Raw genomic sequence first — 72,089 nt, 5'->3', positions numbered from 1 at the left:
TTACTCAGTTAATTATCGGTAAATTCTCGGTGAATTACTCAATAAATTCAAAGTAAATTACTCTTAAAATTTTCAATAAATTCTAAGAAAATTCTACATAAATTATGAGTAAATTACTTAGTAAATTACTCAGTAAATTCTCATTAAAGTTGTAACAACCCTCACCTTACTCTTGTCATATTTGCATACATTCCTGCATGATCTGGCCTTGTTATGTTAATTGGAAGGTTATGCTTGCCTTGTTTTGTTTGTATTGCTTGCGTGATTTTGTTCCTTGTTCGGTGTGTGTGTGTGGCCGAGGTCACCTTGAGCTTAGTTCGCCTTTGAACCTTTGTACTTAGAACTGTTTTGAGACCTTGGTCGACCCCCATCTTCACCTCGGGCATTTATTGCCGAGATGTTTTGCACTCAGTGAACCTTGTCTGTAGGCAGGTATGGCCTAGGCCGAGATGTGGCACACCCCGACCAAGGTGTGGCACAGCTTAGTCAAGTGTCGTCCTCCCTAGCCGATGTTTTGTTATCCTGTTGCCGAATCCTTGATTTGAGCCGATGTCATTTCTTGCCGATGTATCTTGCCGAGCTTGCTGCATACGCTTTGTCAGAGACTTCTCTTATCAATCAATCACCTTTTGAGCTGAACCAACCCGATAGTGCCACGTGTCCGAGCTGATTGTTAAGACAGCCGGCAGACTTTGAAACACATCATTTTCTTGTCTCAAATCTTTGCCCTTAGAGAGAGAAGCTCTAGAGAGAAGGAAGAGAAGTTCTTGAGTGAGAGTAAGTCTTCCAAGCTTGATCTTTGTGGTTTGAACCGTTGGATTCGAGTTTTGAGGTTAGAATCTTGATCTACTTTGATTTTTGTTGTTGATCATCTAGCTGCATTGCATGATCGAATCTGTTTTGCATGTCATGCACCGTTTTGAAGTTGGTTTTGAAAAGAGAAAATGGTTTTTCATGTGTTCTTGAAGGAAGTCTCGTTTTGATCCGAAAGTTTGGAACGAAAACCATGTTTTTATGTTTGTTCCTGCATGACCTTCTTGTATGGGTACCCAGGTCCATGTTTTGAACTCTTGGCATGAAACCTTAGATCTTTGTAACGAGTTTTGATCTTGCATTCATCTTCCTCATGATCATGTTCATCATATTCTTCACGTGCTTCAAAGGGGAACCCAGGTTTTCCCGACTTTGCTTTTGGTTGAGGCCAACGGGACCACACCTCAGCAAGGAAGTGTGGGACCTCGGCAAAGACCTGGTTGGTACCCAGTGTGTTTTCGTGAGACGAGAGCAGTGTTTAAACTCCCAGCATGTTTTGCTTTGATGTTTACTTGGATCTGTTAAGAATGCCGATATCATTCGTATATAGGTATAGCTTGTTTTGAGAATGCGATTTGCCATGTGATTGTAGGACCTTGATCCTTGCTTTGAGTCTACACCTGAAGAACTAGGTGAGTGGTATTATTGATAAAGCTATGTTATACTTGTTTTGATAAATCTTGCTTGCTTTGTTTGGACAAAAGTGTTTTGTTAAGCATGAATGGATAGCTCTTGTTTTGATATGCCAAGTATAATCCTTGTTTTGATGCCATCTTTGAAAAGGATACGGTCCTCTCTTGGAAAGTCCCTCGTGCTGGAGGACTCTAAACTTTCGCAGCACTAAGCATAAAAGGATACGGTCCTTGTTAAATCGGGCTACGGGCCTAAGTAACACCAGTTTTGCTATGTTAAATCGGGCTACGGGCCCAAGTAACACAAGTCCCTTGTACTGGAGGACTCTAAACTTTCGCGGTACCAAGTGCACAAGTCCCTGGTACTGAAGGACTCTAAACTTTCGCAGTACTAAGTGAAAAAGGATACGGTCATTTCTTGAAAAGATTACTATGTTAAATCGGGCTACGGGCCTAAGTAACACCAGTCCCTTATACTGAAGGACTATAAACTTTCGCAGTACCTTTGACTAAACGATTACGGATCGTACAACCCTTGATACTTGATTGATGAATACGGTTCATCCCTTGCTTCGCCGATGTTGTAATACTTGATTGATGAATACGGTTCATCCCTTGCATCGCCGATGTTGTAATACTAGATTGATGAATACGGTTCATCCCTTGCTTCGCCGATGTTGAAATACTTGATTGATGAATACGGTTCATCCCTTGCTTCGCCGATGTTGTAATACTAGATTGATGAATACGGTTCATCCCTTGCTTCGCCGATGTTATAACACTTGATTGATGAATACGGTTCATCCCTTGCTTCGCCGATGTTGTAATACTTGATTGATGAATACGGTTCATCCCTTGCTTCGCCGATGTTGTAACACTTGATTGATGAATACGGTTCATCCCTTGCTTCACCAATGTTGTAATACTTGACTGATGAATACGGTTCATCCCTCGTTTTGCCGATGTCAGTAAGCATCCCTTGAGACTTGTAAGATTTAACAGATGAATACGGTTCACCCTTGTTCGATAAAGTTTTGACGAGTTTTGTTTTGAAAGACTTCGGCTATATTCATGCAAACCTTTATTTCTAGTACCATTCACTGAGTATCCAAGCTCACCCTCTCTATATATATGTAGGTGATGAGCAGGACGTCGGCGACGCCTAGACTGTTTTGAAAGCTTGTTTTGGATCCGTGCTTATGTCGGCTTTATTTTGCATTTATGTCGGCGAATCTTGAAAATCATGATTCTTGGCTTGTAATTGCTGTATTTTGTATATGTCGGCTCAAGAAGCCTTTTTGATCAAGATGTAACACATATCTTGCCTTGTTGTATTCAACTTGTAAAGTTAATTGGAAATGTTTGGTATTGCATTTGATCTACGCACAGCTCTTATGGACCACTTGTATTTGATTTATTGCTTCCGCATTTGTGAGCCCCGTTCATTATACTCTGATTATGTTGAGTTTTTGAAAGTTGGCCTTCGGTAATTACGGATTACTGGCCATCACGGCACCAAACTACTAGGGGCGGTTTGGGGTCGTGACAGAATGGTATCAGAGCACAAGTTCCTCGGTATACGTTATCACACACTTTGAGTCCTAAAGAGCGTAAGTTTTTCCTTAGAAAGATGTTAGGGTTGCATCATGGTATTTGTTGCTTGAGTGTGATGTGCATTGTCTTGATATGCTTATTTGTTGCTTGCCTACGGGGTTATTTGCTTAATTGTTTTAAAGTCATACTTTGCACGCTCATAGCATCATGAGGAGAGGGAGACCTCCAATTGGCCGAGATCAGCCCGAAGATAGAATGGATAGATTGGAAAGATTAGTTGAAGGTTTGGCCCGCGAGTTGAGGCAAACCAGACAGCAGTTCACTAGTGCTACGTCGACTCAGGCCGAGCAGACCAACGGCCGAAATGTAGCTCCGCCTCCGCCAGTGCCGCAAGTTCCCCCACAGCCTGCCTTATATGGGGATGGCACGATAGCTTTGATCAGGGAGTTCAAGAAAATGAGACCACCGAGATTCTCTGGGGGTATAGAGCCGAAGAAGGCTGAGGCATGGGTTTTAGAAATGGAGAAGTTGTTCGAGATCTTCCCTAGCACCGACGCTCAGAAAGTGACGTTGGCAGCATTCACATTAGATGATGACACCCGCAGGTGGTGGATGATGGTTAGAGGGAGCAATCCAGATCTGACCTGGACTCGATTCTTAGAGTTGTTCTACAAGAAGCATTTTTCCCTAAGTGTTCGAAACCGCAAGGCTACCGAATTTCATACTCTGACGCAAGGCAACAGAACAGTGGCGGAGTATGACCGCGCTTTCACTGAATTGGTGAGGTTTGTACCTCACATGACCAACGATGAATATATGAAGGCCAGGAAGTTCGAGTGTGGGCTTCGTGGACCGATTCAAGACCGGGTTAGTTTGCTCGATATGCCGACTTATGCCGAAGTATTGGACAAAGCCATTCAGGCCGAAGCTAATTTGACTCGATACCAGAGTTCGAGAGAGAACCATCAAAAAAGGCAAAACTATGACAATCGCCGAGGACAGCCGGGCACCAAGAAGAGAACGAACATGGGCAGTAGTAGTAACCTAAGGCAGGAAGGGAGTGCTAAGCCGACGTCTTCGGACTGTGGAAAGCAACATTTCGGGATCTGTCGACGGACGTCTAGAGCCTGCTATGAATGTGGCGAGATGGGCCATTATGTAAGAGATTGCCCCAAGACAAAAGCTGATAACAACCAGAAGGGTGAGAATACCTCGGGTTCCGTTCAGAAGGGAAATACTGGGAAAGGACAGATGAGACAGGGCAGAGTGTTTGCGTTAGTACCAGGAGACACTCAGAATGCTGAGGCAGTAGTGTCAGGTATACTCCTAATTTGCTCCCAAGATGCTTATGTGTTGATTGATTCGGGTTCTACTCATTCGTTTATATCTACTAAGTTTGCCGAGAAAATTAATAAAGAACTAGAGCCCCTTGATTATGTGTTGTCTGTATCTATTCCATCTGGGAGATCTATGATTGTTGCATCCATTTACAGAGCTTGTGTTGTTGTGATTAAGAATGTTAAATTGTTAGTAGATCTAATGCCTCTAGACATAACTCATTTTGATATTATACTGGGAATGGACTGGTTAGTCGCGAACGATGCATCTATTAATTGTGTTTCAAAAAGTGTCACTTTGAGACCCCCAAACCTAGCCGAGGTTATTTTCCAGGGTAAAGGGGTAGTGCCCCCACCTTATTTGATTTCGTCCATTAAGGCTTGTAAGTTAATTCAGAAGGGGTGCCGAGGCTACTTGTGTAGTATATTGAGTGATCAAAATGGAAATGTTAATTTAGCCGACATCCCAGTTGTTAACGATTTCCCCGACGTCTTTCCAGACGAATTGCCTGGCCACTTAACCGATAGAGAAATAGAGTTTACAGTTGACATTATGTCAGGAACACAGCCGATCTCCAAAACACCTTATAGGATGGCCCCAGCTGAACTTAGAGAATTGAAACTGCAATTGCAAGAGTTGTTAGATAAGGGATTTATTAGGCCGAGCACTTCACCATGGGGAGCACCTGTTTTATTTGTTAAGAAGAAGGATGGCACACTCCGTCTTTGTATTGACTATAGAGAACTTAATAAGGTTACCATCAAGAACAAGTACCCATTACCTAGGATCGATGATCTGCTTGACCAATTACAGGGAGCACGAGTCTTTTCTAAGATCGACCTTAGGTCTGGTTACCATCAGCTTAAAGTTAAAGCCGAAGATGTTGAGAAAACTGCTTTTCGGACAAGATATGGCCACTACGAGTTTTTAGTAATGCCTTTTGGAGTGACCAATGCCCCTGCCGCATTTATGGATTTAATGAATAGAATCTTCAAACCGTATTTAGATGAGTATGTAGTTGTCTTCATTGATGATATATTGATCTATTCCAAGAGTGAAGTTGAACATGAAAATCATTTGAGACTTGCCTTACAGATTTTGAGAGAACGGAAATTGTATGCTAAGTTTAACAAGTGTGAGTTTTGGCTTTCTACCATCTCATTTTTGGGTCATGTGATTAACGAAGAGGGTATCTCAGTTGATCCTAGCAAAATTGAAGCCGTAGTAAATTGGCCGAGGCCGACTAATGTATCCGAGATTCGTAGTTTTCTGGGTTTGGCAGGTTATTACAGAAAGTTTGTGAAAGATTTCTCAAAGATTGCAATTCCATTGACGTAACTAACCAAGAAGGGAACACTGTACGAATGGACTAAAGATCGGGAGTTAGCTTTCCAGGAACTGAAGACGAGGTTAGTTACAGCACTAGTACTTGTACTACCATCAGGTAATGAAGAATTTCATGTCTATAGTGATGCATCGCATAGGGGTTTGGGTTGTGTATTAATGCAAAAGGGTAAGGTTATAGCTTATGCATCTCGTCAGTTGAAACCTCATGAGAAAAACTATCCTACCCATGACTTAGAATTGGCGGCCGTGGTATTTGCTTTAAAGATTTGGCGTCACTATTTGTATGGAACTCCTTGTCAAGTTTTTACAGATCATAAGAGTCTAAAGTACCTATTCACACAGAAGGAATTGAATTTGAGGCAGAGAAGGTGGCTTGAGTTGTTGAAGGACTATGATATGCAAATTCAATATCACCCGGGTAAAGCTAACAGTGTAGCCGACGCTTTGAGCAGAAAGTCAGATGGAAGTTTGGCGTGTTTGACCGTGATAACAGTGGAGCCGACTATTGTCGATGAGGTAAAGACAAGACAAATGGAGGATAACTTCCTCAAGAAAATAGCCGAGGAGATTGACACGAAGCCGAGATCAGGGTATACTATCGAAAATCAAGTGCTCAAGTTTGAAGGGAGGTTGTGTGTGGCCGACATCCCAGAGTTGAAAAGGAAAATTTTGCAGGAAGCTCATGGTTCTAAATTTGCTGTTCATCCAGGGAACACCAAAATGTATCAAGATGTGAAGCAGACCTTCTGGTGGCCAAATATGAAAAGAGAGATAGCCGAATTCGTGTCCCAGTGTTTACACTGTCAGCAAGTGAAAGCAGAACATCAAAGACCGGCAGGACTTCTTCAACCTTTGCCGATTCTTGAGTGGAAATGAGAACATATCTCCATGGATTTTGTGACTGGTTTGCCGAAGACACCGAAAGGTATGGATTCGATTTGGGTTGTTATTGACAGATTAACTAAGTCAGCACACTTTCTACCTGTTAAGACTACATTCAACGCCAATCAACTTGCCTTGTTGTATGTGAACGAGATTGTCAGACTTCATGGAGTACCGATATCAATTGTGTCAGACCGAGATCCTAAATTTGTTTCTAGATTTTGGCAGAGTTTACAGAGGGCTTTTGGAGCCGAGCTGAGATTTAGTACAGCCTTTCATCCCCAGACAGATGGGCAGACTGAGAGGACAATTCAGACGCTTGAAGATATGCTTAGACTTTGTGTATTGGACTTCCAAGGGAGTTGGGGAACACATTTGCCCTTAGTGGAATTCGCTTACAATAACAGTTATCAAGCTAGTATTGGCATGGCGCCGCATGAAGCCTTGTATGGAAGAAAATGTAGGTCACCAATATGTTAGACCGAAGTTGGAGGCAGAACTCTGCTTGGTCCCGAATTGATCCAAGTGACAACAGAGAAGATTAAACTTATCCAACAGAGGATTAAAACTGCCCAGAGCCGACAGAAGAGCTACGCCGACCAGAGAAGGAATGAGATAGAGTTCGAAGTTGGGAATCATGTATTCCTGAAAGTTTCACCAATGAAAGGAGTTTCCAGATTTGGAAAGAAAGGTAAGTTAGCACCTCGCTATATTGGGCCATTTGAAATTCTTGAGAGAATTAATTCCGTTGCCTACAGACTTGCTTTGCCGCCAGATTTGAGCCAAGTCCACAATGTGTTTCATGTTTCGATGTTGAGAAAATACATCCGAGATCCACTGCATATAATTGATCATTTCGGGATTTCGATTGATGAGGATTTGGGCTACGAGGAGAAACCAATAAGGGTTATTGACAGACAAGTGAGGCAGTTGAGAAACAAATCGATACCGATGGCAAAGGTCGAATGGAAGGAACATTATGGCACAGAAGCCACGTGGGAAAAGGAAGAGGATGTGAGAATCCGTTATCCGGAGTTGTTCATAGAGCAAGGTAACTTAAGTTTGGGGACCAAACTTCCTTAAGGGGGGAAGGATGTAACAACCCTCACCTTACTCTTGTCATATTTGCATACATTCCTGCATGATCTTGCCTTGTTATGTTAATTGGAAGGTTATGCTTGCCTTGTTTTGTTTGTATTGCTTGCGTGATTTTGTTCCTTGTTCGGTGTGTGTGTGTGGCGGAGGTCACCTTGAGCTTAGTTCGCCTTTGAACCTTTGTACTTAGAACTGTTTTGAGACCTTGGTCGACCCCCATCTTCACCTCGGGCATTTATTGCCGAGATGTTTTGCACTCAGTGAACCTTGTCTGCAGGCAGGTATGGCCTAGGCCGAGATGTGGCACACCCCGGCCAAGGTGTGGCACAGCTTAGTCAAGTGTCATCCTCCCTAGCCGATGTTTTGTTATCCTGTTGCCGAATCCTTGATTTGAGCCGATGTCATTTCTTGCCGATGTATCTTGCCGAGCTTGCTGCATACGCTTTGTCAGAGACTTCTCTTATCAATCAATCACCTTTTGAGCTGAACCAACGCGATAGCGCCACGTGTCCGAGCTGATTGTTAAGACAGCCGGCAGACCTTGAAACACATCATTTTCTTGTCTCAAATCTTTGCTCTTAGAGAGAGAAGCTCTAGAGAGAAGGAAGAGAAGTTCTTGAGTGAGAGTAAGTCTTCCAAGCTTGATCTTTGTGGTTTGAACCGTTGGATTCGAGTTTTGAGGTTAGAATCTTGATCTACTTTGATTTTTGTTGTTGATCATCTAGCTGCATTGCATGATCGAATCTGTTTTGCATGTCATGCACCGTTTTGAAGTTGGTTTTGAAAAGAGAAAATGGTTTTTCATGTGTTCTTGACGGAAGTCTCGTTTTGATCCGAAAGTTTGGAACGAAAACCATGTTTTTATGTTTGTTCCTGCATGACCTTCTTGTATGGGTACCCAGGTCCATGTTTTGAACTCTTGGCATGAAACCTTAGATCTTTGTAACGAGTTTTGATCTTGCATTCATTTTCCTCATGATCATGTTCATCATATTCTTCATGTGCTTCAAAGGGGAACCCAGGTTTTCCCGACTTTGCTTTTGGTTGAGGCCAACGGGACCACACCTCGGCAAGGAAGTGTGGGACCTCGGCAAAGACCTGGTTGGTACCCAGTGTGTTTTCGTGAGACAGGAGCAGTGTTTAAACTCCCAGCATGTTTTGCTTTGATGTTTACTTGGATCTGTTAAGAATGCCGATATCATTCGTATATAGGTATAGCTTGTTTTGAGAATGCGATTTGCCATGTGATTGTAGGACCTTGATCCTTGCTTTGAGTCTACACCTGAAGAACTAGGTGAGTGGTATTATTGATAAAGCTATGTTATACTTGTTTTGATAAATCTTGCTTGCTTTGTTTGGACAAAAGTGTTTTGTTAAGCATGAATGGATAGCTCTTGTTTTGATATGTCAAGTATAATCTTTGTTTTGATGCCATCTTTGAAAAGGATACGGTCCTCTCTTGGAAAGTCCCTCGTGCTGGAGGACTCTAAACTTTCGCAGCACTAAGCATAAAAGGATACGGTCCTTGTTAAATCAGGCTACGGGCCTAAGTAACACCAGTTTTGCTATGTTAAATCGGGCTACGGGCCCAAGTAACACAAGTCCCTTGTACTGGAGGACTCTAAACTTTCGCGGTACCAAGTGCACAAGTCCCTTGTACTGAAGGACTCTAAACTTTCGCAGTACTAAGTGAAAAAGGATACGGTCATTTCTTGAAAAGATTACTATGTTAAATCGGGCTACGGGCCTAAGTAACACCAATCCCTTGTACTGAAGGACTATAAACTTTCGCAGTACCTTTGACTAAACGATTACGGATCGTACAATCCTTGATACTTGATTGATGAATACGGTTCATCTCTTGCTTCGCCGATGTTGTAATACTTGATTGATGAATACGGTTCATCCCTTGCTTCGCCGATGTTGTAATACTAGATTGATGAATACGGTTCATCCCTTGCTTCGCCGATGTTGAAATACTTGATTGATGAATACGGTTCATCCCTTGCTTCGCCGATGTTGTAATACTAGATTGATGAATACGGTTCATCCCTTGCTTCGCCGATGTTGTAACACTTGATTGATGAATACGGTTCATCCCTTGCTTCGCCGATGTTGTAATACTTGATTGATGAATACGGTTCATCCCTTGCTTCGCCGATGTTGTAATACTTGATTGATGAATACGGTTCATCCCTTGCTTCGCCGATGTTGTAACACTTGATTGATGAATACGGTTCATCCCTCGTTTTGCCGATGTCAGTAAGCATCCCCTGAGACTTGTAAGATTTAACAGATGAATACGGTTCATCCCTTGTTTGATAAAGTTTTGACGAGTTTTGTTTTGAAAGACTTCGGCTATATTCATGCAAACCTTTATTTCTAGTACCATTCACTGAGTATCCAAGCTCACCCTCTCTATATATATGTAGGTGATGAGCAGGACGTCGGCGACGCCTAGACTGTTTTGAAAGCTTGTTTTGGATTCGTGCTTATGTCAGCTTTATTTTGCATTTATGTCGGCGAATCTTGAAAATCATGCTTCTTGGCTTGTAATTGCTGTATTTTGTATATGTCGGCTCAAGAAGCCTTTTGATCAAGATGTAACACATATCTTGCCTTGTTGTATTCAACTTGTAAAGTTAATTGGAAATGTTTGGTATTGCATTTGATCTACGCACAGCTCTTATGGACCACTTGTATTTGATTTATTGCTTCCGCATTTGTGAGCCCCGTTCATTATACTCTGATTATGTTGAGTTTTTGAAAGTTGGCCTTCGGTAATTACGGATTACTGGCCATCACGACACCAAACTACTAGGGGCGGTTTGGGGTCGTGACAAAAGTTATAGTAAATTTGTGGTAAATAACTCGGCAAATTCTCAGTAAATTGCTTCGTAAATGACTGGTAAGTTCCTAGAAAATTACTCAACAAATTCTCAGAAAATACTCTGTAAATTCTCAATAAATTCTTAGTAATTTACTAAGTAAATTCTAAATAAATTACTAAGTAAATTCATAGTAAATTATTCGGTGAATTACTTACTAAATTTATCTGTAAATTACTCAGTTAATTATCGGTAAATTCTCAAAAAATTCTTTGTCAATTACTTAGGAAATTACTCAATAAATTATTAGAAAATTACTATGTAAATTCCAAGAAAACAGCGCAGTAAATTATCTGTAAATTCTTAGTAAATTATCTAATAAATTCTAAGCAAATTACTGAGTAAATTCTCAGTAAATTACAAGTAAATTAATGAGTGAATTATTCAATAATTTATCAGTAAATTACTTAGTAAATTCTCATTAAAATGTCAATAAATTATTCGATAAATTCTCTGTAAATTACTCAGTAAATTATTGGTAAATTCTTAGTTAATTACTCAGTAAATTACTTAGTAAATTCTCACTAAATTACTCAGGAAATTTCTCAGTAAATTAGACATAAAATTCTCTATAAATTATTCAACAAATTCTTAGTAATTTATTAGAAAATTCTGAGTAAATTCTCAAAAAATTGCAAGAAATTTTTTTGTGAATTAATTAGTAAATTATTAGTAAAATACTCAATAAATTCTCGAAAAATTCTTGGTAAATTCAAAGTAATTTCTTAGTAAATTATTCAGCAAATTACTCCATAAATTCGTAGAAAATTCTCAACAAATTATTCGTTAAACTCTCAATAAATTCTCTATAAATTACTTTGTAAATTATCTGTAAATTTTCAGTAAATTACTTAATAAATTCTAAATAAATTACTCAAAAAATTGTCAATAAATTATGTATAAATTCTTGATAAATTACTCAGCAAATTCATAGTAAATTACTCATAAAATTACCAAAAAAAATTTCGTAAATTACTTTGTTAATTTTCAGTAAATTATTCGAACATTAATTAGTAAATTTCATGTAAATTCTCAGTAAATTATTCCATAAATTCTAAGTAACTTACTTAGTAAATTATCAATAAATTCTTAGTAACTTACTCGGTAAATTCTCAATAAATTACTTAGTAATTTCCAACTAAATTACCCGACGAAGAACTTATTAATTTATCAGTAAATTTCTTAGTCATTTCGCCGTAAATTCTCAATAAATTAGTCAGTAAATTCTCATTAAATTACCGAGTAAAATTCTCAATAAATTACATGCAAAATTCTCAGAAAATTATTCAGTAAATTATTAGAAATTTTTGTGTAAATTCTTAGAAAATCATTAGAAATTTTTTTGTGAATTACTCAGTAAATTACGAGTCAATTACTCTTTAAATTCACAGAAAATTTTGTATAAATTCTTGTTAAATTACTCAGTAAATTCACAGAATTTTTTTTAAAAATTACTCAACAAATTACTCAGTAAATTCTCAGTAAATTGGTTGTAAATTCTCAATAAATTATTCGTTAAATTTTCAAAAAATTCTCTATAAATTATTCAGTTAGTTATCGGTAAATTTTCGGTGAATTACTTAATAAATTCAAAGTAAATTACTCTGCAAATTTTCAATAAATTCTAAGAAAATTCTCAATAAATTATGAGTAAATTACTTAGTTAATTCTCATTAAAGTTATAGTAAATTCCTAGTAAATAACTCGGCAAATTCTCAATAAATTGCTTCGTAAATGATTGGTAAGTTTCTAGAAAATTACACAACAAATTCTCAGTAAATACTCAGTAAATTCTCAATAAACTCTTAGTAATTTACTGAGTAAATTCTAAATAAATTACTAAGTAAATTCATAGAAAATTAAAGGCCCGATGTAACGGGGTGCTAACTTACCCTTCTTCCCAAATCTTGTGACTCCTTTCATCGGCGAAACCTTTAGGAACACGTGGTCCCCGACTTCAAATTCCAACTCTTTTCTTCTCTGGTCGGCATAACTCTTCTGTCGACTCTTTGCGGTTTTGATTCTTTGCTGGACGAGCTTAATCTTCTCGGTTGTTACTTGAATTAAGTCAGGACCAAGCAGAGCTTTGTCTCCTACTTCGGTCCAACATATCGGCGACCTGCACTTCCTTCCATACAGTGCCTCGTACGGCGCCAAGCTAATGCTAGCTTGGTAGCTGTTGTTGTAGGTAAATTCCACAGAGGCAAATGTACTCCCCAACTTCCTTGGAGGTCCAATACACATAGTCTAAGCATATCTTCAAGTGTCTGAATCGTCCTCTCTGTTTGTCCATCAGTCTGGGGATGAAAAGCTGTGCTAAACCTCAACTCGGCTCCGAAAGCTCTTTGTAGGCTCTGCCAAAATCTAGAAACCAACTTCAGATCTCGGTCTGCGAAAGCTCTTTGTAGGCTCTGCCAAAATCTAGAAACCAACTTCAGATCTCGGTCTGACACAATTGACATCGGCACCCCATGAAATCTAACAATCTCGTTCACATACAACAAAGCAAGTTTATCGGCGTTGAAGGTGGTCTTAACAGGCAAGAAGTGTGCTGACTTAGTTAGTTTATCCACAATAACCCAAATTGAATCCATACCCTTTTGTGTCTTCGGCAAACCAATCACAAAGTCTATGGAGATGTGTATGGAGATGTGCTCCCATTTCCACTCAGGAATCGGTAAAGGTTGAAGAAGTCCTGCTGGCCTTCGATGTTCTGCTTTCACTTGTTGACAGTACAGACACTGCGACACAAACTCGGCTATCTCTCCTTTCATGTTCGGCCACCAAAACGTCTGCTTCACATCTTGATACATCTTGGTGTTCCCAGGGTGAACAGCAAACTTGGAACCATAAGCCTCCTGCAAAATTTTCCTTTTCAACTCTGGGACGTCGGCCACACACAACCTTCCTTCAAACTTGAGTATTTGATTTTCTAAGGTGTACTCGGATCTCGGCTTTGTGACGATCTCATCGGCTACCTTCCTGAAGAATTCATCTTCCATTTGTCTCGTCTTTACTTCCTCAACAATAGTCGGCTCCACTGAGATCGCGGTTAGGCATGCCAAATTTCCAACCACCTTTCTGCTCAAAGCATCGGCTACGGTGTTAGCTTTTCCTGGATGATATTGGATTTGCATATCGTAATCTTTCAACAACTCGAGCCATCTTCACTGCCTCATATTCAATTCCTTCTGAGTGAACAAGAACTTTAAGCTCTTATGATCCGTAAAAACCTGACAAGAAGCTCCATACAAGTAGTGGCGCCAAATCTTCAAAGCAAATACCAGGGCTGCTAATTCTAGATCATGGGTGGGATAGTTCTTTTCATGTGGCTCTAACTGGCGAGAGGCATATGCTATAACCCTACCTTTTTGCATTAATACACAACCCAAACCCTTATGCGAAGCATCACTGTAGACATGGAACTCTTCATTACCTGATGGTAGTACAAGAATTGGTGCTGCGACTAACCTCGTCTTCAACTCCTGGAAGGCTGTTTCTCTATCCTTAGTCCATTCGTAAGCCACTCCCTTCTTAGTCAGTTGTGTCAACGGAATTGCAATCCTTGAGAAATCCTTTACGAATTTTCTATAATAACCAGCCAGTCCCAGAAAACTACGAATCTCAGACACATTAGTTGGCCTCGGCCAATTCACCACGACTTCAATGTTACTAGGATCGACCGAAATACCCTCTTCATCAATTACATGACCCAAAAATGAAACAGTGGAAAGCCAAAACTCACACTTGTTAAATTTAGCATATAATTTCCGATCCCTCAAAGTCTGTAAGGTAAGTCTCAAATGCTCCTCGTGTTCGGCTTTACTCTTAGAGTAGATCAATGTGTCATCGATGAAGACAACCACAAACTCATCTAGATATGGCTTAAAGACTCTATTCATCAAATCCATAAAGGCTGCAGGGGCATTGATCACTCCAAAAGGCATCACTAAAAACTCGTAGTGGCCATACCTCGTCCGAAAAGCGGTCTTCTCAACATCCCCGGCCTTGACTTTAAGCTGATGGTAGCCCGATCTAAGGTCAATTTTGGAAAAGACTCGGGCTCCTTGCAACTGATCGAACAAATCGTCTATCCTCGGCAACGGGTACTTATTCTTAATGGTTACCTTATTCAGTTCCCGGTAATCAATACAAAGACAAAGTGTGCCATCTTTCTTCTTAACAAACAAGACGGGTGCTCCCCAGGGTGAAGTGCTCGGCCTAATAAAACCCTTATCTAGCAACTCTTGTAGTTGAAGTTTCAATTCCTTAAGCTCGGCGGGGGGCATCCTATAGGGTGTTTTAGAGATGGGCTGGGTTCTCGGCATGATATCAACCGTAAACTCTACCTCTCTATCAACTAAGTGACCAGGCAAATCATTTGGAAAGACGTCGGGGAATTCACTAACCACTGGGACGTCGGCTAACTCAACGCTTCCATTCAAATTACTTAATATGCTACACAAATAACCTTGACACACCCTTTTTGGATCAGCCTATAGGCTTTCATGGATGAAATTAAGTAAGGTGGGGATACTACACCTTTTCCCTGAAACGTGACCTCGGCTAAGTTTGGGGGTTTTAACGTGACACTCTTAGAAACACAATTTATGGATGCATGATTTGCCACTAACCAATCCATCTCCAATATAACATCAAAATGAGTCATGTCTAATGGCATTAAGTCAGCTAACAGTTCAACATTCCCAATCATAACAACGCATGCTCGATAGATAGATGCAACATTCATAGATCTCCCAGATGGAGTAGACACAGATAATACAAAATCAAGGGGTTCTACTTTCCTATTAATCTTCTCGGCAAACTTAGCAGAAATGAATGAATGCGTAGAACCCGAATCAACCAATACATATGCATTTTGAGAGCAAATTGAAAGCGTACCTGACACCACTGCCTCAGCATTTTGAGTGTCCCCCGGTACTAGTGCAAAAACTCTGCCTTGTCTCATCGGTCCTTTCCCAGCATTACCTTTCTGCACGGAGCCCGAAGTATTCTCATCTTTCTTACTTTCCCCAGACTTCGTTTTTGGACAGTCCCTTACAAAATGACCTACTTCACCACATTCGTAACAAGCCCCAGACGCCCGACGACAGACCCCGAAATGCGGCTTCCCACAACTGGAACATATCGGCTTAGTACCACTCTCTTGCCTTGGGGTTGCTTGAACTGCCGATGTTCGCTTTCTTCTTGGTACCAAACTGTGCCCGGCGGTTGTCATAACTCTGCCTCTTCCTTTGGCTCTCTCCCGAGCCCTGGTATCTGTTCAAATTAGCCTTAGCCAGAATAGCTTTGTCCAACACTCCGGCGTAAGTTAGCATGTTGAGCATGTTAACCCGGTCTTGTGTCGGTCCATGGAGTCCACTTTCGAACTTCCTAGCCTTCATATATTCATCATTGACCATGTGGGGTGCGTACCTTGCCAACTCGGTAAAGGCACAGTCATATTCAGCTACTGTTCTACTGCCTTGCGTCAAAGTCTGAAACTCGGTGGCCTTGCGATTCCGAACACTTAAGGGAAAATGCTTGGTGTAGAACAATTCTAAAAACCGGGTCCAGGTCAAGTCTGGATTGCTTTCTCGAACCATCATCCACCATCTGCGGGCGTCGTCATCTAGTGTAAAAGCTACTAATGTCACCTTCTGGGTGTCAGTGCTGGGAAAGATCTCGAACAGCTTTTCCATCTCCAAAACCCAAGCTTCGGCCTTCATCGGTTCTATACCCCCTTGGAATCTTGGTGGCTTCATTTTCTTGAACTCCCTGATCAGAGCTATCGTGCTGTCTCCAGTCTGTCTATTCTGTCCTCCGACTGATCTCGACCAACTGGAGGTCTACCTCTCCTCATGATGCTATGAGTATGCAAAGATGTGGCTTTAAAACAAAATGAGTAAATAATCACGTAGGCAAGTAACAGTTAAGCATGTCGAGACAATGTACAACTTGTTCACATAGCAAGCAATATGATGCAATTCTAACTTCCTTCTATGGGGAAATCCTATGCTCTTTAGGACTCAAGGTGTGTGAATAACGTATACTAAGGAACTTGTGCTCTGATACCATTCTGTCACGACCCCAAACCGCCCCTAGTAGTTTGGTGCCGTGATGGCCAGTAATCCGAGATTACCGAAGGCCAACTTACAAAATTCGCACACAATCAGAGTACAATTATATGGGGCTAACAAGTACGGAAGCGATTTATACAAACAGATTAGTCCATAAGAGCTGTGCATAGGTCAAATGAGATAGCAATCATCTACAGATGGGTTACAACTCAATTACAAACGAAACAAAATACAAATTACATCTTTCATATTAACAAAAGGGCTTCACAAGCCGATATGAACAAAATACATGAAATACAGCTAGAAGCAAAATCTTCAGAATTGCCGACATCCTCACTGCCGACATAACATGTATACAAAACACGCATCTTGATCAAAAGGCTTCTCAAGCCGACGTATGCAACATGCAAGTATTACAAATCGAGAAGCATAATTTTCAAGACTACCGACGTAATTACAGGTTAGGCCGACATAATCAAAATCCAAAATAAGCTCCAGAATCACATCTAGGCGTCACCGCCTTCTTGTTCATCACCTACATATATATAGAGAGGGTGAGCTTGGATACTCAGTGAATGGTATAAATAATAAAGGGGTTTGCATGAATCATAGCCGAAATCCTTTCAGAACAATACAAGACAAAACTTTATATAAAACAAGGAATGGACCTCGTCCATCTAACAGATCTTCAAAGCTTCAAGGGACACTTACTAGCATCACATATTACAAATAATAATCATTCCGGTAACGTATCTACGCGGTAAACCGTCCGTGGCAAAACAAGACGAAGCAAGAGAGGCATCTCAAACAAGGGTGCCACAAAAGTTTAGAGTCCTCTAGCACAAGGGACTTTCAAGGCAAGATGTGCTGCGAAAGTTTAGAGTCCTCCAGCACGAGGGACCTATGTTATAAAGGCCCGTAGCCCTTTAACACTAGAGTACAAATCAGGGTTGCTGCGAAAGTTTAGAGTCCTCCAGCACGAGGGACTTTCAAGACAAGATGTGCTGCGAAAGTTTAGAGTCCTCCAGCACGAGGGACTTTCAAACGAGATGTGCTGCGAAAGTTTAGAGTCCTCCAGCACGAGGGACTTTCAAACGAGAAGGTCATTCAAGCAAGTATAATACGAGATACAAAACTAAGGACAATCATTCATGCTTAACAAATACTTTCAAAACAAAGTAAAGCAAAGTCTTTATCAAAACGTATAACATAGCTTTATCAAAAATACCACTCACCTAGTTCTTCAAACGTCGGGGTCAAGGCAAGTCCAAGTCCTACAACACACGGCAAAGTCTATTGAATGCGCTACTCAAGAAAAGTCTAGCTCACATGCAAATGACCTCGGCATTCTTCAAAAACTAAGTCAATCAAATTGAAACACAGTTTCTTATCCTTGGAAAAACACGCTGGGCAACTACCAGGTCTAGGCCGAGGTCCCACGCCTCCTTGCCGAGGTGTAGCCTCAATGGCCACATTCAAAAGCGAAGTCGGGAAAAATCTGGGTTTCCCTCTTGATAAACATGAAGAACATGAGCATGAAGAACTTGAAGAACATGAACATGAGGAAGATGAATGCAAAAATCAAAACTTGCTGTTACAACAGCTGAGACTTCATGCTATGAATTCAAAAACTTGGACCTGGGTACCCACACTCAAGGATCTTATCAAAACAAACACAAAAACATGAGCTTTAATGCAAACTTTCGGATCAAATGAGGCTTTTCTTCAAAAACACATGAAAACCGTTTTCTCTTTCTAAACCAACTTTAAATCGATGAATGACGTGTAGGACAGGTTTGATCGAGCAATGCAGTTAGATGATCAATAAGAACAACAAGAATAGGTTAAGATTCTAACCTCAAAACTCGAATCTAATGGCTCAAGCTCTATCGATCAAGCTTGGAAGTCACCCTCTCTAACTCAAACTTCTCATTCTTCTTCCTTGAGTTTCTCTCTCTAAAAGGCAAGACTTGATACAAATGATATGTTTCTCACGACAATCACTGACTTAATCCCTATGTCGGGACACGTGGCATCAGCTGATTCGCTCAACTCAAAAAGGTGACTGACTTGACAAGACAAGACCAAGACAAAGCGTACTCAACAAGCTAAACAACAAGAGTACTCCGGCCAGTGATGACCTCGGCTAAGGGCAAAGCTTCGGCAAGCAGGGTAACAATGACATCGGCTTGGAAGGACAACACTTGACTAAGCTGTGCCACACCTTGGCCTAGATGTGCCACACCTCGGTCTAGGTCATACCATTCCAGGAACAAAATCACTCATGTAAGGATCAAGGATCTAAAACGCCTAGATATTAACATCTCGGCCCAGATGATGCACATCTTGGCCTAGGCAACGCGAACCTCAGCCCAGATGGTGACATCTCGGCCAATATGCCAGGGTGAAGATGGAGGTCAACCAAAGGGGTTCCAAGATAGTTCTAAGTGATAAAGATCTCAAAGGTGTCTAGGCTTAAGATGACCTCGGCAACGCACCAGACAAGAACAAAGCATGCAAGCAATCATTCAAGCAAAACAAGACAAGGTTTGCAAATGCACATATTAAAACAAGATCATCCGTAAATGTATGCAAGTATGACCAAGTTAAAATGAGGGTTGTTACATTTACAAAACCCACACACATTCCATCCATAGAAGCAAAAGTAATTTATATCCACATATAGGGAACTTTTATTTTCACACACCATTTCCTCTTTGTGCAAATTCCTTTCAGTTCACACACTATAAAATTTGTAAATGTTTAATTTTCCTCACTCCACACAATTTTTATTATAGATTGGCCCCCATATATAAAATGTACACACATCAAATAAACACATCCAAACTTGGTGCCCTTTGTGCATTGTTGGAGGCTGGAAAAGTTGCAATTTGTTTTCAATTCAATTTTCCTCATTCAAGCAACCCATAGAACCTCTAGTCCAAGTTGATTTTTAATTCGATGAATATATTAATTTAATCAAATTATTTTAATCCTTATTCAGAAGTACAGTGTTGAAAAAATCGACTTAGCTCACAACTTGAAATTCAAACCACCGTGTTTGGTTAGGATGTACATAATTGAACATTGTGTTTGGCTAAGAAGTTCAATGTTCAACCTTTTGAGTTATTTCGAAAATTGACAATCGAACAAATGTACATGATTCAACACTTATTTACCGAATTGAAAGCGTGATTGGAAAAAAAGATAAACAATTTTAAAGATTGAAACTCACCTTTTCATTGTTAGATTTGTTATAATCGATGATATCCTTCTCAAAATTTGAGCATTCATTTTGTGACTACTTTGTAACACAAATCAAGCGTGAGGGTGGTTGTAATGGATGGATTTGAGTGATGATGAAGAACTGAAATACACCCAAATTAGAAGGTTTAAGGGCAATGGAAGAACTGGAATTAGCACTATAGCTTTGCAAGATGAGGACTTTAAAATGTGACAATGGCCTCATGGGTGTAGACCTTTCACTTATCTCTAAAAAAGTGTTACAATTTGAAGAGATGTGTTGTGCGCACTTTTTTTAATTTCAATAATGTGTATTGAAAAAAATTCAGATAAGGTGATGTCTGTACTAATGTATATATTAGTAATTTGATTTTATTGTAAAATTTAATAAAAATATTATTCAGTGTGTACAGAAAGGAAATTATGTATGGAAATAGAATCTATTTCCATTATCACAAATATATTCCAAAGTAGAAACCCAACTAGGGCTGTCAATGGATCGGATTTAATCCGAATTCGACCCGAATCCGATCCGATAATCCGAACCCGTTTACAAAAAAAAAAAAAAAAAAAAAACTGACCCGATAATCCAATAATCCGAATCCATTTAATCCGTTTATTAAACGGATTGAATATGCAAAAATCTGATCCGACCTGATAATCCGATAATTCGATTCGACTATTCTCAATTTGAATGAAAAAACATAAAATGAAAAAAAAAAATCAAATTATATAAAATTGTAACTCAGTAAATAAATAAATGGATCGGATCGGATATCCGAAATCATCGGATTCGGATTTGGATTTGGATATCTATAATCGGATATATACTAAACGGATTCGGATCGGATTCAGGTTTGCCTTAATCGGATTCGGATTCGGATTCGGATTTTGACAGATCCGATCCAAATCCAATCCATTTACAGGCCTAAACCCAACCATCACATAAGAAAGATCCCAAATAAATATAATAAAAAACAATTACTAAATGAAGAAAATCCAGCTTATTATCTCCTAATGAGGCACAGATTACATAATGATCCAATTCCAACAATGTACATTGCAATAGGCATTTCATTAAACACATAAAGGGCACAACACAATTACCTAACAAGTTCATATACAAGGATCCCACAACAATAATTATTTCTTTTCTATGCATTTTAACAAACACTTAAGGCCTATTTGGTAACATTTATGTTTTCAGTTTATATTTACAAAAATTTTATAAACTGGTTTTTGTTTATTTTTCGAAAAACATAAACTACAAATGCGTTTGGTTTGGACGAAATGTTTGAAAATTTTTAAAAATATAAACTAAAAGTGTGAGAAATGACGAGTAGTGGCGTGGCGGGTGGTGACGAGTGGTGGCGGATGGTGGTAGCGGGAGACGGTGGTGGCGGGTGGGTGGCGACAGAAGACGGTAGTGGTGGATGGTGGCGAGTGGGGGTGACAGAAGACGATGATGGCGGGTGATGGGTAATAGTGGCAGGTAATGGGTGGTGGCGGTAGAAGACATTGATGGAAGGTGGTGGCGGAAGACAGTGGTGAAAAGTGGTGGCAGGTGGTGGTAGCGGAAGACAATGATGGAAAGTGGTAGCAGGTGGTGGCAGCGGAAGACGGTAGTGGAAAGTGATGGTAGATGGTGGCAGGTGGCGGGTGGTACTGGCGGAAGACGGTGGTGGAAAGTGGCGGTAGGTGACGGATGATGGCGGTGGAAGACGGTGGTGGAAAATGGTGGCAAGTGATGGGTGGCGGCGACGAAAGACGGTGGTGGCGGCCGAAGACGGTGGTGGAAAGTGGTGGCAGGTGGCGGGTGGTGGCGCCGAAAGACGGTGGTAGAAAGTGGTGGCAGGTGGCAGGTTGTGGCAGCGGAAGATGGTAGTGGAAAGTGGTGGCGGATGGTAGTGGCAGAAGATGGTGGTGGCGGAAGACAGTGGTGGAAAGTGGTGGCAAGTGCCGTGTGGTGGCGGCGAAAGACGGTGGTCGAAAGTGGTGGCAGGTGGTGGCGGTGGAAGATGGTGGTGGAAAGTGGTGGCGGTGGAAGACGGCGGTGGAAAGTGGTGGCAGGTGGCGGGTGGTGGCGGCGAAAGACGATGGTGGAAAGTTGTGGCAGGTGGTGGTGGTGGAAGATGGTGGTGGAAAGTGGTGGCGAGTGGTAGTGGCGGAAGATGGTGGTCGCGAGTGGTGGCAGCGGAAGATGGTGTTGGTGGAAAGCGGTGGTGGAAGACGGTGGTGGGTGGCGGCGGCAGAAGACGGTGGTGGAGGGTGGTGGTTGCAGAAGACGGTGGTGGAAAATGGTGGCAGGTGATGGCGAGTGGTGGGTGGTCAAAAAAAAAAAATTAAAAACTGAAAACGTAAACTCATTTTTTGAGTTTACAAATTTTGACCAAATTTATAAACTGAGACCACTGGTTTATAAACCAAAATATTTACCAAATAAGTTTTTATGATAGTTTTTAAAATTTTTATAAATATAAACTGAAAACTGAAAACGTAAGTGTTACTAAACGCCACCTTAGTATGCAAGAATTCAAGCTTAAATCAAATTGTGCAATTTCTCAAGCATGTAAATTAGCCAATACTTAATCTGTACATGAGTTATTTCTATTTAATGCATCAATATTGAACTCACATCAACTAAATTTAGACAACACTTGAACATCTTAGTGCCTGTTTGGGAAGTGGGTTTGGAGGTTTTTTTTTTTTTTTTTTTTTTTTTTTTTTTTTATTTGTGACTAAAATAGCCCAAATAAATAAATAAATTTTTTAATTAATAAGACAAAACATCACATTTAACTTATAATTATTACATTATTTCTTTCATAAAAAAATCTAAAAAAACTAAAAAACCCAAAAACCCTTTCTAAACTAAACTTTTTAATCCCAGGCTAAAAAAAACAAAAAAGAAGCCAATCCACTTCCCAAACCAATCCTTACAAATCAATGAAGCTTACTAAATTTTTTGTTCATCTTGCATTTCACCTCAACCATAATTAGTATTTATATATGATTACAATTAGGTTAATCAATTATTTATAGTTAAAAAGAGAAGCATGTACTAACTTTACCTCTAAATTTAAGATAGCTTCCTTCAATTTCACCGGTGGAGCATGCACTGAGCCAAAGTGAAAGGCACTGAGATATTTCGTCGACCGACGTGGGGTTAGGGCATGAAAAGGAAAGGGGAAAAAGATAATCGAATGAGCCAAATTGAAGTCGACACAAGATAGAGGGAGAGAGATAGGCAAAGGCAGAGCGGAGTAGAGCATAGAGTAAGAGACCAGTGTCTAACGTACAGAGAGAGAGAGAGAGAGAGAGAGCTGAAAATAGTGAACATGGTGGCTGGGTTTGGAAAGGGGAAGAAGAGGGGAAACGATGTCATTTTAGTTGCAAGATTAGATTTCCATGGATTGGTAATAAACTTTCCATTGTCCAAAGCTGTTGTAAATTGCAATCTGCCTCTGCTGATTTGTAAACCGGGCCACAATTCTCCCTTTATCAAACACCACCTAATTTGTTAATCTTTTTACTTTTTTTTATTAATTTTTTTTAACTCGCGCTAATCTTTATTTATTAAAGAGATAAATTATAAATATACTTCTTGAGATTTATTTAAAATACCATTTATCCCTTGTGATTTTAAAAATTAATATCTTGTTCTTTGAAATTTCAAATTTTATATCAAATGACTTCTTTTACTAATAAATCGTAATCAATTAATAATTTTTAATGATATTAGAAATTTATTTCAATTAATAATTCAAATAATTTTATCATTATAATTAAAATTCTTATTTTTTAATTAATTATGTTAAATAAAAAATTTTAACAATAAAATATTAATAATTTTTTAAATTACAATATTTAAAATAAATTTCGGAAATATACTTATAAGAGTATCCCCCACCATAAAAAAAAAAAAAACGTCAGATAAGTCAGAAAATATAGGAGCTTTTGAGAATGGATTAGGCTAAAATAATTCATTAAAATATAAAATAAATTAAAATAGTTAATAAAATATAACACCATATTTAATTTAAAATTATTTTATTTTTTTATAATTATCAAATCAATTAAAAAAATAATTAATTTTTTAAATATAAATATTTTAATGAGATTAAAATAATTAAAAAATTAATTAAAATAGTCAACCTTTTAAATATAATTATAATAAGACATATAATTATAATAAGACAAAATATAAGTGTAAATTAAGGGGTGATTCGAGAAGTTAATTAAAAATTAATTTTTATTTTATTTTTGACTCTTTTTATTTTTTAATATGTAAAAAATATGAGAAATAATATCACTCAAATTAAAAAGTTAAAAATTAAGGGATTATTTGTAATAACTTAAATAAGTGTATTTTTTATCTTTTTATAAAAAATATGTAAAAAAATAAAAAGATAATATAATAAAAAAAAAGATAAAAAGAAACAAAAAAAAGAGATTATTTTGTACTAGGCATACTTGGCTTAAGTTTACTTACCTTTCCAAATTGATCCTACGTGTACCAACCAGCACACAGGAACAAAACCGACAATATTCTCAAATACGACCTTTTCAACTTGTGATGATAAACACAGGGAGAGAGAAACATGGAGACCAAAGAAAATCTTTTTCGTTCCTATATTGATGAACTAGGGTTTCGATTTAGTGCGGCGACGAGGAGATGAGGAAGAGCAAAAGACGATGAAATATATTACGTTTCATTGGTAATCAACGGTCTAGGGCTTGGATTATGGTGGACAATGTCGACGACAGGTTGTGGGAGAGCAAACGACGACGAAATCAACAGATAGATGGCCGAAAATTGTCATCGTTGTGACCTGTAAGTAAATTTTTTGATTGTTCATCGAAATCTACGTTCCGGCGATTGGGATCGTGCGATTCACATCGCAAAGCGCTACGATTTCTGGTAGCCCTGGTTCTAGTGTTTAATTTGCAAGGATTTAGAGCTATATTTATGGATACAGATATAACAGTTGTAATAATATGTTGGATGATGGTAAACTATGTATATGTATGCTGTGCTGTCTGGCTAATAATAGTTTAGTTGATGATAGTTTGTTTTCTGAAATAACAGATGTTGAATATCCTGTTTCCTAATCGCTGCAAGTTTTTCTCTATTTTGCAGGATTCTTAATTTATGTTGAAATGGTCAGTAGAACTAATAGCTTTAGGAATGACTTTTGCTTTGTAATGCTGATTCCACATTTTTCGCAATGCAATTAGTATCGAATGATAGGCGGACAGAAGATAGTTCGGAGACAGAACCCATCTTGTGTCAGTCTAACATTGTGCAAAGATCTGAAGAATCTTCATGTTCAATTGAAATAAGAATTATAGACAGAGATTGTTCTGTTTCTGCTGATGACTCACAAAGTATTGATGCCGATGAAAATTGCAATCTGGTGAATGCAGACCAACCACAATGTCGTATATGCCTTGATATTGGAGGTCTATACTATCCATCAAGCTCAGTGTTTTCTTTTCATTTTTAAATACATGCTGGCCATGCATCTTTGTTGACAAAAACAAGATGTATGTATATAGTTAATTTAATTGTTTATAATATTTGTTGCCGTGAATGATGGTGAATCAATGCTCTGCAATATAGTTTGATCGAGGCACTTACTTTTGCATTCTCAGGGGAAGACTTGATTGCACCATGCCATTGCAAAGGCACCCAGAAGTATGTCCACAGATCATGTCTTGATAATTGGAGGTCAACTAAGGTAATGATTCTTTTCTGATTCTCACCTCTGATACTTTATTAACAGATTGACGTTTCTGTAATGCTGTTTTGGGAAACATCGGATCACACAAAATGAGGTTAATCCATTTTGATATTCACCCCTTTTATTTCATTGGTACATGGCGTAGAATTTAAAAAAAAAAAAAACATGGTTTACTGAGTCTCTGATTTGATACGTAAGATTAATATGTTATATCTACCCAATTTCTTTTACTTATTATTTACATGTTTCATTATTTCAGGAGGGGTTTGCTTTTGCTCACTGCACAGAGTGCAGGGCAGTGTTCATATTACGTGCAAATGTTCCTCCTGATCGCTGGTGGTTGAGATTGAAATTTCAATTTCTTGTTGCAAGGGACCATGCATTCATTTTTGTTATTGTTCAGCTGGTAAGGCCATCAATTTTTTCCCTAGTTGCTTTCATGTTGGTATTGTCTGCCCTGATCAATGTTATAGTAATGTAATAGTTCATTTAAATTGAATAGGCGCATAATCCATTCTTGTTGTCTACTAGCTTCCCCTCTCTCCTCCTTTCCGGCCTACCCATTCCTTGACAACTTAGGAGCCATCTATTTGGCTTTGTATATTGTAGATAGGTAGATTCCCCACTTTCAATTTAACGGATCCATGGATTCCTCACTTTCATATTAATGTATCTGTAAGTAAAGTGCTACAACTAGTTGTTCTGTCCAAGAAGGCACCGCATGGGAAATGATGCGAATGCACAACATATGCCTCTTTTCTTTTCTTTTTTAATTTTCTTTTTCCTTACATGCATTAACTCTTAGGCCCCGTTTGTTTTGGGAGATAGAATGGAGGGGATTGATAATGAGGGGATTAATAGTGAGGGGATTGTTAGTGAGGGGATTGATAGTGAGGGGATTAATAGTGAGGGGATTGATAGTGAGGGGATTAATAATAAGGAATTGTTAAATTATTTTTATATAAAATAATAAAACAAATAAAAAAATATAAAAAATTAAACATTATATTTAAAAAAAAATTCCCAATATATAAAAAATAAAAAAATTTCTAATCCCCTCACTATTTTCTAATACCATCTCTACCTCCTCCTTACCAATCCCCCTTCCAAAGGTATTAGCAATACCAAGGGACTAATAGTCCCAAGGCTTTCTCTGCAAACAAACAGAGGCTTTAGTAATACCTTGGTATTACTAATCCCAATACCCTCCCTATAGCCCAAAACAAACGGGGCCTTAGACTTGCAATAAACACATATATTTATGCATGTTCTTTTCAGCAAGTTTATATACAGAGCATATTCATTGACAGATTTATTTGGTTGAATTTGTTTTGGGTGGGTTTTATCTAGTTCTGCACATATGGCTTTCTTGAATCACTAGGACCACATCACTTGGTGGTACAGGTTAGACTGTGCTTTGGATGAATGACCCACTTTACTTGATAACATTGGATCAATATTGGCAATTTTTATTTTTTATTTTTTTAAAAAAAGAAAAAACTTCGTCCGGTGGTTGAATAGTATCTATATTTAGATGTAGCATGCAGATTAAAGTAATGCAATATGATTTATAATCTGATTACATGCATTTAGAAAATTTCAAAAAAAAAAAAAATTAAATTAAAAAAAAAAAAGGAATAGAAACGAAAGAGAAGGAAGAGGGGAAAAGAGAATAGATAGGGAAGAGAAAGAAAAAGAGCGAAATAATTTCATTCTCAAAATTTATCAAAACATGATCATCGTGCACCTCAATAAAAATTGAACCACAATCACTATTACTTTTAACAAATTATGCTAATTTTGCAGTTTATTCCAAACTACATGGGTTATGTACATTTCTGAATAATGTGTTAAAATATTAATGCTAAATAATATTTAGAGAAACTTTTAATAAGAATTACATTATTATTAAAAAATAATCTTTGAGAGCAAAGAAAATATATTGGAAATTATGGAAATTACATTACAATAACAAGTTTTTTGGAATTTCCCAAGAGTTTCTTGCAAGTTAAATTGTATTAGAATTTCTGAAACATATCAGAAATTTTCATTTTTTTTGGGGAGCTTCTATTTACCCAACGAAAGGAACTCTTTACACCCTTTCTAATTGCACATCCTTAAAAAAGTTAAATTTTTTATTTTATCTTCTTACATACATCCAACCATACTCTCTTAACAAAGTTACATCATCCAAGAGTTTTGAAATATTCATGTAAATTTATTTTTATGTCAAATTAAGAAAAAATCCTTACAACTATTCATGTGAATTTTCCGCAATCTTGGATGATTTAATAGAGAGGATCTATACACAATTCATGTGAGGGCCACCAGATTGCTAATCCAATCTCATCACCTAATTAACTAAACAAACATGATCTTATAGTTTGAGTTTCATATTTTTAATTTTACTTGTTAAAATTTTCATTTAGCAAAATAGGGAACTAAGGAGTGTATTTCTTGGAGTTCTATGCTAGCACCTTTGTAATTGAAGTTAAAAAATATCTGTTCTTTAATTTTTTTTTCTCTAATAAGGTGTTGGTTGAAAAGAGTCATCCTTCATTTGTGTTCAAAAGGATGTTTCAAACCAACTACTTCTGCTCTTGTGGGTCTGAGTCACAAAATCATTTCATGATTACCTAGTTAATTGACATGCCAAGTTTATTAGAAGGTTATTGGCTCATTAAGTTAGTAAACAGCCAGTGGTTAACTGTGCCAGAAATTAAAAATCTTTTTTTTTTTTTTAAACTCTAATTTTCCACAAGTACAATGATGTAGGAGAAGTGTGTTAACCAGGTTTAGCATCACAACCAGAAAACAACAAAAAGCGTCATAGACAGCACTGATCTTTCATTAACAAAAACAATGTAATACAAAGAAGAAGCTAAATAAAACAATAAGACCCAAAAAGAAAAAATAAGAAAGAAAAGAAAGACCAAACTACCCCAAGCAACAATAATACAAAAAAGTTACTTGGCTTAGCATAGTGCTGGGAACACTCTCCTACTAGTAGTGAGCCCAAAAATTGTGTATAAAGGCTTAGGGGTTGATTTTTTGGGTCTGAAACATAAGTACAAAAATGGGATTTCTTGGCATTTATATGTGGTGACAAAATGGGACGGCCTATGGAAAGAAAGAAAAGAGAAGAAAAGATTGTAGGTCCTGTTTGAAGGCTGTTCTGGGCATGATGGACAGTTTTGGTGAGCTGTAACTTCAGCTAGTTTGTGTTATTTTTATGTGCTATGATTGTTAGGTTGTGGGAAAAATGGCATAGGCCAGTAAACTAGGGTTTAAAGGAGGGAAACAAAGGTAAGGCCAAGGAACAAAATCTCATTTCGTTTTCATCAAAGCAGCCAAAATGTTTCCGTTTCATAGGAAAATAAAACAAAATATTAGTGAATACCATAACTCCAAATGTTTCCACCACAATGCACTGAACCACAATGAAACACTATGAAGCATGCTGAAACAATGAGTTGTTTAGACAGTTATTAGGAATATTCAACAATGATAATTTCAATTTGCCTTTTTCTCAAAAGGAAAGATATAAAAACATAGAATACCTTAGATTTTATTATAGAATTTGATAAATTGAAAAGGAAAATTGATGTGGAACGAGCTTGTACCAATTTTGGTACGGAGATTTCACTTACAATTTTATGAATTTAGTATCTAATTTGGAATTTTACTAATATTTGGTTGCTTATTATGTTGGGGATTCTAGCTTCATATATATATTTTTTATTATTTAATTTATGTATTAGGATTTAGTTTCCTTTTTTTTTTTTTTGATAAATAGTTTCCTATTTTAATTATGATTATTAGTATATAAATATTAAGTTTTTGCGTTGTTTTGTTAAGAGTAGATTAATAAGATTGAAAGTATTTAAGGTTGTGACCTTGTGTGATTAGTGTTATGACTTGTGTTATTCTTTCTTCTTTCTCCCTCGTGGTTCCACAACTAATTTGGTATCAGGTTAAAATCATATCCAAACTCTAAATCGAAATCAAGACAGAGTGAGAGCGATGCCCATCGTCTTCAAATTCACATCAACACAGCTTTGTTACAACCTTGATCATTTAGGCCTTGTTTGTTTTAGACCAAGGGCCATGGGATTGGATTGGTAATCCCTTGGGTCCCACAAAAAGTGTCTTTGGTTGGAACAAAAGCCTTGGGACTAATGGTACCTTGGGACTATTAATACCGTCCGAGGAGAATTAGAGGAGAAAAGACAATTTTGCCCTCCATTTTACAAAAATAACAAAGTTAAATTTTATATAATGACTTTAACATAATTTTATATATTTAATTCCAATTAACTAATACCACCACAGTAGTACACAAACAAACACAATATATATTATACCTCCAACGTAATGCCACCACACTAGTAATTCTCTCAATTCCACTATATTAATTGTCCCATCCAACCTAGTCTGACAAATCGACATGGCCTTATGGATCACCTCCATTGTCAATCAGCTCCTCCGACGACCAACATTGTCTTAGCCTCTTTGTACAACCACTGCTTCACACTGAATTAGCCTCACCATGCCACTCCCTGTCATCCTCTCTCTTATCATCGACCAATTCAGGTTGACAACCCGTCGATGATCATGGCCACTCACCATCGTTAACCTTATTGGTTGTTGGGAGTTCTACTAGGGTTTGTTGACCCCATAAAGAAGGCAAAAAGGGTCAACCCTGACTTGACCCAACTTCTTAAACGTAAACTTGACTCACCACTCTAAGACCCAAACCCATTAACCTCACCCACTATCCAACCCACCCAACTCACCCAATCCTTATAACCTCTATCCGATCCAATACTAAAGCCCAACCCCTAAGATAGGTCAATTTAAAAAAGATGTAGGACACAACATGTAGGGAACACACAAAATATATAGTTTTATATATTTGTTATGTAATAACATATGAATTTTTCATTCAAGGATAATAAAAATACAACAGGACACTCATTCCTAAAATTTAAAGGAGAATGGATTAATAAGTATAATTTATAAATCTATATTGTTTTTCTTTTTTAATATTGTATTGTGTAAGTTATTTTTTTCAAACATATAATATATTTAGTAAGTGTCCAAGCTATGAACATGTGCCTCCCAAGTGTCTGAATCGTGTTTGTAAAAAATTTAAACAAAAATACTAGAGATCCCCCAAGAAAAAAAAAAAAAAAAAAACTATCAAAAATTCTATGCAGTGCGGTTTCTAGTATTGCTCAAATTAAAAAAATAATATGACACATTTGAACATGTGTTAGACACATGTTGGGAAGGATGAGTGTCAGTGTCGGGCACATGGTGGATATAGACATGACTAAGACATCTTTTTAAAAGTGTTCGTGCTTCTTAGCCCAACCCGAACCTGACCCCCTTTTTTTGTTCTTTTTGGCCAATCCCCATTTAAATTTGACCTAATCCAACCCTTATCCGGTCCATTTAAAACTATATCAGCCAACACCTGTCTCACTTAACCCAATCCAACCCATTCAGCCAATCCCAAACCAAGTCTTACCAGCTCCCACATATTTGGCCCCTACGCACCTACCTTAAGCCCTATTCCAGTGCTTTTTTTTTGATTCGGTAACAAAAGAAATTTTATTGATAAATAAACAAAAACAGAAACAGAAAGAGGAAAAGGTGTCCCCTATTTCAGTACTTAAAAAACCCATCATCCAGCAACCATCCCAAAACAACCTCGCCCAATTTTATTCAGCCCTAAGTAACCTATGCCCAAACACCTTAAAAGCTTTTTACCAATTTCAGTCCACATTACCAGAGTTTCACCCAAATCCAATCTAACGGAAAACAAAAAACCATCAATCAGCCCCCAAAAGAAAAACAAAAACAAAAAACAAAGCAAAAGGAAAAAAAACAAAAAAAAACCAGTGAAAAAAGAACTCTCCCATATATGTTAACCATGGTGGTGACTAATTTCAAGTTGAATTCAAAGTTTAAAATATTTTCTCTAGACCAACAAGACATGAAGAAATTACCTACCCAAAAAAAAATACATGAAGAAATCGCAGCAACAATTGTAGACGACACAAGAACATATGACAGAAACGTTGAACAACAAGATGCAAGCAACTTTAGACAAATTGTTAGTCTATGTTTTAGGAGATACTTCAGAAATTCAGCAAAAGTGAATGTGATGATCAAGTGAAAATTGTTGATTAAGCAGTTCCAAAGTATGAGGAAAGTGAAATTATTTTAGAATAAAATTCAAAAGTCCAAGAAGCCGTGAAATGGCAAGAAAGTTCCACATGAAACATGGTTTTACCCAAAGAAGATTTTCTTGAACATGAAGATGCATTCAAATTGATGGATCTTATATGCACCACCAATACTTAATCAACATCGAAATGATTTTGACTGCCCTTGAGAAGTTGATGGGTCGATTTTCTGCCACTATTTGTAACCAACAATGTAGGCAACAAGATTCTACTATGCATGAATACTTTGTTGAGTTTCAGTCTCTCTTACAATCTAAAACTAGTCGTGACCCTAATATTCGTGCGTATCAATTCATGTGGGGGTTATGACCTGAAATTAACAGAGGGATGTTACTATCTTATGAGAATCTGGAGGAAGCCTATAACAATGCTTTAGTGGTAGAAATTTATGAAAGAAGAAAGTCAAATTCACAACTGTCCTGAGATCATCATCTTTACAAATCCTAATATTGAACCATCACCTTTGGTGGCACTTAAGGGACAACACGATTTGTTTGACTCTTAATATGGATTGCCTTCCTTGGTCCATTCACTTTGTTAGTCTGTCTGATCCCATGCTTGAAGTTAGCAACCCATTGACTAATACCTTAAATTATCTCACACATCAAGGTTTGCATGTGACGGTGCCTTTTGTGTCTAATTCCTTCACATATTTTACATTGGTATCTCAAGGCTGTATTGTTGCCTTGCTTGAATATGGGCCACAAATAATTTTTTTTTGATTCTTCTTTGAATTTAAATATTGGTCCAATATTTCATGCGAGGAATATGGTTACTTGATCTAGGTTCTTGGAGATTTCTTTGTGTTGATATTTCTACGCATCCAATTTATGGTGGTCAGTTTGGTCCTGCTAATCCATGCCCACCCTTCCATTTTGGTGATCCTCTGTGCCTTTTCATTGGATTACAAGCACCTTATGATGATATTTGGCTTGCATATGTCATTCACCATTTGGGTTATGGAAGTGCTTCGACAACGTCATGCTCATGTAATGGAGTATTTCAATTCTTATGACTCTCCGGAGGAGAGTATTTCAATTGGTATTTAATTGAGGAAGTTTTTATTTTAATTAGTATTAAAATAGTTTGGTTAGGAAGTTTTTTGATTTGGAAACTTTTAGTTTAGGTTTTGGTTTGCCCGTTTATATGCCATTATGTAGGAGGTTTTCTCAGCTTTGAATGAATAAAAAACATTGAGAGTTTATTTTTAAGTATTTTAGGATTCAGCTAGGGTTCTTTAATTTTTTGTGTGGCTATTCTCTTTCTTCATTGCTCTTGTTCTTGCCCTAGCCATCCTACATCATAAATACATACATGTAAATATACACACATAATATATACACACAATATATGTTGATTTACAAAATATATGTTGATTGTTGGAACTATTGGCAAGTTTTTGGACATCCTAGAAATAGGTCGTAGAGGCAAGAAAGGGCAAGTTAGGGTTGCACTTAGTTGAAGGCAGTCACAACGGCGGTCACAGAGGCAAGAAATGGCGGCAATGGGGATGGTGAAGGGAAGATGTTGCGACGTTAGTTGGAGAGGGAGAGGTGGTCTTAACTGCGGGTTTTAAATATGGGATTTTTTTGGTTATTTTTTTAACCATGGGGTATAAAGTGTGTCGATCTTAAACCACATTGAGGTAAAGTGAATTTCTCCCTATATATTAAGTTTTGGCATTGTATTATTCAAAGTTAATTAATAAGATTGAGAGTGTTTAAGGTTGTGGCCTTGTGTGATTAACGTTGTGGCTGTATGGTCTTCTCTTCTTTCTCCCTCTTGATTCTACATCGCGAAGATCAAGAAGAGAAGATTAACAATCATCATTAAGTGACTTATGCTCTTCTTTTGTTTTTTTTATTATTGAAAAGTAATTTTTTTTCTATATTTATCCTTACTACTACTATTAGAATTTTGTTAATATATATATATATATTTTAAATATGTTTTTCTTACAATGACAAACCCCTTTTTGAACTAAGCCTTTAAACCTTTTGTTTATGAGCTTCTAATTTTCATAAAACTCAACATATTCAATTATTTAATTATTGAGAATGTATTAGCATCTATATAGGTCTTAGTTTTTGTTTCCAAACAATTTAAAATTTTTTTGGTCATTTCACTGATGTTTTCAAAACATTTCTGTTTACAAGGTGACCAAAACAACATACTTCAACAAAATTTTGATCCTTTGGGCAGATCTAGTTTGAGCTTTATAAGGCTTAAAAGTGCAAGAGAAGAAGAAGAAAAAGGAAGGAGGAAAGCTCTAGGAATCACTCCTTGAACTAGGCATCACATCTAAGATTAAAATGGCGTCACTTAATCTCAAGAGAAGCTTCAAAATCTCTTGAGGTTCCTTGAGGCATATTTTACATCGAATTAGAAGCCTTAATAAGGTTTTGACTTATAAAAAATCCTATCTGAAAATTAAGACTTCAACATGATCTATAAATAAAATCCCAATTACACAACTTGGCTCGAATGATGATCAAGATCAACCAACCTATACTTCATGTCCCCAAATTTAAAATAAATAAATAAATAAATAAATAAAAATTTAAAAATTAATTGAAATTATTGAAATACCCTTGACCTATGAAAACATATAAGAAAACAACTAAATTAACTGAATAGTATTGGCTTAATTGCTAGACAACTGGCATCCTTTTGGGCCTCTATATAGCAGGTATGGCAATAGTATTGGCTTGAAAATGACCAGGTCTCTAAATGCTATAGTATCTGCTGTGATTTAACAAGGGTAGTGGAAGTGGCCTACTAGGAGTAGAGTGCTTCAGGAAATCATTGAGAATATTCCCCAAACTTTGTTCCCACTTATTGAAAGGAAGGATGATGTATAGTGGCTTCCTAATTCCAATGGTGAATTCGCAATTAAATCTGATTGGAATACTCTCAGATCTACCAAACCAAAGATTCCATGGTTTAAAGTTGTTTGGTTTGGCCTTAATGTTTTAAAATGGGCCTTCATGCAGTGGTTAAGTGGTCTGGGGTGGTTATCTACAAAGATTGAATTAGAAGATGGGGTATTGTTGATGATTTCTAGTGTGCTATGTGATAGAGATGAGGAGAGCCACTATCATCTATTTTTTGAATGTATGTTCTCCCAGCAAATTTAGAGGCAAATTATCACGACCTGAACCCGTCCCTATGGGTTAAGGACGTAACCAGCCAGCAATCGAGGGATTACCTGCGGCCTCAAACCAAACCAGACATAACTTATCAGAGTAAATGGGCCAAACGGAAGCAAAATTTCAAACTTTGTCTATAGAGCTGTGCTTACATGACACATCATAACAAACCATACATATATGCGTTAACAACTCACACCAAAATATGTACTAACATAAAGCTCTGTACATACTAGATCTATCAAGTCTAGGTCAGCCAACCAAAACTATAAATATACAACACAAACCAAAGTCCTCGCCAACATGACAAAATAAAACAAGATAGCAAAAGGGCGAAGACGAGTCTCGTGCGTGAGACGTAAGGCTGACTCTTCAAAAACCTTGATTGTTCCACATAGACTTCATTGAGGCTGGGTTGGGACCTCTCTTGGCTCACCTACAAACACATGAATGAGCGTGAGCGAAAACCCAGTGAATAATATCAATGAAGAAGTTATATAGGCGGTATGTAGAACAACATGCTTCAAACGGCCTTGGGCCCAATTCGTATTTCTATTTAGCATATATACACAATTTAGGTCAAGTGATTGCGGTTCTGAACACATCATACGGCCTCGGGCCCAATTCGTTCGTGTCATACTGGCCTTTGGCCCATTTATCTTTTATTCGGATCAAACTGGCCTTTGGCCCATCATTTCTTTCATTCAGATCAAACTGGCCTTTGGCCCATTCATTCTATCATTCATGTCGGACTGGCCTTTGGCCCATTCAGACTTTCATGTCAAACTGGCCTCTGGCCCATTCAGACTTTCATGTCAAACTGGCCTCTGGCCCCTTTAGATTTTCATGTCAGACTGGCCTCTGGCCCATTCAGACTTTCATGTCAAACTGGCCTCTGGCCCCTTCAGATTTTCATGTCAGACTGGCCTCTGGCCCATTCAGGCTTTCATGTCAAACAAGCCTTTGGCCCATTCAGACTTTCATGTCAAACTGGCTTTTGGCCCATTCATATTTTCATTCATGTCAGACTGGCCTCTGGCCCATTCATTTAGCATAACAAACATTGTCCACTATTCAAATTATCAAACTTATAAGACTTACATAGAAGTAAGTAATTGGACAAACAACATATTTCAAATATCTTTGTTAAGATATTACTCACAGTGATTGGCTGGATGATTTGCCCTGGAGCTTGACCCTACATATTACATAACACACAAGGGGTCACAAACGATTCAATCCGTTCCTTAATTCACATATTCCTCTTTAGGCCTCATTCTCATCCTTTTAACTCATTTACATTGCTCAATGTATGCCTAAGAGTGCTTAGAAGTAAAAGAGAACGGAAAACAAAATACAGAATGCATTTTCAAAATTTCAAAAACAGGGGTTCCCGCTCGAGCGGACCCATGAGGTCTGCAAAAGTACTGGTTACATCAAATTTACGCTCGAGCGTGCACTCGGACGCTCGCTCGCGAACGCGGTCTACATAGCTCCCCGCTCGAGCGTGAACTTCCCCGCTCGAGCGGACGTCAAGTCTGTAGAAAATACTGGGAGCCCGTATTTCCCGCTCGAGCGGCGGTTCCCCTGCTCGAGTGGACATCTTAAATTCTGGGTTTTCCAGAATGCTTCTTGAGCTCAAATTCAACATCCAAACCAACATTTCTTGCATATTATGGCTCAAACTTCACATAAAGATGTACTAACATGGTACAAGTACTAAATTACAACACAATGGAGCTCAATTTCACAAATTACTTACATGCATGACTCAAATTATCCCAAACTCATCACCAACATGCTAAATTCAAACATTCAAAGACTTACACCTCCATGATTTGCACATGCATGTGGAAGATACTCATTATTCTCAACTTAATTGGTGAAGAGATGGTCAAATACATGGACTTCAACCAAAATTCAACATGGATTACCCATTTTATGCTCAAACATGGAAATTTATAGCAATTTCTTACATGCATGCACCTATTGACTTCAAATTCAACAAAACCAACTCAATTCCATCACAATCAATTTAATTCATGCTCTTAATCATTATTCAACCTTGAATTCACAAAATTACAAGTTGCATCCATGAATTTACTTACCTAGAGGTTCAATTCTTCACAATTTCTAGTTGAATCTTCAAGTTATTCAAGTTCCTTGCTTAAACCTCCAATTTCTTCCCTCTCTCTCTCTAGCCGACCCTCTCTCTTTTCTTAGAGTTGTAATCAGCCAAATATGAAATAAGGAGAGAAGTTGAGTGCATAGTGCCCTCTTATGTAAGTCCCACTAATCAAAGTTATCAATATTAAATAGTTGGGCACTTACTTAACCGTTCTGGATCTAATTATTTTGATCCACATCAATTTTCAATTAAATTTTACCGTAGGCTCTAAAAATTATGCTAATCACAATGGTGTAATCGATTTCGGGTTTCGTGGCCGATAAGGCCTTCAATTTAATTTCCAAAGTAGATAATCAAACAGATATTCCTACGGTGAACAGATAGAAATTCAAAACCACATATTTTCACATAATGGCACACAAAATCATATCAAACACATAATTACATTCGTAATAAGGACCAATTAACATAATACGGATCAAGGTTATCACAGTTTTCCCCCTTTTAGGAAGTTTGGTCCTCCAAACTTATTTTACCTTCGTCGGGAAACAAATGTGAATAGCGTAGTCGCATTTCCTCCTCTTTTTCCCATGGAGCGTCCGTCCATAGTGTTCTTTCCATTCCACTTTCACCATTGGGATGGACTTGCTTCTCAATTGTTTCACTTGCCAGTCAATGATTCGTTCCGGCCATTCGGCGTACTCCATATTTTCATCAATAGCTACCCAGTGATAATCAATCACATGAAACGGGTCTCGGAGATAACCCCTTAACATCGACACATGAAACACATTATGGATTTGCTCAAATCTCGGTGGCAAAGCAACTCGATAAGCAACTGGGCCAAGCCTTTCTAGAATTTGGAACGGCCTAATGTAACGGGGCGACAACTTGCCCTTCTTTCCAAACTTGACTTGGCCTTTCATCGGAGATACACGAATGAGCACATGGTCACCAACCTCATACTCAAGAGGTCTTCTCCGAACATCTGCATAATTCTTTTGCCGGTCCTGAGCTGTTTTGAGCCTTTGTTGAATGGTTTTAATCTTTTTAGAAGTGTCTTGCACAATTTCAGGCCCAAGTAAGGCTCTATCCCCGACTTCTGTCCAACAAATTGGTGATCTACACCTTCTACGATACAAAGTCTCGTATGGTGCCATACCGATGCTGGAGTGGAAGCTGTTATTGTACGCAAACTCTACTAGTGGCAAATAGTCTTCCCAATTCCCCTAAAAATCCAAAGTACACATCCGAAGCATATCTTCCAAAGTTTGTATTGTTCGTTCTGATTGCCCATCTGTCTGTGGGTGGAATGTAGTACTAAATCTTAGTTCTGTCCCCATGGCTTCCTGCAGACTCTTCCACAATCTAAATACAAATTTCGGACCTCTATCTGACACAATAGATACCGGAACTCCGTGTAAACGGACAATCTCATCAACATGTGTTGTAGCCAATCTATAAGCATTAAACGTAGTTCTAACTGGTAGAAAATGTGCAGATTTAGTCAGTCTATCAACTACAACCCAAATAGAATCCATACCTCGAGAAGTCCGAGGTAGGCCAACAACAAAATCCATACCTCGAGAAGTCCGAGGTAGGCCAACAACAAAATCCATAGTCACATGCTCTCACTTCCATTCAGGAATAGGGAGAGGTTGAAGTAGACCGCCTGGTTTCTGATGTTCAGCTTTAACTTGCTGACACTGAAGACATCCAGACACATATTCTGCAATCTCTTTCTTCATCTTAGGCCACCAATAACTTTGTTTCAGATCTCGATACGTTTTATTGTTACCCGGATGCATAGCAAACACTGATTTATGGGCTTCATCTAAAACCCTTTTCTTTAGTTTCGGAATATCTAGAATACACATTCGGTTCCGAAATCTCAACACTTCATTTTCAATGTTAAACTCTGCTTTTGGACTTATCTCAAATTCATCAATCACTTTCTTGAGGAATTCATCCTCTTTCTGCTTCTGTTTGATTTCCTCAATGATTGCCGGTTCAGCTGAAATAACGGCTATCAATCCGCCCTGTTCACACAACACTACTTCAATTTCAGACTTCTCAAAATCTTGCAAGATCTCTTTCTGTTCAGTAAGCAAACAAGCTATACTTCCTGTTGATTTTCTGCTCAAGGCATCAGCAACTGTATTAGCTTTCCCGGGGTGATACTGAATCTCGAGGTCATAGTCTTTTATCAGTTCGAGCCATCTCCTCTGATGCATGTCTAACTCTTTCTGCGTAAAGAAGTATTTCAAACTTTTGTGGTCCGTGTAGACTTCACATTTTGCCCCATACAAATAATGACGCCAAATTTTCAAAGCAAACACAACTGCGGCCAATTCCAAATCGTGTGTTGGGTAGTTTTTCTTGTGTGGTCTCAACTGTTGGGAGACGTAAGCAATAACCTTTCTGTTCTACATTAATACACAACCCAAACCTTTATAAGACGCATCACTGAAAATTACAAAATTTTCCGTACCTGTGGGCAATGTCAGTACTGGTGCAGTGGTCAGTCTCGTTTTCAGTTCATGAAAGGCAGATTCTCTTTCGTCATTCCTTTTAAATGATTGCCCCTTGCGTGTCAACTGGGTAAGAGGTACACCTATTTTTGAAAAGTTTTTCACAAACATCCTGTAATACCCGGCCAAGCCCATGAAATTGCGGACCTCTGTTACATTCGTCGGTGTAGGCCAATTCACAATTGCCTCTATTTTCTGCGGGTCCACTGAAATCCCTTCCTTGTTGATAACATGCCTTAAGAAAACAATTTCATCCAACCAAAACTCACATTTCTTTAGTTTTGCAAATAATTCCCTTTCCCTAAGTATTTGCAGGACAGTTCTAAAATGATGTTCATGTTCAAGTCTATTCTTGGAGTATATCAAAATGTCATCAATAAAAACCACAACAAATTCATCAAGGTAGGTGTTAAAAATTCGGTTCATTAAGTCCATAAATGCTGCCGGAGCATTAGGCCTCGTTTGGGAACAGGCTAATTTAGTAACTTTTTGGCTATTTGGCTAAAAAGGTAGGTAAAAAAAACTTGTATGTTTGGGATGACTTTTTGGCTAATTACGAAAAGATGTGCAAAAAGTAGAGAGAAAAGAGAATCTTTGACTTTTTGATATGGGTTGTTGGCTTTTTGGCTAATTTAGTAACTTTTTGGCTAATTGGCTAAAATAGCCTCTTGCCAAACGAGGCCTTAGTCATTCCAAATGGCATGACAAGAAATTCAAAATGACCGTATCTCGTTCTGAACGCGGTTTTCTCAACATCTTCTGCTTTTACTTTCAGTTGATGATACCCGGATCTCAAATCAATCTTGGACAACACTTGTGATCCCTGTAACTGGTCAAACAGGTCATCAATACGGGGTAGGGGATATTTATTCTTTATTGTTACCTTGTTCAGTTCTCGGTAGTCAATACACAAACGTAGGGTTCCAACCTTCTTTTTGACAAACAATACAGGTGCACCCCATGGCGAAGTGCTAGGTCGGATAAACCCTTTGTTAAGCAAGTCCTGTAACTGTTCTTTCAATTCTTTCATTTCGGTAGTAGCCATTCTGGAGGGAGTTTTAGAGATAGGTTGGGTGCCTGGCATAGTCTTAATTGTAAACTTTATCTCCCTGTCCACAAATTCCCCTGGTAGTTCATTTGGAAACACATCTGGAAATTCTCTAACAATAGAGATATTATTCAATTCAGCATCTACAGATTGTTCAGACAACACATAACACAAGTAACCCTGGCACCCTTTTTTGATCAGTTTGCATGCTTTTATTGCAGATATCAAATAAGGTGGAGGCATTACCCCGTTACCCACAAACACAATTTCTTCTTGTTCTGGTGGTCTAAACACAACCCGTTTTGTCACACAATCAATGGTGGCATAATATTTAGTTAGTCAATCCATGCCCAAAATTACATCAAAGTGCCTAAAGTTCAGGGGCAACAAATCCACATATAGGATGGCATTCCCAACACACGTCACAAAAACGATATACCGATTCACACAATATAGATTCCCCGGATGGAGCAGATACACATAGTAGATATGGCAATGATACTAGATGTCTACTTAGTCTAGATGCAAATGCGCATGTCACAAAAGAGTGTGTTGATCCGGAGTCAATTAACACAAAAGCATCTTGACTACATATATAAATAGCACCTGAGACAACTACGTTGGCATTCCGCATATCGCCCGGAACAAGCGCAAAAACTCTCCCTTGTCTCACGGTATCCCCGGTGGTAGCATGTCTCATGGTATTTCCCGGCTTCGGGATCGATGCAGTAGAACTAGCAGCTATTTTCCCACTGTTCTGATTACAATCTCGGGCCATATGCCCTTGTTTATCACATTTGAAACAGGCTCCCGACACACGATAACAAACTCCACGGTGCTTTTTACTACAAATGTTGCACATAGGAGATGTGTCTCGGGTCTCAGGAAGAATTCGAAGTATTTGAGGAGCCCGTGTTTTGCTTTTTCGAAAATTTCTTCTTTGAAAAGAAGCCTTGTCTTTTGTTGCCTTTCCAGTCAGTTGTTGGCTTAGTCTGTCTGGCTATATTAGCCTCTGATATTATGGCCCTATCTAGTACCCCAATGTAGGTTTTTAACTTCAAGACATTCACCCTTTCTAAAATGTCGCTGCGAAGCCCACCTTCAAAATGTCTTGCTTTCTTGTAATCCGTATCAATCACATATGGTGCAAATCTGGCCAATTCAGTGAATTTGGCCTCATACTCAGCTACAGTCATACTGTCTTGCCTAAGTTCCATGAACTCTGACACTTTCCTATCCCGAACACATTGTGGGAAGTACTTGTCATAGAAAATCTCCAGAAATTTCACCCAGTCAACAGCTTTATGATTTTCTCGCATTAACATCCACCATCTCCTTGCTTCATCCTCTAGCATAAAAGTGGCTAGAAGCATTTTCTGTGTCTCCGAACACGGGAACACTTCAAACATTTTTTCGATGCCGAGAACCCATGCTTCGGCCTTCAACGGATCTAATCCACCATGGAACTGTGGTGGTTTCATTTTCTTGAATTCTTTGGTTAGAGCTATTATCCGATCATCATTCTGATTATTTGGTACAGGAGGTGCCGGAGGTGGAGGATGTGGCTGTTGCAACTGTTGTTGCCACTCTTCTTGTTGTCTCAATGTCTCTGCCATTTCCTGAATCAACCTTTCCATTCTATCTATTCTGGCAGTAGAAGACTCTTCTATCTCATCACCTCTTGTTCTCACCATCTGATTAAACTTACATTATACTTTATACAAAAGATTCACAAGTATGCATATACTAAAGAGTATACATATTCAAATAATTTGCAATGCAAGCAAATCACAAACTTACAGCACATAGTTGTTCACATTAAAGCAGTCAGGCACATTCTCGATGCTTCCAAATCGACACTTATCACATGAATGCATCCTAGATCTTTTCTAGACGCTTATTGCTCTTTTTGGACAAGTGTGTGAGTTATTAATTCGTGCTTTGATACCACTCTGTCACGACCCGAACCCGTCCTTATGGGTTAAGGACGTAACCGGCCAGCAATCGAGGGATTACCTGTGGCCTCAAACCAAGCCAGACATAACTTATCAGAGTAAAGGGGCCAACGGAAGCAAAATTTAAAACTTTGTCCATAGAGCTGTGCTTACATGGCACGTCATAACAAACCATACATATATGCGTTAACAACTCACACCAAAATATGTACTAACATAAAGCTCTGTACATATAGGATCTATCAAGTTTAGGTCAGCCAACCAAAACTATAAATATACAACACAAACCAAAGTCCTCGCCAACATGACAAAATAAAACAAGATAGCAAAAGGGCGAAGGCGAGTCTCGTGCGTGAGACGTAAGGCTGACTCTTCAAAAACCTTTGTTGTTCCACACAGACTTCACTGAGGCTGGGTTGAGACCTCTCTTGGCTCACCTACAAACACATGAATGAGCATGAGCGAAAGCCTAGTAAATAATATCAATGAAGAAGTTATACAGGCAGTATGTAGAACAACATGCTTCAAACGGCCTTGGGCCCATTTCGTATTTCTATTTAGCATATATACACAATTTAGGTCGTGACTGCGGTTCCGAACACATCATACGGCTTTGGGCCCAATTCGTTCGTGTCATACTGGCCTTTGGCCCATTTATCTTTTATTTGGATCAAACTGGCCTTTGGCCCATCCATTCTTTCATTCAGATCAAACTGGCCTTTGGCCCATTCATTCTATCATTCATGTCGGACTGGCCTTTGGCCCATTTAGACTTTCATATCAAACTGGCCTCTGGCCCATTCAGACTTTTATGTCAAACTGGCCTCTGGCCCCTTCAGATTTTCATGTCAGACTGGCCTCTGGCACATTCAGACTTTCATGTCAAACTGGCCTTTGGCCCATTCATACTTTCATTTATGTCAGACTGGCCTCTGGCCCATTCATTTGGCATAACAAACATTGTCCACTATTCAAATTATCGAACTTATAAGACTTACATAGAAGTAAGCAATTTGACAAACAACATATTTCAAATATCTTTGTTAAGATATTGCTCACAGGGATCGGCTGGATGATTTGCCTTGGAGCTTGACCCTACATATTACATAACACACAAGGGTCACAAGCGATTCAATCCGTTCCTTAATTCACATATTCCTCTTTAGGCCTCATTCTCATCCTTTTACCTCATTTACATTGTTCAATGTATGCCTAAGAGTGCTTAGAAGTGAAAGAGAACGGAAAACGAAACACATAATGCATTTTCAAAATTTCAAAAATAGGGGTCCCCGCTCGAGCGAGGACTTCCCCGCTCGAGCGGACCCATGAGGTTTACAAAAGTACTGGTTACATCAAATTTACGCTCGAGCGCGCACTCGGACGCTCGAGCGCGAACTTGGTCTACATAGCTCCCTGCTCGAGCGTGAACTTCCCCGCTCGAGCGGACGTAAAGTCTGCAGAAAATACTGGGAGCCCGTATTTCCCGCTCGAGCGGCGGTTCCCCCGCTCGAGCGGACATCATAAATTCTGGGTTTTCCAGAATGCTTCTTGAGCTCAAATTCAACATCCAAACCAACATTTCTTGCATATTATGGCTCAAACTTCACATAAAGATGTACTAACATGGTACAAGCACTAAATTACAACACAATGGAGCTCAATTTCACAAATTACTATGCATGACTCAAATTATCCCAATCTCATCACCAACATGCTAAATTCAAACATTCAAGACTTACACCTCCATGATTTGCACATGCATGTGGAAGATACTCATTATTCTCAACTTAATTGGTGAAGAGATGGTCAAATACATGGACTTCAACCAAAATTCAACATGGATTACCCACTTTATGCTCAAACATGGAAATTTATAGCAATTTCTTACATGCATGCACCTATTGACTTCAAATTCAACAAAACCAACTCAATTCCATCACAATCAATTTAATTCATGCTCTTGATCATTATTCAACCTTGAATTCACAAAATTACAAGTTAGCATCCATGAATTTACTTACCTAGAGGTTCAATTCTTCACAATTTCTAGTTGAATCTCCAAGTTATTCAAGTTCCTTGCTCAAACCTCCAATTTCTTCCCCCTCTCTCTCTCTAGCCGACCCTCTCTCTTTTCTTAGAGTTGTAATCAGCCAAATATGAAATAAGGAGAGAAGTTGAGTGCATAGTGCCCTCTTATGTAAGTCCCACTAATCAAAGTTATCAATGTTAAATAGTTGGGCACTTAATTAACCGTTCTGGATCTAATTATTTTGATCCACATCAATTTTCAATTAAATTTCACCGTAGGCTCGAAAAATTACGCTAATCACAATGGCGTAATCGATTTCGGGTTTCGTGGCCGATAAGGCCTTCAATTTAATTTCCATAGCAGATAATCAAACAGATATTCCTATGGTGAACAGATAGAAATTCAAAATCACATATTTTCACATAATGGCACACAAAATCATATCAAACACATAATCCCATTCGTAATAAGGACCAATTAACATAATACGGAACAGGGTTATCACACAAATGTTGGTTAAGAATCTGATTATGAGGAGCCCCCTGAAGATTGATGAAGAGTTTTCTTGGATTGTTCAACATAGGAGTGGACATTCTTTTTCTCATTACAAACTTTCATTTGCTGCCTCTATATATCATATTTGGATTGAAAGGAACTCCAGAATTTCCCCCCACATTTCTTCAGAGCCTGAGGCTATTCTGGGTAAAATTGTTACTGACATTAGGAGTAGATTGTGTTCTTGGAGGAATGTTGAAGATTCACTGATGAATAGGCACCTTTGTAGCTTATGGGGAATTTCTACTAAGATTTGTAAGTCTTGATTGTTTGTAATAGGTGTTTTCAGTTCAGTTTTTGGTTTGGTACAGTTTCGTAAGCCTGTAGTTTTCATTGTTTGATCTGGGGTATTCTCAGGTTGTTTGTTTGTTAAAAAAAAAGAAAAGTATATTAGCTAAAAAACTACAAAGTTAAGATTATACTAATACTTAAAAAAGTTGATTAAATGTGATTTCTATTGCTCGCCTTAAAATCATGACAATTTCCAATTTTTGTTGCTTGCTTGAATTTACTGTTTCTTGTTCTTGTGACTGCATCATAAAAAAATTATGATTTCTAAAAAACATGTGGCAGCTAGACAACATGGCCTTTGCTTACAAGTTTCCTGGTTTAATTTAAATTGATTTTTTTTTTTTTGGTTGTGTTTTTTTAGTTATTTATCAAGGAGAAATGTGTGCAATGGGTTTTGGCTTGCTGCTTTCCAGTCATTTTTGTTTCAGTATTTTATGCCTTCTTGCATGACTAGATTTAAGCATGTAGAACAAACACTATGACTTAAGCATGATTTGTCTTTATGAAGAGTCCATTATTATATGTTATCATGGTCTCTAGGTCTTATGCTTTCAAATTCTTCTTCTATCTTTGGAGAAGCCTGAAAGTAGTGGTGAATCTCTAAATTCATATCACAAAACTGATGATCATAATTTTATACGTCTTTGGTGATGATTTTTCTCAACTAATCATTGTCTTCATCTTTGTAGCTATTGCAGTTGCAAATTCAAATTATCATTGTCCTCCACTTTTCAAATTAAAAATTTTAGTTCTTTGCTCATCTTATCTTTTTAAAATCCTAAAACTATAAAAGAGGCTTTCTGTGGGCATTACATGCCAGGCAATACTAATCATATATCAGTGGTGATTCTTACTGTGCTTTTTTATTAACCGAAAATCTCTCCACTCTCCATTCCTGTAGCAGAACATTGGGTTGGAAATTCTAATTGGTTTTTCAAACTTGTAGTCACATTATCATGATCGTGTCTTATTTCTTCTACTTTCATTTGAAATTCTGAATATAATCCTTAATAGGCTGCAGATTTTCTCATTTACCATGACCATTTCTTGCTGCAGTTGTGATTTCTGGATTACAATTCAGCTATTGAAATCTTATGTTTAAATTAAGATGATGCAGGCAACAATTCTTATGCAAGACAAATTTACATTTCTGCTTTGTAATAGTAAGGAATGGATATCCATGCTGCAATGGGGATGAAAGTAAATGCAGATGCTAATTTACACTATTTTTTTCTCATTATGTAACGCTTGCTTGCTAGAATTTTATTTTATTTTTATTGATGATGTAGAGTAAGTTATGTGTCCTATTCATCTTAATTTGTCACTTTGTTGTGGTTTTAGAAGTTGTACACTCAAAACAGCTTTGATGACCTATTCGATGTTATTCGGTTTTGTCTTTCACGTGGATAGTCGGTTGCAAGTACAATTGACGATGATGTCTCTAAAATATCAGCACAAGTCGACATGATTTTATTCTGTTGACGCTCAAATCGTGCCACAATTGCTGATTTATGCCTTTTGTGTTTCCTAAGTAATCACAAGACTAGTGACTGAATGATTTCTGTAATTCAAAAATGAAGGTCGACAATATTTACTAGTTTATTGAACTATCTGATGCTCAATAGCCTTTCATCTGTGTAGTCTTCATTTGGTTTTTGGTGAAAATGATATTTGTCTCTTCTTACATGTTTCAAGCACATGTTTGATTTAGTAATTACTTAGTTCCTTATAATCCATGTGCTATTGCAGGCATTCAGTTAATGAGAGTAGTGATGACTGTGGAGTCCAATTCTATTAGATATGGACTTTTTACTTCTCTACTCCTACGTAGCACATGCACTTCTAGGAAGCTGCATTTGTGTCAAACATGGGCATATTTTGAACAATTATTGAACATTTCCTATTTTAAATATTAAATTTGATGATCCCAGAAACTTCATGTGAAACTTGTTGGGCTTGGATGAGTCTTCTCAGACACTCCCCAACACGAAACATTTCTAAAAAGAATGCATGATATACCTGATCAGCATAAAATATGCACTGGACAACTACCTAACATAGTAAAAGAATATAATAATAACGATAAAAAAATATATAGGAAGAAACAGTAATAGGAAGGACTTTGATTGAGACCCCCAGTCTCCAACCACCCCCACCACCCCCACACACACGTGGGGGTTGGTCATTGGAACAAAAAAAAAAAAAAAAAAAACAGACCAATCACAGCCCACTGGGGGTCACCCCCAGTAGGGGTCTGGGGCATTTTTTGTAATAGGAGTATGCACTACTACATATATGATATTTGTGGAGTTTGATCTTTTGCATTTGTACTTGGATAATAGATTAAACTAATGTTTATTTTATTTTATTTTATTTTGTTTATTTATATCTGATGTGGTTAACAAATACATAAAGGCTTAATAAGTGAACATATCTTTGTGTCCATCTTCTTCTTCTTCTTCTTCTTCTTCTTCTTCTTCTTCTTTTTTTTTTTTTTTTTTTTTTTTTTTTTTGTGTGTGTGTGTGTATGAAAGATTTGCCATGTCAGCATGTTGATAATATGTTGTGTTCATGTCTGTGGTACATAGCACCCCCCCTTTTCTACCATGCGGAAGGCTTATGAATCATGAATCAAAAGATACATTTGCTATTGATGATACTTGTAACATGCATGGTATTTTCATTTTCATTTGCTGGTTGCAACAAGATAGTGATTGGATTTTGAACAACCACTTCTAGAAGTAGTTCCTTATTAAATTTGTCATGAGAATTTCTAAATGAATTTTGAACAGATTGTAGCATTCCTAGGTGTTCTGGTCTACAAGTTCTATGGAGAGGAACTAAGAGAGATGTTTGGTTATGAGGAACACCCATATGGGTTCTACACAATGGCCGGTAAGCTCATTGTACGATTTTTCCCCATTGTGAGAAGCTTATAATCCATTTCTTTTTTTTGTTTTAACTTTCTTAGTGTAAACTTTACACATTTTTAGTTATTAATATTTGAGTAATGCTATACAAACAAAAAATTTATACATAATGATGTAACTCATTGTGGATCTTTCACTTCAAAACAAAATACCATTGAAGATGTATTTATTTATAATAATGGTATTGCCACATCATTTTTGTTAAGTTTTTTGTATGAATAGAATTTTCCTTGATATTTTTGTCTAACTATGCAGTTTTAGCAATCGTTCTGGTGGGATTGCTCTATGGTTTCTTTATAGCAATAATTTGTGGACAAAGGATCAACGAGCGTCACTACCATGTTTTGGCGAAACAAGAATTGACAAAGGTTTAGTACCTCAACCTTTGAGCATTTCAATAATTTGTAGATGAATCCATTCTCGTTGACTGGAAAGCGCACTTCAACTAAAAAGCTCTTGATTAGATTATAAAAATATGGAAATTGAGATTGTTGGTATAAAAATCCTAGAACTTTCGATGGAAATATTTTCATTTCATTATATTATATATTATCTTAGCTTTCAAGTTCCAAGTGTTCTTTCCTAATGCTAGGACAATATTTTACGTTTACCACTTACATAAAGTAGCTATAGGGTGATGTTGGTTAGTGTTAAACATGAAGTATAAAGGTTGGGAGGAGTGGAGATATTTTGTAGCGCTCTTGTACGCCCTAAAATTTGCTTACAAGGATGGAAAATTGTTTTGTATCGAATTAGTGGGGGAGGATGTCGTGCATATTTTTGGATGGCTGGGTTATGGACATAGGGTCACAGGCTGACTCTTTTTAGTGCGCAGCAGAATAAGTTTATTTATTTATTTATTTTATTTTTATTTTGTTTGAGTGAGGCTCTTGAACTCCACCTTAGCCAAGCCTACCTAACTCTTCTGACTATCCAAGTTTTGAATCTTCATCCGTCTCGAATATGTAGGGCCAATGCTTTGTCGAGCAATAACAGCTTCATGAAAGAAGACTCGCACTTCAAATGCAGCCTGAAGACACGCTTATCTCCAAGTGAACATTCATACAACCAACCAATTACTTCATTGCTTGTCCATGAGAGCAAGGCGCTAGTGTCATGCATTGGATTCACAAGATCTGAACCTGTGATAGAAATAGAATAAACTGGAAAGTCTAGGGAAATAAATGGAACAAAGGAAAATAGAAGGAAGAAAAGGTTTATTAGATTGAAATGGAATCCAATAACCTCACTTGTTCTAATTAGGGGTGTTCGCGGACCGGGTTGGGTTATCTGGCCTCTCGTCCGCCATTCATCCGAACTTAGGTGGATTGGAAAAAAAATTCACATCCGTTAGTTTAATTAGTGGATACGGTTTGAGTGGGCTGTGTAGGTTGACGAGGTGGATGCAGATTGATTTGGCGGTCTGGGCTTTACTTTTTTAAGCCTTTTTTCGAACTATTTTCAAGCGATTCTTTACTATTTTGCGCCCAAAATTTTTGATTGTTTATTTTTTATAATAAAAATAAAGACTCAATTTTCATATTTCATAAATGGCAAATATAATTACTAAATAAAAGATCATTTTTTTGACACACAAAGCATAAAAGCATAACTTCATTTTTGTAGTAGTGTTGGCGGATCGGGTTGGGTTGGGTGGGGTGACCTTCCATCTGCTATCCGTCCGAATTTAGGTGAATTGAGAAAAACGCATCTGCATCTGTCCGCTTGCACCATTGAAACTGTCCATTTTGTGACGCATAGGTTTGGGTCATTCGATTTTGGCAAATCGGATGGATGTTTGCCCACCCCTAGTTCTAATACGTTTATATTCCAGGATCCCGATAACTAACATGCATTCTACATTCAATGCTATATGAGTTTTCAAAATATACATGTCACAAAATAATCATTCACTGTATTTAAACGCCCCAAGGGCTTACATCAACCAAATAGGGATATACCCTTACAAAACAAGGCTCACGGCCTTACAAAATCAAGGCCCTAGGCCACAACGAAGGAACTTGAGGGCTCACATCCACATTCCTTGCCAACTCATGGCTATGGTCCATGATCAACACCTTAAAAAAATTAAACCAGGGTTGAACATATAATCCAGTAGAGAATGCTTCTACTCTAACAATATGAATCGACAATGTATGTGATCATAAGGCGATACATAATACGTAACAAGATTTAAAACCAGATTTCATTTCAAAACAACTGTTTCTGTTTTGCAGGGTTCATCCGAAATACAAGTTTTATTCCATTACATAATATATATCCAATTAGTTAAGGTGAATTCTCAGTTTTGATCATTTCCATGAATACAATCGCAATTCCAATTCTCATTTCAAACCAACCTACTTTCATGATTATCAACATTTCCAAAACAATATCCACATTTTTATTTCAAATCATGTGCTAGGGTTTTGAAACATTTGGGCGTTTCTATTTAACACAATGCTCAATGATATATTTCTCAAGATAATGCAATGGGAGAGGGAATTTCATCTATTTATAATTATCATTTAGAAACTACTTGTTACAATGAATGCATGAGAACATGAGTATCGTCTTGTATAAATAAGCTACCACGCATATACCATAAAACCCACATTGACACGAGAGAAGTAAACCCTACCTCAAATGAAGAACCCACAAACTCTAAGTGATTGAAAACCAACTCCAATCGGGTGAGTAGAGAGAGCTTGAGAAGTAAAGCAACTTTAGGCCTTACCAAATCAAGTGAGAGTGAAGAGAGTAAAAGGAGAGAGAGAGAGGGGGGGGGGGGGGGGGGTTGTAAATGAATGAACAAGATATCTGTCTGAGTGATGTAAGTGAATACACCCAGGTCAGAAGGCATTAGTTTCACTAAAGATATTGTGACTTATATTAGGCCGAACATTCGCTCAGTTGACCGGCTCCAAGTCAAAAACTCCCAAAAACCAGAGATTAGAGTAGGTTGCATATGCTGTTAATCTGACACCCACCAATTGATCAACCTGCCCAAGACAACTTAATTTGTTGCTCCTCCAATCCAAAATCCAAACTCAACTTAATCTAACAGTTTGAAGTGTAAAACCAACACTAAACGAGGATCCAAACAACCTGAATACAACACAATGGATAAAAAATAGGGTAAACTACCAATAGGTCCTAATAGTTGGACTTGATTTTCATCAACTCCTATTGAAAATAAGTCCTAGTAAAATCGTCACCAAAAATAATTTTATGTGACGATTTTTTACACGTTGCTAAAAATTGACAATTAACGACTTTTTTTGTCATGACTATTATAAATTGTCACTAAAATTTATAATTATTGACTTTTTTTTGTGACGAATTTTTAAATTATCGCTAAAATTTATAATAAGTGATTTTTTGCGGTGGTGCTACATACACTAATTAGTGTACTAATTAATGTACCAACACTAGTTATAACGTTATTATTGACCCCACTTATTAATCACATCACAAATACCAAAAACCTCTTAAATTATGCCACATCATCAATTAGTACATTAGTTAATACACTAATTGGTGTATATAGCATTATTCTATTTTTTGTGATAATTTTTAAAGTGTCGCTGAAAATTAACAATTAGTGACGTTTATTAATAATGTTAGATGAAAAATGTCATTAATTCTCACAGGACTTATTGGAAAATAAGTTCACTTATTTAAGACTTACATGTAAGTTTTCTTAAAAAATAACATAATCAGGTCGGTTTTAAGACTTGAGTTGCTACAATCTCTTCACCTTAGGGAATTTTGCCCATGAATCACAAGTACACAAGAACAACGGGAAATTAAGGGCAACTAACCTTCAAAAAGGTCTGGGTACTTAATAACAAGCTTCTACTTGATGCTCCCAAGTTGTTTCCTTAACCCTGTGACGTCTCCACAACATTTTAACAAAAGGAATAGTCTTTCCATGCATGACGTGTTCTCGCAATTCCATAATTTGTACTAGTCATTCCTCATATGATGCATCCTTGTCAACCTCTTAAATTGATTTAATCTAGCACGTGTGAAGGATCTAACTCGTACTTTCATAGCATCGAAATGTGAAAAATGTCGTGAACTCCAGTTAGCTTTGGTTGCAAGGCCAGACAATATGCCACCTCTCCAACCTTGTCAATGATGTCAAAATGCCCAATGAATCGAGGATAATTTTTTTCCCCATGCCCAAATCATATTAGAAACCTTCCGTAAGAAGAAGACATGATCCCCACCTTGAATGCCAACGGTCGTCGCTTTTGATCCGCATAGATCTTCTAATGACTTTGGTTGGTAATCAACCATTGTCAGATGAAAGCAATCTTCTCCATTGTTTCCTGCACCAAGTTTGGTCAACATTGGTAACAAAGTGGCAATCAACATGGTATACCATATAATGCCTTGAATGGTGCCATGCCAATGTAGGTTTAATAACTGCTATTGTAGGCAAATTCTACTAATGGTAAGTGTCTAAGGCTTGAATGACATGCTCGAATTGTCCATCTATACGAGGATCAAATGCCGTACTAAAATGTCTTTTTTAGGTGAATAACTGTACTAAATGTCAACCAATGTTTTCAAAGGCGAAAGTGCAAGGCAAGGTGTTTTACCCCTGATGAGGCGAGGCGTTAGCCTCGAGGCATTGAGGTGTAAGCCTTTCGAGTATTGAACTTTTTATTTTTATAAAATATAAAATTAATTAAATATATCATAAACAAATATTTAAAAAAAAATAGAATAACGTGTGAAACTCATAAAAATTATTTTAGACATACAAACAAAATAAATTAATATTTTCAAGCATTGTAAGAGCATGCATACATATTAATGAAGAGAAAGACCATTAACTTTAAAAAAATAATATTAAAGCAAATAATAAAGGCCATTCTCTTGTAATAAATGATTGAAGGTTCCATGGTCAACAAAGAGGGAGTTAGAAAGACCCAAAAAAATAGAGACAACTTCAAATAAAAAATAAATAAAAACCTATTAATAAATACTTTTGGATAGATCCACCAAAACAGATAGAAAAGTTCAAGTAAAAAGCCATTTAATTAATGCTTCTAGATTGACTCATCAAAACGAAGAGAGAAGTTCAAGTAAAAAAAGTAATAAAAGCCATTTAATAAATTCTTTTTGAGATACCACCACCAGCAAAAACGAAGAGGCAGTCAAAGAGACTCATAGAGAGATCCATCAATAGAGAGAGAAAACCAATAGAAACACAGAATCAGAGCAAAAACTAGAATTAGAGAACTAGTCGATTGTTTCTCAGTTGAAGTCGACATCGGAGAACCTCAGTTGCAGTCAAAGGCAAAACAAAGAAGATTGGTCATCTCTTTCGAAATTGTTTGGAGAGAGAAGCTCAATCGTTTTTGCCTTACATCGAGTTGCGTACAAGATAGGTAAGATTCAATATATTTATTTATTTTTTTGAATGTCATCACAAAAAGCGTGCACTTTTGATGATTATGCTAAGAAGCACAATATGCGCATGTGAGGCTAACACCTCATCGAGAGATGCTTACGCCTTCTTGGTGTTGCGCTAAAAAAAAGCACTCCTCGATACGTTTTGGACCGCATTGCATTGATGCGCGCCTTTAAGTGTGCCCTAGGAACGCCTTTCAAGACCTTAATGTCAACTGAGTCTGGAGTGCTGAGTAAAGACTTTGACAAAGTCCTGTGGTGTACAAGGATTTTTATCCGAAACGATCGTTACTTAACTCTGTGAAGTTTAACAAAATATTGAACATAAAGAACACCAATCTTCTGTTTGCTTTGAGGGTAAATCGACATAGAGAGTGATAATGATATCACTCCCTTTATATTAATCAACCAATCATTACAAAGAAAGCCCAAAGGCCCTGATTAAGGAATTACACTGATTAAGGAATTAGAGAATAACCTAAGGAAACAAATAATAGGAAGATATCTCTCCCTCAAGCTGGTGTAAGATATCTCTCATGCCCAGCTTGCTAAGAATATCTTGAAATGGTTTACTCCCAACTCCCTTGGTGAGGATATATGCAAGTTGCTCACCAGACTGTACAAGCGGAGTACATATTGTGCCACTAGTAAGCTTCTCTTTAATGAAGTGACGATCAATCTCAAAATGCTTTGTTCTGTTATGTTGAGCCAGATTGTGAGCTATGTTGATAGCAGCTTTATTATCATAATATAGTCGTATGGAGTCTTTCTATTCAATTCCTAAATCATGCAACAACTACTTGATCCACAAGTGCTCAAACACACCTTGTGCCATAGCTCTAAACTCGGCTTCTGCATTAGACCAGGCAACCATAGTATGTTTCTTACTTCTCCAAGTAACTAAATTTCCTCCAACAAAGATACAATACCTTGAAGTGGACCTCCTATTAGTGACTGATCCTACCCAATCAACATCCATATAAGCTTCCATACTAAGATGATCATGTTTAGAAAAATAAAGACCCTTTCCAGGAGAAGATTTCAAGTTTCTTAAAATTCTCGTAAGTGCCTCCAAGTGTGCTTCATGAGGAGCATGGATAAACTGGTTAACAACACTCACGACAATGGCAATATCAGGATGATAATGGGATAAGTAAATGAGCTTAGCCACTAATATCTGATAACTCCCCCTGTCAACGATTGCTTTCCCCTTATCATCACAAAGTTTCTGATTAGGCTCTAGTGGTGGGTCACAGGCTTACTTCCAAGCATCTCGGTTTCCTTTAATAGGTCAAGGACATATTTTCTCTGACAGATGAGAATTCCATCTTTGGAGCTCGCCACTTCAATCCCCAGAAAGTATTTTAGGTTCCCCAAGTCTTTGATTTCAAACTCACTTGCCAAATACATGTTCAACAAAGAGATTTCCTCAACATCATCTCCTATAAGAACTATATCATCTACATACACAATGAGAGCTATGGTCTTACCATGAGAGGAATGTTTAACAAACAGAGTATGATCAGCCTAACTCTGTTTGAAACCATATTTCAGCATCGCCTGAGTAAACCTCTCAAACCAAGCCTTAGGGGACTGTTTTGAGGCCATATAAAGACTTCTGAAGTCGACACACCTTACTCGTAGTTTGAAGAGTTTCAAAGCTAGGAGGAATATCCATATGCATCTCCTCTTCTAGGTCCCCATCTAGGAAAGCATTCTTTACATCAAACTGATGAAGTGGCCAAACCAGATTAGTTGCGAGAGAGAGAAGTACTCTGATTGAATTCATTTTCACAACTGGAGCAAATGTCTCTTAGTAGTTCACCCCATAGGTTTGAGTAAAACCTTTTGCCACAAGCCAAGTTTTATACTGCTCAATTAAACCATTTGCCTTATGCTTCACAGTATACATCCATTTGCATCCAACATTTCGTTTTTCCCTAGGTAACTCAGTCAAATCTCAAGTGCCATTCTTATGAAGTACTTTCATTTCATCCACCATGGCTAGTTTCCACTTAGGAGTAGTAAGAGCATTCTGAAAATGATTAGGTATACTAACATAGGAAATTTTTGACACAAAGGTTTTATATGAAGAGGACAAACGAGAATAAGACACAAAGATAGAAATAGAATGATGAGTGCAAGATCTCACACCCTTTCTCTTGACAATGGGTATATCAAGATCAATATGCTCAGGCTCAGAGGTAGGCAATATCAGGAGTTTCAGGATTACCTGGACCTTCATCAAGAGAAGGAGATGGCAGTGATTGATCAGAAATGGTTTCTTGTATCCAAGTAACTTGCTGCCTTTCCTTATCCCTGACATAGGCTTGCCCTCCTTTGTTCTTGGTAACATCGGATTCTGTATTGCTAGTAATAGGTATCACTAGACGTGGTATTGGACCAGGAATAATAGGTACCTCTGATGGCAATACTGAGCTAGGAATAATAGAAGTAATAGGGCTGTCTTCACTTCAAGACTACCCCTGAAGAGAGGACTGGGATACGAGATTGGAGAAGTAGGAGTGAGACTCAAAAAGACATCCATGGACACAAACCATTTACGAGAGGGAGAATGGTAACACTTGTGCCCCTTTTGAGTAGGGAAGTAACCCAAGAACACACATTTGAGAGAACGAGGATCCAACTTATCCCGAGAAGGAGAATGATTGCGAACAAAGCAGATACAACCAAAGGGTTTTGGAGGAATGGAAAATAGAGACTCAGAACCTAAGAGAACTTGAAGAGGTGCCCTTTTTTGTAGACTTGAGTAGGAAGATGGTTAATGAGATAAGCAGTAGTGAGAACAGCCTTGGCTCAATAGGCTTGAGGGACATCCATAGAAAAACACACACAACGAGCCATATTAAGGAGATGCCGATTCTTGTGCTCGACAACCTCGTTCTGTTGAGAGTGCAAGATGTTTGATGGATAATGCCACGAGTGAAAAATATTGAGCCAAACCCGAATCAAGGTACTCACCTCTATTATCAGAACGTAGGACTTTGACAATCGCCCAAAACTGAGTACTAACCATCTTGTGGAAGTTCTGAAACACAGAAAAAATCTCACTTTTTTCTTTCATGAGATACACCCAAGTAACACGAGAGCAATCATCTATAAAAATAACAAACCATTGATGACCTTTCATAGACATTACACGAGAGGGACCCCAAACATCCGAATGAATTAAAGAAAAAAGAACGGAACTTTTATTGTTACTAGAAGCAAAAGAAGTTCGGTGTTTGCCAAGTTGGCATGACTCAAAGAAATTCAGAGACTTTATTTTTAATAAAAACAGAAGGAAATAAATGTCCAAGTAACAAAAAAGATGGATGTCCTGGACGCTGATCTTTTGTGGTGGATGGAGATTGGATGGAATGATGAGTCTGCTGGTCAGTTTGATCTAAGATATAGAGGTCATTTTCTGTTCTACCATTGCCAATTGTCTTCTTCGTGATAAGGTTCTGAAAAAGACAAGAATTAGGAAAAAAGGTTACACTATAATTCAAATTTCGAGTAAGACGACTCAAAGACAATAATAGGTTAACAAAAAAATTAGGAACCTGTAAAACATAAGACAAAGGTAGGGAAGAGATGGCATGGATTAAGCCTTTTCCAGAGACGGAGGAAATAGTACTATCTACAATCCTAACTTTATCCTGACCGGAGGCTAGGGTATAGTTTGAGAAGAGATCAAAAGACCTAGACATATGATCTGAGGCACCAGAATCAATAATCCCCGAGGCAAGGCCTTATGGGATAAGAAAATACTAGAAGATGAAGGCTAAGTTACCTGAACGAGCAAAAGAAAAAGCAGAAGATGCACTTGGAAAAACAGGAGACCAACGATCAAGTAGAGTGCGCAGAGCATCCTCAAACTCAGAGGATGACATACCAGAGAGTCCCTCAAACGTCTGCATAACCGGAACTGAATCATGTATCTCTACAGTACTGGACTGATGAACATGAGAGTGGGACCCACGTCTTCTCGACTAACTAGCACGACCGCCTCTATGACTAGGGCAATCTCTCCTCGGTGCCTTGATGGAGTCCTATGAAACTTCGAACAATCTCACGGGTATGCCTCGCCAGCGATAGTAATCACAAAACAAACTATCCTTCCCAGAAGGATGAGAAGAAGAAAGTGGCAAACCAGCCCTATCTCGAGAAGGTGCAGAAAGTAATGTTGAACGGTCTGTGGAAGTCAGAGGTAACATAGCAGAACGACAACGATCTTCATTCTAGAGATGGAAGAATATTCATACCAAGGACACGACTTTGGACCGGATCAAACTCCACATTAAGGCCTTCTAAGAAGTTGAAGATCCTCTCCTGTGCAAGAAACTTTCGGTAACCAACTGAATCAATGGTGCAGACATGCTTGTAATCTAGGAGATGATTTAGGCGTTTCTAACCATTAGTCATAAAGGTGTAATACTGAAGAACTGTCTGCTTCCCCTGAACTGAGCGCTCAATAGATCGGCGCAACTCAAATGATCGAGAAAATTTTCCCTTTCGAGAATATGTAGCAGCTACTGCCTCCCAAATATCCTGGGCAGTCTCCGGTACCATGGAATGAATGAGCCACCCCATAATCAAAGAGTTGGTAATCTCCCATTGATCATAGCCAGGATCAGTAATACCCGGTGCTTGAACTCTTCCCATCTTCCCCTTACTCTTCAAGAAAAGTGTTAGACATTGAGACCATGCAAGGTAATTCTGACCATTAAACAGAGAGGTGGTGATTTTTAGGCTAGGGTTGAGGTTCTCAGAAGTAGTAGTCATAATTGGACTGGGATTCTCCCCTTAGTTGGGTGAGAAGTAGTGGATTCATTAGATGGGTCAGCAATGTCTATGCCACTAACTTAACCAAAAAAATCACAGCACTAATCACAATATTGGAAAGAGAGAATGGAATAAGCAAGCAATCTCAACACATATCAAAATGGAAGCATAACATTCAGATTAATGGGGCCATTTATCAGCTCAAAAATTAAACAAAATAATAAAAGGTGTAGCTTCAATAAAAATAGCAGTCGTGGTGACCCAATTATAAAAGTTTAAAATGTTGTATTGAAGAGAATGAGAATAAAAACAAATTCCAATCAGACCATAGGTTGTCTATATTAGCCTATCGAAGCCATATGAAGATGAGAGAGTGACCAAACAAGCTACTTAATGTCGCACAAGGAATAGCCTGATCTGGGTCGAAGCAGAGTCAGACGACGTAGGGTGAATCATGAACTAGCCAGAGGCCTAGGAGACAAGCGACGAAGATCAGAAGGGCTTTGACAAGTGTCGCGATCCCTCCTAGGGCATGAGGAGCATCCGAAAATTAGGTACAATGAATCATAGGAGATAGTTAGGTGTCGAAATTGATTAGGTTGTAATTTATCAAATAAATAAATAAAATTTGATTAGGTTGTAGTTGGTGCTCTTTGATTGGTGTTTGGTGATGATAAGACGATGATGGGTGCTAGGTTTAGAACCCTAAAGCTTTGATACTATGTTTGCTTTGAGGGTAAATCAACTTTGAGAGTGATAATGATATCACTCCCTTTATATTAATCAACCAATTGTTACAAAGAAAGCCCAAAGGCCCTCATGAAGGAATTACAGAATAATCTAAGGAAACAAATAATAGGAAGATTCTAACACATTCTAACATCTTCTACAGTGTCGTTGGGTTGCATTGGAATAAATTGTGCGGTCTTTGTCAAACGGTACACCACTATCCAAATAACATCATTCCCTTGTATGGTTCTCAGAAGTCCTAACTCTATCGTGATATGCTCGCATTTCCATTCAGCTACTAGTAATAATTGTAATAATTGTAATAATCTAGCGGGTTTTTGATGTTTGACCTTTACTTGTTGACAAGTCAAACATCTCGAAATGACAAGAAGGATGCACTATTAGATTGGAATGATGAAACACTCTAAAAGTGTCATCATGACAAGACTCTAATAGAAACATCCTATCCATGTACCTCACTATCAAAGTCAAAGTCTGAATTGATGGTCAATCCCCATTCCTCCTCACCCTTGGAAATGCGGTCTCCAATGGTCTTAGTCTCTACGTCGTGTTGTTGGGCCTCTAAAACTTTACTAACAAGAGTCAGCAGAGTAATCATGGTAAATAACATTGCAATCTCTTAGAATTCGCCAAGTGTAGATCAAACTCGCTGATATTTCCAAACATCTCCCGTTCTCGAATGGCTACGCCACCTAGATGACTAACGGATTTCCTACTCAAAGCGTCAACAACTACATTCGCCTTTCCCCGGTGATAATGCAAGTGAAATTATAATCAGCCATGAATTCTACCCATCTTTGACATAGATTAAGGTTCTTTTGTGAAAACCTGTTTTTCAAGCTCTTGTGGTTGAAAAACACTTCAAATTTCTAGCCGTAAAGGTATTGTCTCTCAAAATCTTCAAGCAAAGCCACAAGCTCCAAGTTGTAAGTCAGGTAATTCTTCTTGTGTGTCTTCAATTGATGTCAACACACAACCCAACTCATCCCGTGACAAATCACAATAAATTGTATAACCCGATCCTTGCTCTGGAATAATCAAGATTGGTGCAGTTGGGAATTCATCGGGTCGGGTTTTTTTGTGTTTCGTGCGTGAATTGTTTGATTTTAAACTTAACTATTTTGGTGATACAATTTCATACTTTAACCCTGACAGTTTCATCCTTTAGTAGTTTGGATAGAGAGACATTGTTTCAGTTTTTATCCAACTTTGTTCTTTCAGTTACTGAGATATTGGTACAATTAATGTCCCAGTTTTGAGAAGCATTAATGTCCCAGTTAAATCATCAAGCATTAATCCCCTTATTGATTCTTTGAGTTCTCAATTGATTGATTTCTGATTTTTTATGTTAAAGGAGTATGTGGTAGAAGACAGAGAAGCTAATAAGGATTTCCAAGAACTTGATCCCAGCCACATCACGGAGCTAAGAATGTTGGGCCTCTATTAAGCTGAAATTTGGTGTCTTCCCTGATGTTGGTTAAGTGCCATCTTTTTTTGTTCTTCCTCTTCCATTTATCTTTTCTTTTGCTTTCTTTTTCTAGGGGGAAAAAAGAAATGTGGCTCAAAAAGTAAAATTCTAGTTCCACTACTCTCACTTACCTTATACACTTTACAGTAGTCGATTTTGTGGGTAGTTTGGAACTTTTAAGATCTCTTGGATGCTTTTGGGTATAAATGCTTCATGAATCTTTGTCACCACCAGAGCTGGCTCTAAAACTAATATAATTTTGCAGGGTCTGCCTTTCCTTGTGGTGAGCAGGGTTATATGTTTACAGCTTTGACAATGAGAAACTCTACGTGTAAGCTGCAAAATTGGTGTTCCTGTCAGCAAAGTTGTTTGAACCCGATCTGGTCTGAGTTGCACTTTTTGTCAAGCACACACCAATATTATGTGTATTTTGATTCTTTGTCACGTGCTTATTTGTCAGTGTGGACAGACACTATTTACCACTTTCTTTGTTTTCATTTTTGTTGTTTTTCCTGCGACAAATGTGGGGTAGACAGTTGGTCTGTGATTTTTGTAATATAGTCTATATAGATAAAGGTTGTCTTTTTTGTTTTTCCGTGCAATAGACTACAGAAATACATGAATTGCTTGAATTTTACAGTGGCCATAGTGTTTTTCACTTGCAGGAATGTGATTCAAATTTGTTTACTTTTTGTTTTGTTTGTTTTGTTTGTTTGTTTGTTTGTTTTTTTGTGCGCGCGCGTGTGTGTGCGCGCGCGCGTGTTATAAATCCTTAAGGAACACAAAACATGCTTTAGAAAATGCGGACATGGGCAAGCTGCAGACATGCCGCCCCCAAAGCACATTAGCAATGAATCACGGATTTTGGGTCTGTTTTGTGTTGTGCAGCATTTGGCAAGTTAAAAGTTGACAATATGAAGCTAAAAGATAAAACGCATCCGTTCCCTTGCTTCTCAGGGGAGTTTTTAGGGGCGTGAGTGGTGCGGTTCAAGCGGATTGATGGATTGGTAAATTATGATTTGAACAGTTTTGGACAGATTAAAAAATATTTTAACCAATTATAAATTCTCTGTATAATATATGATATTAATTTGCATAATATTTTTTATATATGTAACACCAATTAATTCTACATAATATTTTTTTATATATATAATTATTAATTTGTAATTAATTTCACATCTTAAATTTTTATCATATTTATTTTTATTTTGATATTTCATTATAAGTTAAAAAATATATATGTATTAATTAGAGCGTAGTGGTGCGGTTTCGAAGATGAATTATAAATTTTAAAATTTAAACTGCGGTGTGGATTGATGTAGATCGGCGGGGTTTTAGCAGATTAGATGGTATTTTATACAGTTTCATTTGGCATATATCCAAAAAGGTAGCCTTTTTTTTTCTCAGTTCTTTTACCTTTAGTGATTTTTTTTCCCCAAAATTATATCAAAAGATTTTACCTTTTAGGTTTGCCTTGTGTAAATAAATTCGAGTAAAAAAAATAAAATAAAATAACCAAAAAAATACTAATTATTTTTGCCTATTTTTAGGGGGTCTTTTTAGGATTTTTTTTAAAAAAAAAATCGTATTTTTAATTTTTATGTTTCTACTTGATCTAGTGGTGTAAAATTCAAGTGTAGTTTTTTTAATATTTTTTTTAAAAATTCATTATAGACCCAACCCCCCCCCCCAAAAAAAAAAAATCAATAAAGGTACTATAAAAGTTGACTTTAAACACTCACTCAATAATTAGCTTTTTTTTTTTTTAATTTTTAATTTTTATTTTTATGACATTAACTCGTAAATCTTAAAATTAAAACTTATGTAACAACTAGTCTCACAATTATTTTAATGAATACACAATTTCTTATTTATGTAAATTGACACATTTATTATTGTTTTTATGTTATGATCAATTTGAAGATTTTCTTCTTATTTTTAGTTATTTCTGTAACATTTCAAAAAAGAACACTAAAGGATTTTTGTAGTCACACTGTTAGTTTGGACAAATCACATTCTACATTCCACATTCAATTAACCCTTAGGCTACATTTCAAAAACCACATTAAAAAATTAAAAAAAGAATAGAAGATTCCCTCCTTATTTTTAGTTGTTTTTGTCGCATTTCAAAAAAGTACACTAATAACTATCATGCTAACATATATATATATATATATATATTATTTTATAGTTTAATTATGCGAATTTATAAGAATCTGTCAGTTAAAATGAGGAAATAGGGGCGTCACATTTGGCTTAAAGGTTCTGTTTTGTTACAATTTATCGAGCTATTTATAATTTTTTTTATTTTAAAAATTTAATATTTAGTTTTATGGTATAAAAAATAATTGAAAAAAAAAAATTTAGTTGAGGATCTCACTTCAGAAATCTATATACGCCTTTTTTTTTTTTTTTTTTTTTTTTAAATTTTAGATTGGTAGGTCAGGTTCATTTGGAAATATTTTTATGAAATCATTTTTAATATATTATTGTGTCATGTTAAGACGTTTTTGCTCTTATTGAGTGTTGGGTTCATTTTTTTTTCTTGGAATGCGGTTTATGAAATGTGGCATAAGGATTGATTGAATGTGAAATGTGAAATTTGATTTGATTTCCATAATGGGCATGCTACATTTTGAATGGATTGAATGTAATATGTGATTTGTCAAAACCAGCAATATTACTACACAAATCCTTTAGTGTACTTTTTTGAAATGTGACATAAGCAATTAAAAATAAGGAGGGAATTTTCTCATTCTTTTTAATGTGAATTTTGAAATGTGGTATAAGGGTTGATTGAATGTGCAATGTGGCATGCTATATTTTGGGTGGATTGAATGTGAAATGCGGTTTGATTTCCATAATATGGCATGCTACATTTGGATGGATTGAATGTGGAATATGATTTGTCCAAACTAGTAATGTGACTACAAAATCCTTTAGGTGTGCACCTTTTTTTGGGTTCATACCATATGCACCCCAACCATAAAATGAGTAACTTGATCTCAAAATTTTGTAATATTAATCACGAAATGCGTACCATTGCCATAAATTGGCGTAACAAAAAATATCATAACCAAGTTACAAACTTTTGTGACAATCAATCACAAAATTGCGGACATTTTATTACGCTAATTTGTGGTGATATTACACATGTTGTGGTTGATATTATGAAATTTTGTAGTAAAGTTGCACATTTTGTAGTGGGGAGCATATAGTATGCAATCCTAAAAGGATGCACACCATAGCATTTTCCTAGAATCCATTAGGGATATCTTCATGGAAAAATTATCATTTAGTGGTATTTTCAGAAAAATATTATAGAATCATGAAAAAGTTTAAAATTTGGATTATTAATATTGATAAAGTTTCCATGGATTTCTATATATTTTTTTACATGGAGAGCCCTTAATCTATTGAAAAATACACTTGCACTCTTTAAACTGTAAAAGTGTACAAATGAACCTTCTAAACTATTGAAAGGAATTACTTTGCCTCATAAACTATAAAAGTATACAAATAGATCTCCTAAACTATTGACGTTTGACCCTTCAATTAGGGGGTCCAATTGATACGTTTTTATAGTTTATGGGGTCTATTTGCATACTTTTATAGTTTAGAGGGACTATTTGTACTCTTTTATAATTTGAGGGTCAAATTGATAATTTTTCAGTAGTTCAAAGAGAGTCCATATAAATAACCCTTTTTTGAAAACTTACCAAATTGTTAGAGCTTCTCTAATGGCGAATAGGTAAAATAAATAGCTAGACTTATAATTTAGCAATGAACAATGTAAAATAGCAATGTTGTTCCAATAGTCAAATTGTTATTGTTTAACTTAAACAACTTTGAAGTGGTCATCCGAATTGGTAACTTTTACAAACATTAGGTGGTCATTCGGGTGGTTGTCCCGACGGTTGTCCAAAATTTGTTGTGCTGACAACTTCAGCTATAGATAAAACATGTGCCAAATTTGACACAAAATATAGTAATTACTATTTTTAATAATTCCAATAACAAATTGTTGAAGTACTAGTATGTTTGGTTTGGCTTTGTAGAGTGATTTTGGGAAAAATTTTCTAAAAAACTTGTTTGGTTTGTAATTTTTCCAAAACAATTTCCAAAATCACTATCTCACTCTTACACCTTAATCAATCACTTTTTCTCTCTCCTCTTTCCTTTTCAATCAGTTTTTTTCTCACACACATCTACTCAATTACAACAAAATATCAAATTATTCCAAACTCCTAAACTCCAAAACTACTTTTAAAATACATAACCAAACGAACCAAAAAAATTTCTAAACTCTCTCCTCAAAATAATTTTTAAAAACTACTCTCTCAAAATCAAACCAAACATACAATTTTTCCACACCAGTAATATTTTGCCTTTAACAATCCATTTAACTGATCATTGGAAATGCTCCTATGTCCCCAATCCTCATTTCGTTGAGGTTTCCTGATTTCTCATTATTCTGGCTAGAGGTTGGCTCCGGTGTGTTGATATGTTTATTTATTTATTTATTTATTTTGGTGGTTTAATTATGTGACGTAAGTTTATTCTTTAACTAGCCGTTGACCATGACCATGCACGGGACAAAATATATATAAAAAAAAATTAAATTAAAATATTAAAATATTTTTCAAAAATTTAAATTAAATTATTTATGTGTAAGTTTATGTTTGCATCCATAATAAAATTATTTAAAAGAATGTTGCAATGCACACAATGCAAAATATATTTTGAACTATCAATTAATCTATTAAGTTATTAAAATATATTAGTCACTATAAAAATAAAATATATACCTATAAGTATTATAAATTAACAAAAGATCATATTTAAATTTCTATTTTATATTTAAAAAATATTTTGTTTCATTGTGTGTTTAAATTGATATCAAAATCCGATTTCTCAGTTTTAACAATAAAATTATATGAGTATTGCATATACTAAAGAAGTATAATTAGATAATTTAAATAATAGCATTTCTTTACAAAATAATAATAGAACATAATTATACATTAATGTGGGGTTTATTGTCTTCTTTTGTGCATGTGTTGGGCTCTTTTATTCGTCCGTGTGCTCTATGGATAAGTTTTTTAGATCTCGACTATGAGATCTAGTTTGGTTATGAGGTCAAAAATCAAAACTCACAATTTGGCGTTGTATGTAAGAACTTAGTAGGAATAGATGGCCAATATCGGACAAGGAGATCGAGTCGGAGACGATGTGCGTACCGAGGAAGAGGAGCACGCCAGTCTTAACAACGAAGGAAAGGAGAAAGACTGTGAAGAAGTACATGAGGTGAACCCAAAAGCGAATAATGTCGGAAAGGGCCATAACAGCCCAAGGAGGAGGAACAAGGACAGGCAGGATCAGGCCCCAAAAGAGTACTACAACGAGAGTGATTTCCTGATTTGAAAGGATCGGTGCATACGGAGGGATAAAGAGGTGAAAGATTTGGCAACCAAATTGGCAGATTTACAAACGATGGTAAACTTTATAATGTCAATCAAGGTAATGTACCTAGCATTGCCATTGTCAACAACATCATTGATTGCTGCAGACGTCGGCGCCCAGCCGGTAGGATAGACCATGGCGCATATCAATGGGAGGAAGACTTGAAACTCACCACGGCGATCTCAACATGTTGGAAGAGTAGAGCCTCAAAGAGTGGGAGTGTCCTAAATCGGAGGATCACCAAGTGAATGGGCAGGATCACCATGTGGAAAAGACGTTGGATCTTAACAGGTCGAAGAGGATACATGCAAGTACAGGGAATAGTGTGTTGAAGTCGGTGAATAGTAGAGCAGTAAGGCGATCAAAGAAAGACTTGCGCAACTTCCTTCAGAGAAAAAGGAATGCCCCCGAGGTGACATCCATCAGACAGTCGAAGTCACCGTTTTCGATGGAGTTGGATGCCTTTGAAGTGCCAAAGAGGTTTACGATGCTGGGGTTTTAGGTATATGATGGTAAGTCCGATCTTAATTTTCATATCAACTTGTATTTAAATGCTATGTCTTTGTGAAGCAGGAATGACTCGCTGTTGTGTAAGGTGTTCCCATTGACATTAGGAGAAATAACACCAGATTGGTTCCTAAAGTTGCCTAAGTGGTTAATCAAAAACTAGGAAGGCTTGGCTATGAAGTTCGTGGCTCAGTTTGTCACCAACAACATACAGCTACTGAGGGTGAACTCACTTGTCATGACCCGAACCCGCCCCCGTGGGTTAAGGATATAACCGGCCAGTAATCATGAGATTACCTACGGTCTCAAACCAAAGCAAATGTATTTTAACAGTTAATGGGGGCCAAACGGAAGCAGTTCAAAACTTTGTCCATAGAGCTGTGCTTACATGGCACATCCAAACAACCAAACATATATACATTAATAACTCACAACAGAAATACAGTAGAATAAGTTCTGTGCAAACAGGATCATCCAGAAACTAAGTCAACCCATGAAAATTATATACAGACATATGCAAAGTCCTTGCCAACATGACAAAAATAACATGGCATAGCAGAAAGGCGAAGACGAGTCTCGTGCGTGAGACACTAGGGCAGACTCTCCAAAACTCGGTTGTTCTACACAGACTTCACTGGGGCTGGGTCTGAACCTCTCTTGACTCACCTACAAACACATGAATGAGCGTGAGCGATAGCCCAGTGAATAATATCAAATGAGAAGATACAAACAATACGTAGAACAACATACTCCGAACGGCCTTGGGCCCAATTCACATTTTTATTTAACATTTATATACATAATTTAAGTCAAGCGACTGTGGTTTCAAACATACTAGCCTTTGGCCCATTTATCTTTCATTCCTGTCAAAACGGCCTCTGGCCCACTCATTTACGTCAAAACGGCCTCTGGTCCATCCATTCATGTCAAAACGGCCTTTGGCCTATCCATTTATGTCAAAACGGCCTTTGGCCCATCCATTCTTTCTTGTCAAAACGGCCTTTGGCCCATCCATTCTTTCTTGTCAAAACGGCCTCTGGCCCATTCATTCTGATCAGACATTTGTCCGTAATTCAAACTAGCAAATCATAAGGCATAAGGCTTATATGAAAATAAGCAATTGGACAAATGACAAGCTTCCAAATATCGATATTACTCACAGTGATCGGTTGGTTGGTTTGCCTTGGAGCTCGACCCTACACAGTCCATGAACACAAAAGGGTCACCAACAATTCAATCCGTTCTTAAATTCACATTTTCCTCTTTAGGCTTTATTCTTATCTCTTTAACTCAATTACAATGCTCAATGCATGCCTAAGAGTACTTAGAAGTGAAGGAGAACGGAAAATGAAACACAAAACGCATAAACAAAATTTCAGAAAATAGGGTCCCCGCTCGAGCGTGGACTTCCCCCGCTCGAGCGGACCCAATTGGTCTGCAAAAGTGCTGGTTGCATCAAATTCACACTTGAGCGTGAACTCGGGCGCTCGAGCGGAAGGTCTATCTACATAGCTCCCCGCTCGAGCGTGGACTTCCCCGCTCGAGTGGACCCATGCCTGCAAAAAAATACTGGGAGCATGAATTCTCCGCTCGAGCGTCAGTTCCCCCGCTCGAGCGAACATCATAAATTCTGGATTTTCCAGAATGGTTTCTTGAGTTCAATTTCGACATTTCAACCACATTTCTCGCAGATTATGGCTCCAATTTCACACATACATATACCCACATGATACCAACACCAAATCATAACACAATGAAGCTCCAATTCTTGAATTACTTACATGCATGCCTCAAATTAACCTAAACTCGTCACCAATACATCAAATTCAAACACGCAAAGCTCATACCTCCATGATCTACTCTTGCATGTGAGAAATATTCATTCATAACAACTTAATTGGTGAAGAGATGATCAAATACATGGATTTCAAACAACATTCAACATAGATTACACACATTGTGTTCAAATATGAAAATTCATAGTAATTTCCTACATGCATGCATCTATTGACTTTAAATTTAATACATACAACTCAAATTATGTCAATTCTCACTCTTGATTACCCAACTAGCTTGAATACACAAAATCACAAGTCCAAACTTATGAATCAAGGGATGATTACTCATCTAGGAGCTTAATCCTTACAATCTATGGTAAATTCTCGAGTGTGCCTTCAAGGTCTTTTTTTTTTGTGTGCCTTCAAGGTCACAAAGCTTTGAGGTCAAAACTTCAATTTTCCTTCACCCTCTCTCCCTCTAGCCGACCCTCTCCTTTTCTTAGTGTTTATGATCAGCCAAGTAAAGCTTAAAGGAGAGAAATTGGGTGTGTAGTGCCCATTTTAAAAGCCCCTCTTGTTATATTATTTTAATATCAAATAATAGAGAACTAAGTCACTAATTAAATCAATTTAATTTGATCCGAATCAGTTTTCAATAAATTTCACCGTAGGCTCTAAAAATTATGCCAATCATAATGGCGCAATCAATTCTGGGTTCTGTGCCCGATAAGGCCTTCAATTTAATTTCCAAAGCAGACAATTAAACAGATATTCCTACGGTGAACAGATAGAAATTCAAAACCACATATTTTCACCTAATGGCACACGAAATCATATCAAAACACATAATCACATTCGTATTAAGGACCAATTAACATAGTAAGGGACAGGGTTATCACATCACTACTAGCTTCAAAGATAGACAATGGTGAAAGCCTTACAACCTATGCCAAGAAATATTACGAGGTTTACAACTAGATTCTAAGATGTAACCAGGAGTTAGCCGTTGTTTATTTTAAGAACGACATGGAAGATGACTACCCACTTAAGCAATCTTTGGCGAAGATCTTGCTGAAAACCATAGAGCATCTAATGGCGAGGATTGAGAAGTGTGCCAGGACATAGGAGGATAATAGATCAAAGTGAGGAAGTACAATTGTGATACCCCTGTTCCGTAATATATTAATTGGTCCATAATCTAAGTGTGATTATGTGTTTAATATGATTTTGTGTGCCATTATGTGAAAATATGTGGTTTTGAATTTCTATCTGTTCACCATAGGAATATCTATTTGATTATCTGCTTTGGAAATTAAATTGAAGGCCTTATCAGCCACAGAACCCGGAATTGATTACGCCATGGTGATTAGCGTGATTTTTAGAGCCTACGGTGAAATTTAATTGAAAACTGATTCAGACCAAATTAAGTTGATTAAATTATTGAATTAGTGCCCAATTATTTATTATTATAAAATTAAGTTAGTGGGAATTATTGTAAAAGGGGCACCACACCTCAATTCTCCTATTTTGTTGCATCTTGGCTGGTTTTTGACTCTAAGAGTAGAGAGAGGGTCGGCTAGAGAGGGTAAGAGGAGAAAAGTTGTGTTTGGCTCAAGTTTGTAGAGAATTGGAAGATTAAACCCAAGATTTTGCTATAGATTAGGAGAATTAAGCTCCTAGATGAGTATCTCATGGATTCTAGTTTGTAATTTTGTGTGTTCAAGCTAATTGGGTAATCAAGAGTTAGTTTGACATGAAATTGGGTTAGTTTTGTTGAATTGAAGGTCAATGTATGCATGCATGTGTGTAGTTGTCTTGAATTTGCATATTTGGGCTTGAATTACATGATTCATGTTGAATATTGGTTGAAATCCATGTGTTTGACCATCTTTTCATCATATGGGATGAGAATGAGGGTTATATGTCACATGCATGTACAATTTATTGGAGTAGAAGCTTTGAATGCATGAAGTTGCTATGTTAATAATGAATTTGGTGGAGAATGAGCCATGCATGGGTTTGATTTATGAAATTGAGCTTCAAAATGTTGTAATCTAGTGTTTGTACCATGTTAGTACACATATACATGAAGTTTGAGTTAAAAATCATGCATTTGGAGCCTTTGAATTTGAAGTTGAAGCTCAAGAACATGTTCTGGATTTTCCAAAAATTTGAAGTCCGCTCGAGCGGGGGAAACCGCCGCTCGAGTGTGAATTTCGTGCTCCCAGTATTTTTGCAGACTTGGATGTCCGCTTGAGCGGGGAAAGTCCACGCTCGAGCGGGGAGCTATGTAGACAGACCTTCAGCTCGAGCGTCCGAGTTCACGCTCGAGCGTAAAAATGATGCATCCAGCACTTTTTGCAGACATGGCGTCCGCTCAAGCGGGGACCACGAAGAGAGGCCTTTCGCTCGAGCGCTAGACTTCAAGCTCGAGCGTAATTTTGATGCTCCCAGCACTTTTATAGGCCTCAAGGGTCCGCTCAAGCGGGGAAGTCCACGCTCAAGCATGGATCTTGTTTTTTGAAATTTTGTTTATGCATTCTGAGTTCCGTTTTCTGTTCTCTTTCACTTCTAAGTACTCTTAGGCATGCATTGAGCATTGTAATTGAATTAAAGAGATAAGAATAAAGCCTAAAGAGAAAAATGTGAATTTAAGAACGGATTGAATTGTTGGTGACCCTTTTGTGTTCATGGACTGTGTAGGGTCGAGCTCCAAGGCAAATCAACCAACCGATCACTGTGAGTAATATCGATATTTTGAAGTTTGTCAATTGTCCAATTGCTTATTTCTCTACCAGTTTTCTAGTTTGAATTATGGATAACCGATTGACATAAATGATTGGGCCGAAGGCCGTTTTGACATGAATGAATGGGCCGAAGGCCGTTTTGGCATGAATGGATGGGCCAAAGGTCGTTTTGACATGAATGGATAGGCTAAAGGCCGTTTTGACATGAATGGATGGGTCAGAGGCCATTTTGACACAAATGAGTGGGCCAGAGGCCATTTGACAGGAATGAAAGATAAATGGGCCAATGGCCAGTATGTTTGAAACCACAGTCATTTGACTTAAATTGCGTATGTAAATGTTAAATAAAAATGTGAATTGGGCCCAAGGCCGTTCGGAGTATGTTGTTCTACATATTGTTTGTATCTTCTTATTTGATATTATTCACTGGTCTATCGCTCACGCTCATTCATGTGTTTGCAGGTGAGCCAAGAGAGGTCCAGACCCAGCCCTAGTGAAGTCTGTGTGGAACAACCGAGTTTTGGAGAGTCAGCCCTAGTGTCTCACGCACGAGACTCATCTTCGCCTTTCTGCTATGCTCTATTATTTTTGTCATGTTGGCGAGGACTTTGCATATGTCTGTATATAGTTGTCATGGGTTGACTTAGTTTTTGGATGATCCTGTTTGTACAG

General features: G+C 37.5%; 1 protein-coding gene and 1 long non-coding RNA gene across 4 annotated transcripts; one reads left to right on the top strand and one right to left on the bottom strand.

The window, feature by feature from the left end:
* Positions 1–16,850: 16,850 nt before the first annotated feature.
* On the bottom strand, positions 16,851–23,310 carry LOC145824725 (uncharacterized). The gene is made up of 2 exons (XR_014366739.1): positions 22,944–23,310; positions 16,851–17,164 (listed from the first exon to the last, which is right to left on the bottom strand). It is a non-coding gene; the product is annotated as an uncharacterized LOC145824725 (long non-coding RNA).
* Positions 23,311–24,332: 1,022 nt separating this feature from the next.
* Positions 24,333–61,606, top strand: LOC114277670 (RING/FYVE/PHD zinc finger superfamily protein). 3 transcript variants are annotated; one of them, XM_082925322.1, is made up of 9 exons: positions 24,373–24,706; positions 25,013–25,335; positions 25,528–25,613; positions 25,876–26,022; positions 48,349–48,451; positions 48,742–48,854; positions 50,724–50,780; positions 60,806–60,927; positions 61,185–61,606. In XM_082925322.1, the coding sequence occupies exons 2-8, from the start codon at positions 25,101–25,103 to the stop codon at positions 60,896–60,898; spliced, it is 834 nt and encodes a 277-aa protein (XP_082781448.1). In that variant the 5' UTR covers positions 24,373–24,706; positions 25,013–25,100; the 3' UTR covers positions 60,899–60,927; positions 61,185–61,606. The 3 variants fall into 3 exon arrangements, with proteins under 3 accessions (XP_082781449.1, XP_082781448.1, XP_082781450.1); XM_082925323.1 differs by lacking the exon at positions 50,724–50,780 and having other exon boundaries at positions 24,333–24,706; XM_082925324.1 differs by lacking the exons at positions 50,724–50,780; positions 60,806–60,927.
* The last annotated feature ends 10,483 nt before the right edge of the window (positions 61,607–72,089 follow it).

The sequence above is a fragment of the Camellia sinensis genome, chromosome 4, assembly GCF_055761805.1.
Source record: "Camellia sinensis isolate YWXY chromosome 4, ASM5576180v1, whole genome shotgun sequence".
NCBI classification, from domain to species: domain Eukaryota; kingdom Viridiplantae; phylum Streptophyta; class Magnoliopsida; order Ericales; family Theaceae; genus Camellia; species Camellia sinensis.
The sequence above is the reverse complement of the archived record's forward strand: the minus strand, read 5'-3'. Positions and strand labels throughout refer to the sequence as shown.

Coding starts and splice junctions, on each gene's coding strand:
- LOC114277670 (XM_082925322.1), top strand. CDS start 25,101: ATGCAATTAGTATCGAATGATAGGCGGACAGAAGATAGTTCGGAGACA. Junction 25,336..25,527: donor TATATGCCTTGATATTGGAG/GTCTATACTATC, acceptor TTGCATTCTCAG/GGGAAGACTTGATTGCACCA. Junction 48,855..50,723: donor CGAAACAAGAATTGACAAAG/GTTTAGTACCTC, acceptor TCTGTTTTGCAG/GGTTCATCCGAAATACAAGT.